Source organism: Fringilla coelebs, assembly GCF_963513975.1.
Source record: "Fringilla coelebs genome assembly, chromosome: 19".
Lineage (NCBI taxonomy): Eukaryota > Metazoa > Chordata > Aves > Passeriformes > Fringillidae > Fringilla > Fringilla coelebs.
The window spans coordinates 12,593,489-12,648,250 of NC_140045.1; the positions used below are offsets into that span (position 1 = coordinate 12,593,489).

At 47.4% G+C, this 54,762-nt stretch overlaps 4 protein-coding genes across 4 annotated transcripts; 1 reads left to right on the forward strand and 3 right to left on the reverse strand.

Moving 5' to 3' along the window:
- Nucleotides 1-8,606: 8,606 nt before the first annotated feature.
- LOC311161308 (myosin-3-like) lies at nt 8,607-31,617 on the reverse strand (the record flags this gene model as incomplete). Its single annotated transcript, XM_084218794.1, has 39 exons — nt 8,607-8,633; nt 10,537-10,674; nt 10,767-10,862; nt 10,936-11,040; nt 11,133-11,303; nt 12,822-12,947; nt 13,067-13,270; nt 13,356-13,664; nt 13,855-13,979; nt 14,578-14,743; nt 15,388-15,571; nt 15,745-15,941; nt 16,443-16,561; nt 17,350-17,476; nt 17,779-18,168; nt 18,622-18,712; nt 18,795-18,940; nt 19,018-19,194; nt 19,546-19,788; nt 19,968-20,223; nt 20,295-20,431; nt 20,520-20,643; nt 21,943-22,060; nt 22,144-22,231; nt 22,460-22,533; nt 22,703-23,012; nt 23,913-24,083; nt 24,533-24,682; nt 25,307-25,425; nt 25,976-26,114; nt 26,211-26,314; nt 27,260-27,358; nt 27,440-27,503; nt 27,824-27,916; nt 28,397-28,505; nt 29,137-29,164; nt 29,894-30,050; nt 30,131-30,274; nt 31,414-31,617. 39 exons carry the CDS (start codon nt 31,615-31,617, stop codon nt 8,607-8,609), a joined length of 5,829 nt encoding a protein of 1,942 aa, XP_084074920.1.
- Nucleotides 31,618-38,261: 6,644 nt separating this feature from the next.
- On the reverse strand, nt 38,262-41,832 carry SCO1 (synthesis of cytochrome C oxidase 1). The gene is made up of 6 exons (XM_084218762.1): nt 41,670-41,832; nt 41,490-41,580; nt 40,517-40,714; nt 40,220-40,312; nt 39,993-40,108; nt 38,262-39,150 (listed from the first exon to the last, which is right to left on the reverse strand). The coding sequence occupies exons 1-6, from the start codon at nt 41,829-41,831 to the stop codon at nt 39,022-39,024; spliced, it is 789 nt and encodes a 262-aa protein (XP_084074888.1). The 5' UTR covers nt 41,832; the 3' UTR covers nt 38,262-39,021.
- Nucleotides 41,833-41,876: 44 nt separating this feature from the next.
- Nucleotides 41,877-45,033, forward strand: ADPRM (ADP-ribose/CDP-alcohol diphosphatase, manganese dependent; the record flags this gene model as incomplete). Its single annotated transcript, XM_084218322.1, has 3 exons — nt 41,877-42,429; nt 42,910-43,026; nt 43,870-45,033. The coding sequence occupies 3 exons, from the start codon at nt 41,877-41,879 to the stop codon at nt 44,154-44,156; spliced, it is 957 nt and encodes a 318-aa protein (XP_084074448.1). The 3' UTR covers nt 44,157-45,033.
- Nucleotides 45,034-45,208: 175 nt separating this feature from the next.
- TMEM220 (transmembrane protein 220) lies at nt 45,209-49,935 on the reverse strand (the record flags this gene model as incomplete). The annotated part of the gene is made up of 6 exons (XM_084218323.1): nt 45,209-45,771; nt 46,819-46,878; nt 47,710-47,833; nt 48,892-48,952; nt 49,739-49,768; nt 49,864-49,935. 6 exons carry the CDS (start codon nt 49,933-49,935, stop codon nt 45,639-45,641), a joined length of 480 nt encoding a protein of 159 aa, XP_084074449.1. The 3' UTR covers nt 45,209-45,638.
- Between the last annotated feature and the right edge of the window lie 4,827 nt (nt 49,936-54,762).

Genomic DNA, 54,762 nt, shown 5'->3' on the forward strand with positions numbered 1-54,762 from the left:
CAAAAATCAAGAGTGAAAACATGCAGGTGCCTTGAAAAGAGATTTGTAATGGAGTCCCCTCCTGCACAGGAGCACTGGAGGCAGCAGGAATGTGGTGGCACATTAGGCTGCCATCCCCTTCCTGGCAGCCTGCAGACCCCATCTCTTACCTTGGAGCTTTCTGTGGAGCCAGGGCAGACGTGTTGCAGGGACATTTTATACGATCTCGCCTGCAGATGCTGCAGATGCCTCCTCTTTCTTCGGTCAAAAATATTTTGGCAAACCCTCTTTGGTGAAGCATTGTCTGGCAAACTGAACTAAGGGCATAATTGTCATTTGACATGACTAGATATAATTAGAAAATTTTGATGTCTTAGTGGCTATATGAATACATCTTCTATAAACAATCTTCCAAGGGTGTTAAGGAGGGAATCTGGACTAGTCAAAGCACTTAAAGAACTTGGATTCAGGACTTATGGTTTTTATTGCTGGCTTTCCCACCGACTCACTGCATGACCTGGGATGGATTGCTTGGTTATGTCTGTGCTGCAGCTACCCCAGCTGTACAATAGATAAAACAGGATGTTAAAAGATAAATTAGCATTATTAAAACCTTTTGGCAGTTTTGTTGGTTTAACCCTGAAAGCAGAAGTGCAGATGTAGAAGAGGTGAGGAGGGTGACAGGCACAGCAGGGTGTTCAGCTAAACACTGCAGCAGGGAGAGGCTGGGCTCCACCTGGGCTTTTTAAGTTGATGGCTCTGACAGGTGTGAGGCAGCTTTAGGGGTATCAGGAAGAGTGGACACACACAGTGTGCCTGTGTGCCTCTCTGCACACACTTCAGTTGGAAATAAGTGGGACATCCTTTTAAAACTGTTCTTGTGCACTCTGTGATGGGTTATACCTGCTGAAACTCCTGATCTGCAGGTTAGTGCCAGTGAGCAAGATGCTCCCTGCTTTTGCTGGCAACTTAACCTATCCTTAACCCTAGGAAGAATAATTGATTAGAAATGCTTTTCAAGTGAAACCAGCACACCTACTTACAAATGGCAGGAAAAGGCTCTTTTCAGTAATACCTGTACAAATAATTGGATGTATGCACAAACACATCATGTTAGCATGCAGTCCCAGATGCTCTCTACCTGGTACATCCTCAGTCAGGCACTTCCATTTCATTACAAATATCTTGCACACTTACTCCAAAACACAACAAGCGCTGAGGGTGCCAGACATGCCTGGACAATGCTGATGGAGAGGGGGGGAGGAAGGGGATTTACTGGTGGTCTTGTTTTAGGGACAGAGCACAGTCATGTGAGCTGATTTATAGCCTGTCAGATTTAGGCTGAGGCACTTAACACCTTGTTTGCCTCAGTCATCAACAGAAGGGGTGGTTATCCTCAGGGCAACCAGTCCCTTAAGCTGTTAGTCAGGTAGAGGAGCAGAATGGATTCCCTGCAATCCAGGAGGAATTAGTCAGCAACTTGCTGATTTTAGACACTCACAAACCTGTGAGTCCAGACTGTGGGAAGAGTTTGCCCAGCCACTCTCCATCATTTATCAGCAGTCCTGGCTAACCAGGACTTTTCCTATAACCAGGTGAGGGAGACTGGAAAGATTGATGTCCTGAGACATTTTGGGATGCATGAGGCTAAGACAGCAGATGACTCTGAGGAGAAAAAATATGGGAAAAATAAAAATGGGAAAAATATGGGAAGAGCAGGTCAGGCCCTGCCCTGGTGAGGCAATGCACTTCCCCACACCCCACCCCACCTAGAGCCATGATTCTGTGATTCTGTAGCTGAGAGTACTGGGCTAGATCATCTGACTTTGGGGACAACACAGCCATTCTACTCAGAGAGCTCTTCTGGGATTTTGGTGTTGTGCTGTGCAGGATGTGGCCCCAGCTGTGCAAGAGGCAGGAGTGAGGCACACAGCCAGCTAGCTCTGGGCAGGCAGCTGAGGGAAGGTCTGGTTTGAATGGGAAGCAGTCAGTGAGTTGAGGTGTCTCCAGGTATTGACACTCAGCAATGATTTGGGGATTGAATTTAATGTCAGTAGGTCCCCATAGTCCAGTGGTAGAACATAAACCTTTTTTTGAAAATGGTCCAAGTCTCAGAAGAGGGTTGTGAAGTGAAACACAGCATTGAAAGGGATTCTTTCATCCAGATGGCTTTTGAATATCTCCAAGGATGGAGATTTCACAATAGCTCTGGGAAACTTGCACCAATGCTCCGTCACCCTTACAGGAAAAAATACACCCAGATTTTCACAGGGGAAAATATGTGTGTCAGATTGTACCCATTGCCTCTTGTCTTGTCACTGAGCAACAATAAAAAGGGCCTGGTTGCATCCTCTGTGCACCTCCAGGTATTTATATCCATGGATACAATTCACCTGATCCTTCTCTTCTCCAGGCTGAACAGTCTCTGCTCTTCCAGCCTTCCCTTATGAGATGCTCCAGTCTCTTGCTCATCTTACTGGCCCTTTTCTGGACCCTCTCCAGTATCTCTGTATCTCTCTTTTACTGGGGAGCTCAGCACTCCACATGTGGCCTCAGTGCTGAATTAAGGGCAGGGATCACCTCCCCCTGCCTTCTGCAGCATCCTAATGCAGACACCATTCACCTTCTTCACAGAAAGGACACATTGTGGGCTCATGTTCAACCTCCTGTCCCCCAGAACCCCCAGGTTCTTTTTTTGCAAAGCTGTTTTTCACCTGGTCAGCACCCAGCATTTACTAGTGCCTGGGCTTGCTCCTCTCCAGGTTCAGGGCTTTGCATTTTGTCATTGGGTCCCAGATTCACCTCAGGGTTTTGCCTCACCAGTAGTCAGCTGCACTGTCCTTAACACAGAAAACACTTAATGTGAAATGGCAATTGTAGAATCACAAAGACTCAAATCTTACTGCCATGTTTGTCTGTATTGCTGATTAAGTTATAAAAACAAGATAAAAAGTTAACACATCAACTACTTTCACTTGAAAGCTCTAAATTCCTACCCATTTCCTTTTTTCCTCTTTTGCATTGATGAAATAAGAACACAGAAAATAAGAACTTCTCTTTCAGTGTTTTGAGTTGGTTTTGATTATCTTTTTGAAGGAGATTAGGGCTAAAGCAATGGTAGCTGTAAGAGCATGCATTGTGAATACAGGTAGTATATGAACTCTCAATCAGTGCCTGCATTTGTGGAGGCTGGAAGAGGAGACAGGAGCAAGTGCAAAAAAAAGGTTGGGCAAATAACCCAGCATTCCATGTTGTAGTATATGACATAAAGCTCATGGAAAGTGAAGTGTTTGGTCAGCTGTCATAAGCATCCCTGAAAAGCAGTCTAAGCTACTGAGCATCTGCTTTGGATTTAGTTTAATTGATACAGCTCTTCTCTTTCACCAAGGTCCCATTTATATGGCACTGGTATAGTGGTTTCTTACAAAGAAGTAGTCTCTAATCTGAAATGGATGATTCAGATTTCACTGTAGTTTCACTCTCTAGATCCCAAAAAAATTACTTCAGGGTAAACTTTGCCATGTGTCCTCTATCCAGGTACAGCAAGGAGAAATCTGTCCAGAAAGGAATCTTTTGAAAGAAGTGCAAGCACCTCAAAGCAAAAAGAAAAAAAAAAAAAAGTAATGTCTCCTGGGAACCATTAATTTTCTGTCTGTTCTATTTCCATCTCTTCAGGGTGAACTTCACTGAACTTCAGAGAAGCAAAGCACAGCAGAGATAAATGGCAGGAGGCAGGCTGAAGCCATCTCTGGATACAGACTGTGCTGCGCAGCAATGCAGTGTCGTCAAGGTGCACATTCCCATGGCAGAGAAAGGATTCAGTCGTGCTGAAAATAGATCCTTCTTGAGACAGAGATCAGACAGCTGCTCCCTTCCTGCCAGGGCCTAAGAGGTGTATTTTGTTCCCCCCAGCCCAGCAGTTAACTGAGAGATGAGGAGTGAGAAGGCACTTTTTAGCCAGGCTGGGGTGGGCAAGGGGGAAGTTCCTGCAGGTGCTGTGTGCTGGCCACAGGGAACCTCCCCCTCCTGCCTGCTCAGACTCATCAAGCTCATGAACTGGAAGCACAAGAATGGCCTGTATGGGCAACAGCAGGAAAAGGATTGGGTTTTTGTAGTCTTTGCCCTGGAAACTACTCACAGGCTATATGGTCTGTGATTCCCCAAGACAGACAGCCCTCCAAGGTGTCCCTCTGGCTGGGGAAGTCTCCTGGTGTCCTCTCTGGCTGGGGACACATCCAGGTGGCTGCTCCCATGCAGCTGAAGCTATGGCTTCCAGTGAAATCTTTGATTTCACTTCATTCAATCAGCAGACAGTTAATTCCATGGCGCTTGCCAAAGCCTATCCCTCCAGAGCACCAAATCCATACTACTGCTTCTCATGAATATCAGCTGAAATGTCCTCAGCAGAAGCAGCAGGATTTGGTTGCTTTCAGTCCTTGAAGAGCAGAGTCAGGTCTGTGGAGCTCATTGGGGCAGCAAAATGCATCACATCACAGCAGGAAGGAGCTCCACCAGGTGAGGAGCAGCAGGGCAGGCAGAGTACAGGAGATTCTTCTCATTATCACAGGCTGGACACATTCTCAGTGGTAACTGCATGCTAGTAAGCATTTCTCCATGTCCATAACAGGAATTTAGGGGTGTGGTTCAAACATTTTTTTTCATTATGATTTTTCAGAAATATGTGTATGATACAGCACTAACATCACCTCTGTTGGTTATTTCTAACGTTGAAGGAAATAAGATTGCACGATATCCCTGCCCATGTCAGAGAGATTGGATTAGGTGAGATTTAAAGGTCTGTTCAACCCAAACCCTTCTGTGATCTGTGTGGCTCTCTGAATGGCTGTACTGGGGGATTCCAAAGGAACAGCAGACTCTCACACCTAAGACATTTGACATCATCCCACTCTCCCCAGACACCCTGCCTCTGCACAACATTCCACTCAGGTGGTGGAGCCTTCTAGGGAGGAAAGCACCTCAAGGTGCTGAAAAATGTCATGTCAATGAAGAAAAAACAACTTACAATTGGGAAACTGTACTGAAAACGACCATGTGTGCTGTGTGTCCCTGCCAGTAATTGGAGACTGAAGCACAAGCACATTCCTACAATCTCTATATGAAGCCTAAGAAGACTTTGCCCTTCTCAGGTCTCAGTGACCTATTTGTACCCCACGTGGAGCCTGTAATGGTCATGGGATAGAGCTGATATCCTCTTCAACAGGGATCCCCTTGCACACCCTGCTAGTGAGCCCTGGGAGGCTGGAGAGAGCTCAGGGCTGCTCAGCTTCTGCTGCAGTAGGAAACCTCCTGCCTGGGGAGCAGGCTCAGGTGCCTTACACAGACAGAGGAGTGTGGGGACAGGTCACTGCAGCTCCTCCTCGGGTGGGCAGGGTCTCTGATGCCTGACAAGGAATTGAGATGTGCTCAGGGCATGGGGGGCACCAGGAATGAGCAGGATCTGTATGGATGTGTCGTAGTTGAGACAGTCACAATACAAAGCAACAATCCATTTTCAGAAGGCTTCAAACTGTTTTTATTCTAGCATGCATGTTTTTTATACACTCTTACAAAACTCAGACATTTACACTTTACTCAATGGTCAGGAAAGACAAACAAAGTGCTCTTTGGAATAGGCAGTTCAGGTTTCTCTCACTTATCCTTCTTTCTTTCTTGCTTTCTATGTCAATGACCTTGGTAGGAAATTCTTCAGGGGTAAATGTGGATCCTCTGATCAAACTCCTCTCTGGCTCACAGAGTTCACTGTAGAACCTCTTCCACATGAATGTGCTGCTCCTCTGAGCACACATTGCAGCTAAGGTGGAAGGAAGGCAGTCCTGCATGTGGTGGGCCATTGCTGGGGATTACTCTGCCCTACTTCAACCAAATCAGCTTGCTGGGTGACTGGTGCCCAGACCCTGATAAACCACGGTAGATATTCCATAAGATACAACCTACATACATCTGTTCCTTGTTTATATTCATGTTTGCTGTGTTATCAGCTCTCTCACTGCCATGTCACCCAGGGAACAGACTTGGTGACAAGCAGCTGTGCTTGGGCATGCTTCTCAAGTGGTGTTCCTCTTGTTAGCATTCAGGAACACATAATCACAGAATGATTACATGCAGGGGCTTTTATTAAAGAGCTCTGGGTGTCAGGGGACACAAACCCAAATCTGACTCCACCATGGTTTCGGACCGAGCATGTTTTATATTCTATCGTTACATAACTTACATATTAATTATTAAACTTACACTGTTCTACTGTATTCATTGATTCCATCCAAGCATGGATTTCTCGTGATCCCCCTCAAACCTCTAACATGGTTTCTCATGATTCTTTAAACAAGAATTATATCGAATCACATCTAAGAATTATATCATTTATCATATACTGACTACACAGGTGCAGTTTCACATGATATAGGAAATACAAGGTCTAACATTCCCTTTAACATTTTCCCAGGGCCTACTAAGCCAGCTTTCTTTCTAGCTCCCCGAATTTTCTGTGATTTTAAAATATTTTACTATCACTCTCAACGACAGTGGGTGAGACTCAGGAGTGGCACAGCCTGGCTCTCAGAGCAGTGGGGAGACAGGTAAAGCAGCAAACTTTCATCTGGGGGTGAGAGCTCTCTGCTGAGTGTCAGGGTTGTGCTGTGACTCAGACTCCTCATGTTCCCAGCAAACACCGGCGGAAGAGCCGGCCTAGGAGGTGACATTCAGGATGTCCTTTCTGTCACCCACCACAGCAGCTGAGGAGCTCCTGTTACAGAGCAGGGGAGTGGGGTGGGCAGCCTAAGACGCCTCCGGGTAAGACAAAGTCAAAAGAAGGCAAGTGGCAAAAGGGGGAGGGAAGGAGAACTAGGATTAGGTGCATAATATTAGCACAAGCAGCAACTGTAGCCTAAAAAAGACAGCAATGAGGTGGTGTCTTCCTCGGCTGGCACTCATTTGGGACAGATGCACAAATCCTTCTTCTGGGCAGATTTCAGTGCTGCAAATGGAAATAAACTGGTATGGAATTTCTATAAATCTGCTCACTTTAAAAATTAGGCTTTTCAAGACTAAGACACGCCAGTGGATTGCCACAGAATTTTCTGAGTGACACTCACTGTAGTGGAGGTGACAACAGGATACACAGCAGACTTTTCTAGTGACATTTCTGAACTAACTTGTTCTTGCAGAAAAGTTCCTTTTGCATCCTTAGAAATGTATTAAAGATTTGTGGGTCAGGCTAAACATTTCTTTAACTGCTTTTTGCATTCATCTCATGAGCCAAGGTAAGAATACAATTTGTTGCTCCTGAAGCACAAATCAGTTGTACAAAGCAGAACAGCTCCAGGTTTTTTTTTTTTCTTGGATGATCCTACATAAAACAAATGCCACAGGGTGGGCTCAAAAGAGTGACAAGCCAGGTCCCTGCAGGGTGGGCCACAGCAGCAGCTCAAAACTTGGACCACTCTGCCAAAGAGAAAAGCAGCTCCTGATGCTGCTGGACCCCAACCTGAGCTACCTGCCCTGCCTGGGGAGCTGAGGTGAGCTCTGGATATTGGGGGCTTCCAGGCTCCACCTGTGAGTAGCCCCTGAATTCCTCAGGCCCCTGGGAAGGTCTGGATTTTCACTCTGACCCCCCCAGTACAGCTTGTGTTCCCAGGTTTGGGAAATGCTGCCTGAGGATTTGTTCTGTGCAGTGCAGACAGCTCTGCTCAGCGCTACCTGGGCAGGAGTGACAAGCCTTACACCCCCTCAGCAGTAATGAAACAACAGAATAAAACCAGAAAGTTATGACTTCAAAACTAAAATTAGGCTTCAAAAAGAATTTCAGAGGTGGAGTATGAGTTAGTAGTTTGTAGATTATCGTTGTAGTGTTTCCCAGCAGTTCCCCTCAGATTTCTCCTGACCTTTTGTCCCTAAACCTGTTCTGAGTTGTCATTTCTTCCACCCCCACATCCTCTACTGTTTTATTTCTTTTCCTTGCACACATCCATCTTGCTTTCCTCCTCCCAGACCCTTTCTGAAGTCCCCAGCACTGTCTCAACCCCACCTCAGTTCGGTGGTTGCCCTTCCACACTCTCTTAGCAATTTTTTTCTGCAACAAGAGTCCCAATATATCAAGTTCAGCTGCTCACACTCATGCATTGGGGCTCAGCTCTATTTGATCTGAACACATTCCACAGGCTGCTCCTGCTCCACCTGGCTACGAGACGGGACAAGACTTTCTGCAATTCTGCTCTTCCTGGAGCCCCTGCTTTCCTCACCAGGGAAGGGATTCATGAACTGGGGACTCTTGCTGAGCTGCAAAGCAAAATATGGTGTTCTGGGTCCACAGGCATTGCATTTTTATTGGTTTACAAGAGAAGCCAAGCCTCATCCACCCCAAGGAGCTCTGGCTGACTGCTGGAAGTACCTGGGCAGTGTCTGTGCTGCCCGTGGGACAGCACATCCCAGCAGGGAATGGCCATGGCCACAGTGCTGGGCCCCATTCTGGTGTTTAACCTTTCAGCTGGCAATGGAGCTGTGCTGCACTGAGTCCCTCTGGGCTAAGGAGAGCAGCTGCTGCCTTGGGACACAGCACACGTGTCCAGCTCCTCCAGGGCAGCACGTTGCAGTGCCGCAGAGAAGGCAGCCTACCCGCCCAGGAATGTCTTCAGGCGCTATTAGTGGAAGCAGATCATGCCCACAGACAGGCACGACCCCGCACAGGAGCCTTGGGAGAGTGGGGCTATTTTGGGCTTTTGACATTGAGCATGAAAGGAGACACGTGCTGGGCTGACCCTCCTGCCATGGGCCTCTCCAGAGCTCCTTTCAGCCTTGTCCCCTCCTCCAGCAATGGCTCTTGTGAAGGCTGAGGGGCAGTTTGGTGTGGCCTTGGAGTGCAGGAGGTGAGGGCAGAGGGAGCTGTGAGTTTGCTGGTGGGGCAGGGCCAGCCCTCAGTGCCATCAGCAGTGCCCAGCTGTGCCCAGGGCAGGTCCTGCCTGCGGGTGTGCACCTGTCCCTGAGCTCAGGGCATGGAGCCTCCTGCTTTGTTCTCAACCACACCCATGAGAGGGAGAGAGGTACCAGAGGGTATTATAAGGCTCCAAACAACTTGCTGAAAGCGTGTATTGAAACACTAATCCTTTGCATCCAGCAGGGTATTTGCTTCCTTCCACCTGAAGCTCTCCATTTCTGAGTGGTTCTTCAGCACCAGGAATGTTTCAGAGATCCGTTTTCCTATTCCTCACCATCACAAATTCCCTCCCCAACTTATTCCCACCCTTTTAAGATCCTCTTTCTGCTGTGGATTTCTTTCACTCCACACTTTTTATGTCTCATTTATTTCTGTTTAGTTTACCTTGCTTTGTGAAAGTTTCAGTGATTTGCCAGCACTGAACCCACCACACCCATTGCTGTGTTGGCCAAATTAGCAAACCAAAACCACTACACTGGGGCAGGAGCAAACAGCAAACTTTGTCCCAAAACCAGGCAAGAGGGCTGAGAGGATTGCATGACAATGCCTGGATACTCTGAAATGAATAATGACAGGCTGGTCAGGGTTACCAGACTTGCCTAGCACTTAGTAATTTTCTGTTGATTTTGCACAGCTACTCCTAAACAAGATACAACTGTTTTTCAGCAGGTTCATGAAGCAGAGTGTTGCACTGAGTAACCAGTGATTTGACATGGTGGGCTGGGGTCAGTGACATGGCCTAGGAGCACAGCAGGATTTTGGATTGAACAGCACTGTGTCATGAGCTGCTGAGAGCAAGGTGCAGCTGCTCTCCTGAGAATGTGCTGCTTCCAGGCTACAGGAGCTGGAACAGAATTCCTCCTTTGGAAAAGCAAAAAGTCTGTCAGACCTCTAAGGTTTAAATTCAGGATAAAATTGATCAAAATGAAGTAGTAAGAACAGAAACAGAAGTAGTAAGACTCAAGCCTACACTTTTGACTATAATTACCTTAGTAACAAAATGAGACTCTCATTTAAACATTCACATTTGGAGCATTTGAAGTTGCAGATATCTATTTTATTGACACTGGTACAGCAACAGCGACAGAAAATGTTTGTGTTCATAAACAGAGGGAAAATTACTTCCACAGCTGGAGAGATACTTTGTAGAAGTTCTAGTTATCCCAGAGGAAGCTCATTTTTCAGTTCCTAACACCACCTAGAAAGGAGAGGCTTTGTTTAGTCTACACATGCCAAAATGAGTCTTTTGATTCCTAAAATCATCCATCTCAGTGCACCATCCATTTGCAGCATGTGCAGGGAGCCTGAGCCACTGCAGACAGGGGTGGAACCCTTAAAACCCCTGTGTGAGCTGAAAATAAGCAGATAACACCAGGATGGCCACCATCCCCAGCTGGAGCATGAAGAAAAGATTAATTCCATTGTTTCACTGGCAAAACAAGGACACATGCCCTGCTAAGCTTATTGCATCTTAACAACCCCAACCCACTCTTGTCTTTAAAAGGCCCTTCCTTCCAGAGCTGTCCTTTCCAAATGATGCCTGTACAAGGCACAAATCTGCAGCTAGACTCACTTGAGCAAACAGCACACCTGCAGGAAAGCCTCACCTTTTTAGCAGAGCCTTCTCTGGCCTTAGCTCTGAGTTGATTTACTTGGCTCTCAGCAATATCTGCCCTCTCCAGGGCCTCACCTATCTTATGCACTGCATTTCTCAGTTTGGAGAGAACAGTATCGGCTTGTTCACCCTGAAATTGCAAAACAAAAATTTAAAACCATCTTTTAAACTGGCAGTCCTATGAACTGGGAAATGAGTATTTGCTTCATTTTAGTGACTCACGGCTTCCTCAGCTTGTTTTCTGTAGGTTGTGATTTTCATCTGCAGTTGATCTACCAGATCTTCTAACCTAATCATGTTCTTCTTTTGTTCTTCACACTGTGGAAAGAGAACGTGCAATTTTATGTCCTTGGGAGACAAAACATCAGAATTTCTTTCTGTTTTTACCCACCTGTAAAATGAGCTCTTTGAAACGCCGTTCATATTTACAGATGTTTTTCATAGCCTCTGAGGATTTTTTATGTTCTTCCTCCAGTTCAGCTTCTAATTCTTGGATCTGGTGAATTAATCAACAATTGGCTTAAGCCCTCACACAGGACTTGGAGAAGAAAGATGTTTCTGACACCCATGATCAGTGCTGGTACCCACCCTGGCCTCCAGCTTCTGCATCTGCTTCTTCCCTCCCTTCAGTGCCAGCTGCTCAGCCTCATCCAGATGAAGCTGCATGTCCTTCACTGTCTGTTCCAGGTTCTTCTTCATCCTCTCCAGGTGGGCATTGGTTTCCTGCTCCTTCTTCAGCTCTTCTGCCATCTTGGCTGCCTTGGAAGGGAGATGACACAAGAAACTGGAAGAATGTGAAAGAACAGGCACGTACTGTGCACCAGCACAAGATCAACTCCTGTGTCCTGCTGACCATTCCTGCCACCTCACTCCCTATTTTGGTTTTTTTTCCATCACATTATAATGGCAAAAACATGACAGGAAATAGTAGGGAAAAGGATGGGCAAAGTCTGCCTTACTGCACAGAGAGCTGGAGTGACAGAAAGGGAAAATTCTCTGTCCCACTGTGAGCTCACTGACAGCTGGGTGCCAGGGGAAAACAGCCAGAGCAACAGCAGAGTCTGGCAACAGGACATGGCACAGCTGAAAGACTTCAGTGCCCAACACATCTGGGGTGTGCTGGGTGCTGTGCTTTTGTGCTTGCCCTGCTACTGCCCCAATCTCCTGGAGGGCAGTGCCACAAAGGCACAAAGTATTTTAAAATAATCTGTGTTATTTAAGGCAAGCTAAGATTTATTTCGCTCTCAAAGGTTGGATTCCTACACAATATAATTAAGCACTTTGGTGAAATACTGAGTGACATTATAATTAATGTTATATAATTAAAATTAATTAAGAATTCAACAAATTGCTTTGGCAGCAAAATATCTGAAAAGGTCTAAATTGAAACAAAAGTGACCACTAGAAGTTTTATATAAATATATATGTGGGCATAAGTCATTGCAATGTCTTTTATTCAAACAGAATAGAAATCATTAAAACACAGGAACACCTCAACATGAGGAAGAGCTTCTTTCCATGGAGGGAGGCAGAGCATGGAACAGCTGCCCAGGGAGGTCATGGAGTCTCCCTCTGTGGAGACATTCCAAACCCACCCGGACACACTCCTGTGTCACCTGCTGCAGGTGACCCTTCCTGGGCAGAGGGGTTGGAGTAGATCATCTCTAGAGGTCCTTCCAATCCTAATGATTCTGAGATTCTATTTAATTTCTTTTTCCTTTTAATGAGCAAGTTGAAAAGTTTTCTATTTTAATTCCACATAATGTATCTAAGTGTTAAGATTTTGGTTTAATCCTCTGCATCAAAAATCATTAGCAGATTGAATCCTATGACACACCAGTCCTATTGGCTGGCTGAGCTTCACAGGTCTTGCATGGGAGGATTTAGCACCAATTTTGAATGGAAATTTACAATTCTCATTTAAAAATTTGATAAATAGGATTTTGCAAAGATAAGTATTCAGATACCATAGCCTCTTTACTGGTTTCAATACTGCAGGATTTCTTTGTGGATTATGTTTTCATGCAGCACTGAAGAAAGTTATTTTGTTTTCTACTGACTAAATGTGGGTTTAGTTATTTATGATGGCAACTGCCCCATCTGTAGGCAGGACATGTTCCCTGTTGCTCTAATCCTCCTCTGACACAAAGCCTTTTCAACCAGGCCCACAGATGGTTCCTTGTCCAACACGTGACAAGAAAATTTACATTAACCACCAGCAGCAATGCTGCTGGAAGCCTTGAAAATTCAAAGTGAAAACCACAGTAACATCCTCACATCCGTCATTGCCTTCTTAGCTCTTTCTTCAGCACCTTTTGCTTCATTAGTAACATCCTCTATCTCTGTTTGCAGTTGTGCCATATCGGTTTCAAGCTTCTTCTTTGTATTAAAAAGGCTGGTGTTCTATGAAGGAGAAAGAGAGAGGCTTTGAGTGTCTACACATTGAAATAAATTCATCAATTCATTCTTCCTCCATCAATCTCTGCACCCCAAAATACATCAGTCTTAGCAAAGCAAACTACCTGGGTGTGGAGGAGCTGTGCCCGTTCAGTGGCATCCAGAATCTCCTGCTCAGCCAATTTCCTCGACCGCTCTGTCTGCTCCAGGGCTGCCCGGAGCTCCTCAACCTCAGCCTGCAGCAGGTTTGCTCTGCGCTCCACCATGGCCACCTGCTCCTTCAGGTCATCCTGTGCTCTGACAGCATCATCCAGGTGGATCTGGGTGTCCTGTATTTGAAGAGCCAGTTTTGACCTAATGAATTTCTTGAATACTGTGCTTAAAAAATAAATCAACCAGAAGGCAAAGCAAGACCTTGAGAGCTCCCTGGATGCTGTGCAGGTGTTTCTGTGCCTCTGCAGCCTGGCGGTTGGCATGGCTCAGCTGAATTTCTATTTCGTTCAGGTCTCCCTCCATCTTCTTCTTCAGCCTCAGGGCTTCATTCCTGCTCCTGATCTCAGCATCCAAGCTGCTCTGCATTGTCTCCACAATCCTTTCGTGGCTCTTTTTCAGCTGGTTGATCTCCTCATCCTTGTCAGCAATCTTTCTGCTGATTTCTGACTTTATCTGAGTCAGTTCTTGGTTGACACCAAGGATTTTGACTTCTTCGTGCTCAAGAGCTGCCTTTAAAAGAAAAAAGGGAAAAACAAAGATGAAGTTAACATTTTAGAGAAGATGATTATTGAGGTGGTACTCAGTGATTTCACAGAACTTCCTCAAGTCTGTAAAAATCAACCTTTCACTGCCAGAAAAGGGAACAGAAAGCTGCTCAGCATGCTCTTTTCTATTTACAGTAATATTTAAACTAACTCACCTCTGCCTCCTCCAGTGCTGTTTGCAGACCATTTTTTTCTATTTCAGCTTGCTTTTTGGCTTTCTCAAGGTCTCTGATCATTTTGCCATTTGCAGTAATTTGCTCTGTGAGATCAGCTGCCTCCTCTGTGAGAGAAGAATAGCATCAGCCAGAGGAGTTGGACTTTATGCTTTGTTGCTGCAGTCAGCACCCCTTTTGCACACATAAATATGTATACACAAATGTACATGTGTACACAATGGTACACATGTCTGTAAATATGTACAGCTAAAACCAGACACAACCAACTCATGCAGGCAAAGTGGGGCATTGCTGTGGTTTAACAGCCCTCCTTACAGAGAGCCTGGAAGGGTCCTGCCTGTGTTATATCTATGGATAAACCATCAGGGTCTAATACAGGTCCTGTCATTGTGTTCAGTCCATCTGTAAAACTCACTCTCACGAGCTGCTCAGTCTCCCACAGTCACTCCCTTTGCCTGGGAATGGCACCTCAGTGCCTGCAGCAGATGAGAGAGCCAGGACATTTGCTCTGTCGGCTTAATCGCTTTGCAAACATGCTTGACAACTTTAGGTAAGACACTGATATTCTGCACTGAGATGGAGAGCACAGGAAGGACAGAGTGCTGTCACTTGGTGCCCTCCTGCAGGCACGGGTGTGCTGGTGGAGCACACCTTGCTGTGGCTGCTTTGTGAGAGCTGGTGGGACACAGGGCCAACACGTACGCTGGAGAGCAGAGTTCTCCCGCTTGATTGTCTCCAGCTGATCCAAGGTTTCCTCATAGGCATTTTTCACTCTGAAAAGCTCAGTGTGCAGCGAGCCTGCTTCTTTAGAGAGAGCTTCCCGCTCCAGCTGGCTCTCCTCATACTTCCCCTTCCATTCTGCCATGACCTGGAAGACACCATAGAACCACAGAACACTTGGGTTGGAAGGGACATCAAAGATCACCTAGTTCCAAATCCCCTGCCATGGCAGGGACACCTTCCACTATCTCAGGTTGCTCCAAGCCCTCTCCAACTTGGCCTTGGGACACTTCCAGGGATGGGGCACCCACAGCTTCTCTGGGCAGCCTGTGCCAGGGTCTCCCCACCCTCACAGGGAAGAATTTAATACTAATATCCAATTTAAACCTACTCTCTGTTAGTGTGAAGCCATTCCCCCTTGTCCTGTCACTCCAGGCTCCTGTAAAGAGTTTCTCTCCATCTTTCCTGTAGCCCCCCTCAGGCACTGGAAGGCCACCATTAGGTCACCCTGAAGCTTCTCTTCTCTAGGCTGAACAATCCCAATTCTCTCAGCCTTTCCTCACAGGAGAGGCTATTATGCTTCAATTCCTGCTGGTACTGAAAATGTTATTTGATCTCTGACTACATTTAGTACTAGATAAATAATGCAGTGTCTTAAACCAGGAGAAATTCCTACTGCCATGCCCTAGCGGCTCTAGTTAGATTCACCCTGACTTCAGCACTGACTGATGTACAGTGTTAGTTTGGCTTTCTAGAAAGCCACACTTGAAAGATACTGTGCTGATTTATGACCTTATCAAAATTCTGCTGTTTCCTGTCAAGGGCAGCTGCTGATGCGTTTGCTCTCTCTATGTCCAGTGTCAGATCCTCCACTTCCCCCTGCAGCTTAAGCTTCATCTTCTCCAAGGAGGCACACTTGGAATTCAGCGTGTCTGCCTGCTGCCCTGCTTCCTGGAGACGCTGAGAGAGCTTTTTCCTTAAGGCACATAAATAAAACAAGCATATGATTTAAAAAATCATCACACTATGTCTCTCATTTTAATTAGGACTATATGCAACCCTCCAAAAAATAGTTTAGATCAGGTTATTAAAAGAGGTCTATGTTCTGCCCAATACACATCTGGGCAGCTCAGCTCAGCTCATCTGTACTTGGCCTCCTCGAGCTCCTCCGTGCGCTGAATCGCGTCCGTCTCGTATTTGGTTCTCCACTGGGCCACTTCACTGTTGGCCTTGGACAGGGCTCGCTGCAGCTCTGCCTTGGCCTCCTGCTCCTCCTCATATTGTTCCCTGAGTAAGTCACAGTCGTGGCGAGCAGACTGCAGGGCGTGGGCCAGGGCACTCTTGGCCTAAAAAGGACCCACAATATCTTATATTTCTGTTAGCTGTCACCAGCAGGAGACCTCACGACCTTGCACGACTGAAATATGATCCCTGCAGCCTGGGCAGAGGCAGCCCTGCAAAGGGCTGGGGCTTTGTAGGTGTTCAGGAAGCTGCCTTTACCTGTCACCAACTCTACCACTAGAAAAGAACAACAGCGATGCTTTCACCTGGGCATATGTTGTACCTGGTCTTCCCTGTGGCTGCAGAAGCTAAAGAAATTTCATAGACCATGGCTTTAAAGTTTTAAAACATGAAACATTTACCAAGTTACATCAACTTTCAGCATGCCTGAGTCATTCTTTGCAAAGAACTGACTGCACACAGTTCTTACTGTACACATCCTTCCCCAGACTAATTTTACTGTGTTAGACTAAAGGCAATATTTACAAACTCCCAAGTGTTTTTCAAATAAAATGAGACCCTGATACATTTTGAAGCTTTTTCAAGTGCTCAGAAGTTTGCAGTACCTTGATCTCTTCCTCCAGCTGCCTCTTGAGTTCTTCCATCTGCTGTGTAAGTGCCTGCTTGCTTCTGGACAGCTGCAACCTCATGGTTTCCTTCTCTTTCAGTTGACAGCTTAGTTCACCTATGACAAGAGAGGGCAAGTTCTCAATACTGTACAAATTAAGCATCCTGAAAACATAATAATAATGATAATGATAATGATAATGATAATAAGTGGAACCACACAGCACTGTTTACCTTGCCAGTTGCTCCCATTATGTACATACATCTACCATTGCACAATATATTTTAATCCTTCAAAATGCTTTTGTTGTCGTTCTTTCTTTATCAAAATTCACCTGATTCCCTAATTCTGATTGTATCCCTTATTACAGTTCTGATCCACTAGATGCTATTTTTTTTCCTGAAGAGAAATGCTTTCGGAAATTTGCTCAATTGTTTCTTTTAAAGCCCAATTTTCATTTTGAAGCAGTAGGATTTTATGCTGTCACACTGGCTGAACTGACACAAAATGCTGTAGCAGTTTCCCATAACTGTCCTTGTGATGCAAGAGATAAACCCTAAAGTTTCATTTCTTAAGATTTAAAGTAACTGGAAAACATTTATTCCATGTCACCCTCTGTCCTGGGGGCTGAAGTACATCCCTTCTTTGAGAGGTGCCTATAGCTCATGCCATCATCTCTAGAATTCTCAGTACTTCTTGTAGCACTCCAATATTGTCTTCTTCAGGTTTATCCTGAGCCGTTTTACATTTTTTTCTCAAATTTTCACCTTCATTCTAAGATTCCCCTTGAGCACTACACTCAATGACCTTACATCAAACTAGTCAGATAATGCTACACATGAGAGAATCTGTTTGCTACTGAAGGGAAAAAATATCCTCTCAGCACATCTTTGTGCCTTCCTTACCAGACTCTGTCTGGAGCTGGGATTTTTGCATCACCACCTCATTCACATTCCTCTGGTGCTCCTCAAGTTTGGCTTTCATCTCACTCACCTCATCCTCCAGTACACGGTACCTTTTTTCCAGAATAGCCTGGAAGAGAATCAGAAAGTGGAATTTGTGTAGGTGTGTGTGGCTGCAGCTCTCTTCACAGAGAGCGGCAGGCACAAGTTCTCCAAGGATTTTTCCTGGGAAGGTAGTGAGAACTTTATTCATTGCTCTTGTTGTTTTGCACATCTGGAATGTGTTACAGAGATTGTTTACTCAAAAGGATTTGTTAATTGGACACCAGTGATGTCCTGGGTTCCAACAGCCCAGCATCGATAGGTGTGCTTGTAAAGTTCCCATCAGACAGAAATATGGGTAATTCGAGTATTTAAGTTATAAAGAAACACCTTGGACTTGGTAACGGCCTCTGCACGACTGGCCAAGTCATCAATCTCCATCTTCAGCTCACTCTTCTCCTTCTCCAGCTTCTGCTTCACACGTTGCAGGTTGTCGATCTGCTCGCCCAGCTCAGCCGTGCTGTCCGCGTGCTTCTTGCGCAGGGCGGCAGCCGTGGCTTCGTGCTGCAGCGTGGCCTCTTCCAGGTCACGGCGCATCTTCTGGAACTCTGCCTCACGCTTCTTGCTGAGCTCTGTTTGAGCCGTGGTGGCTCCTCCAGCCTCCTCCAGGCTCCCACGGGTTTCCTCAAGCTCCCGAGCCAGCTCAGCACAACGCTTCTCTGCTTTTGTCCGCGTTGTTTTCTCACTCGTGGTCTCCTCTTCCAGCTCTGCAGCACGAGCCTGGACAACGAGGGAATAGCACATCAGGAATTTAATGGGGAACAGGTCATTCAGTGCTTAGGTCACTGCCTATTTGTCACAGTAGAACACCAAGAACCGTGTTTTGGAGAGTGTAAGCAAAACAAACTTCCTTCAAATTTCACTGTTTTGGCATTGTAGGTAAAGACTTACTGACAGAAAGAACCTATGGATCAACTCATTCCAGCCTTACATCACATCTTTCTGTTACTGTATTGGGTTTGCACCCCTGTATCCCCCCACTACCAGGTTTTGGTAGTGGGGGGATACTGGGATGGCTTCTGTGAGAAGCTGCTGGAAGCTTCCCCTGCTTCTGATGGAGCCAATGCCAAACTGTGGGCAAGCATTATTCATGGCACTACATGTTCATGGTACTATATATTCATGGTACTACAGTTTAAAACAAGCAAACAGTAAAGAAGGAAAGTCTCTTACCTGCAATTCTCTGATCTTCTTCTGCAAATGAGTACCTGAATTTCGCTGTTCTGCAATTTTATGTTGCATCTGGTTAAAATCAAAGTCTTTCCTGTGAAGGAGACGTTTGATTAAAATAAAATAAATCCAGTTAAAGCCAAATAATAAATTATCTACTAATTTGTTTCTCATACTTCCTTAATTTTTCATCTAAATGCTGTTTATCATTCTCCAGATCTACTATGGTTTCCTGTGCAAGTTTGAAGTCTGCCTCAAGCTTTCTCTTTGCTCGTTCAAGGTCCACACACGCTTTTCTTTCGAGTTCCAAAGATCCTTCAACCTGCAACATAAACACATATAAACATAACTGATGGAACAACTGAACAATCTGCTCCTTCTTGTGTTGAACATGCTCACGTGGTTCACTTGCTGCTCCAGCTTGATCCTGGCTTTGGTGAGGGTATTAACCTTCTCCTCCTCTATTTGCAGGTCATCCAGTGCCTGTTGCTGGGCTTCTTGCAAGGCCTTCTTCTCCTTGACTAACTTGGCAACAGTCTGGTCCAAACCTGTCACTACTTCAGTCAGATTCTTGACCTATTGTAAGGCAAAATAGTTCAAGGTTACTAATAATTTTGGCCCTCACATAGGCTATGAATACAGACAACAATGAATGTGCTGTTAGACTCCCAAAGAGGCTTTGACCATTTTATGGTCACACTCTACAATCTCTCTGCTTATATATCAACTTTTCAGAAGTCACAAAGCATTGCTGAACTTTAATTTTAATGCATTTTTGCATGCTGATGGTTTTCCTGCACAACAGAGATGCCCAGGTTCAATAGATCTCCTTACACAGCAGCATGTAAGCATTCGAGTTTACTGAATCTTTACAGCCTGTACATCAACAGAGCAACTGTTATTAAACACTGCAGAAATAAAAAGCACCTTGTTTTCAGTGGCATGCTTTTCCTTTTCAGCCTTGACCAATGTTAACTCAAGGTCATCCAGATCTTTCTTCAGCTCAGAGCATTCATCCTCCAGTTTCCTCTTTCTGGCTGCCAGATCAGCATTCATCTCCTCATCATCTCCCAGCTTTTCCATTACCTCCTTTATTCTTGCTTCCAGCTGGAATTTTAGTTTGATCAGCTGGTCGCATCTTTCTTCAGCATCAGCCAAATTTTCATTTTCCTTTTTATAGAGAAAAGAAATGTGTTTCATTATCACACATTGGCACTGACACTTGCATAAATCACCTGCTTATTAAGTGGCTGGTACATGAAATCACAGAATTTCCTTTCAGCCCTTAACTGAACACTCAAACAAAACTGATGTAATCTGAAGAGCCAAAAATTATTTGAATTACTTACAGTTTGTACTTGCAGCTGTAGGTCCTTTTTCTCTTGCACCAGAGCCACCATTTTTTCCTCCAGTTTGTTCCTGGTGGCTTCTGATTTACCCAGTTCTTCTTTTGTTCTCTCAAACTCTTCCTTCATCATGGCCAGCTCTTTCTCAGTTCCCACACTTTTTAAGAGGGGTTTAAACTTGAAATACAGCTTCATCCAGGGCCACTGCTTGACTTTCATGAATGCACGGATGTTGTACTGGATACAGAGGATGGACTCCCTGAAACCAGAGTCATCCATCAGTAAATAAAGCCCATCTTTGAGCAACCAGACCTGGCAGAGGACACACACCTGTGGTCAAACATTTTTTTCAGCTCAAGCCTCCGGAGGTATCCCCTGCACAAAGCCTGGGTCCGTGTGATCATCTGCCCTAAACGTTCATCTCTCATCTCTTCCAGGACACCCAGCAAACCTGCCTTGAAGAACACCTGCAGCCAAACACACATCACTCGTTGCTGGGTTTACATTCCAATGCAATGAATGTTTTCTTATCCTATGGCAAAATGAAACATTTACCTTAGTGTGTCCGAATTTGTACTGAGTATGATCGATCTCAATGGAAGACAGCAGCTTTTCACACGCCTTCCTGCTATCAATAAACTTTCCTTCTGGAATGACACTGGCATTCAGAAGGTGGTATCTGATAAAATAAAGGAAAAAGCTTACCCATCAGTACCATTCTAGTGCACAGGATGCCACAAGAACAGCTGCCAGTTTGAAGATACAGAGGAAGGCTGAGTCTGACTCACATCTCCAGCCTCAAATAGCAAAGCAGTAAGGAAAGCAGCAAATAGCAGCAGGTCAGTTCAGCAGGTACCAAGGATGTGTTACAGCCCTCACTGAGACTGAAGGCATGGACAGCCTGTTCCCTGGACCTGAGAGACACTGCTCATTTGTGTCACAGTCATTATCACTACTCTAGGGGTCCAGCTCATTGGGCCAGCTGTAAATTCAAAAAATTGATGGATTTTAAGAGTAAGGGAACTGCTTTTCTGGACCATTTCCAGCTTCTCACATTCCTCCTGAACCATGTAACCCAGAATTAGACTCTGGATTCAGCAATGGACTTCCTAATCCTACACTGAGAGATTATTCCATTCCTATTTTCAGCATTGATACACAAATCAGGAAGTACCCAAAACAGCATTTCAGCCCTTCTCAGTGCCCTGCTCTCCAGCACATCCTGCACAGAGTTGTAAAGGGGGAGTGATGGCTTTGTTCTTACAGATCTGACCCTACATTTGCCTTTGTTCCAACACAACAAGCAGATGACCCCAGCTGGGTTGCCCTGAATTTATCAACCCTTTATAAATGTCTTATTTGCAGCAGTTCCCACCATAAGATTTTTTGGTTGTGGGGTTTTAGCTATAAATGAATCTGCTAATGCTGTAGAAATGTTAGCATGCAGAAATATTAACCCACTACAAAATGACAGGTTTATGTGGAACTAACTGGGATTTCTTGTTGGAGTCCCTTCTGTTACTGCAGCTCAATTTGCCAGTCAAATTTGGCATTTCATCAAGAAGTAGCATTGGATTTAGTACAGTTTCCTCTTTATAAAACCATTCTAGTTAGAATTATTTAAACCACGCTCTTCAAGCCTCCACTAAATAGCAGTTAAATACAGAATGTGCATAGACCACCCTCTGTATTTTTGCTGAAACATGCCTGTGCCCAATTTGAGAATTAAAGCAAAGAATATCCAAACATTCAAATTAACAGGAATGAATTAAAAATAGGTTTTGGCATACAGTATTGAGGAAGGCATCTGGGTGGGCAGTGCCCACACAGACCGTGCTATTAGATATGTCTTTTGCCTTCCATGCGTGTTAAATATTAAAATAGTCTTTTCCTAACAACTGTATCATGGACTGGTTTAGCAAGGGTCTTCTTTCAAATGAGTTTGGCTCAGTGCAAACAGAAGAATGTTATTACTGACCTTTGTTTGAAATCCCCATATGGAATCTTGTTAGGAAATCCTTTCCTGCAGATCCTAATGCCCTCCAGAACACCATTGCATCGCAGCTGGTGCAGAACAAGCTTGTGATCCATCAGGCCTGTGACAGAGCAGCATGGGGACATACTGATTGCTCTAGCATTGCTCTTTCTGCCCCTTTCTATTCTATGTTTTAGGAATTACCTGGGGTCTTTGTTTCATTGGGAATGATGCAACGCACAAAGTGAGGATGAGTTGTTCGTAAGTTAGACATCAGCTTATTCAGATTTTCCTGTAAAACAGAGATAATTTATAATCTGTATATTATCCCAAAGTGATTTGACTCTGCTGAAGAGCAAAACTTCAGAACTTTCTGCTTACTCTCCTAGTGAATATTCTACAATTCTGTGTAGGCATCAGCAAAGTAAATGGCTACTACTGAAGAACTTCCCCCCTGTCTTAAAATGAAAGTATGGCTGTGAAGCCAGGTGTGACAGTCTCTGCCAGAGAACACGCTTACCCGAAAGAGTACAGAGACAGTTTGGAAGGAAGAGCCCTTCTTCTTGGCTCCTTTCTTCTTCCCACCACCTTCAGCTGGAAAATGAGATGACAGTTCAGCAGAGGAACTGCTGCAGATCCCTTTGACAGTGTAATAATTGTGCATTTAACACACAGCACACAACCATTGACTCAACACTGATCCACGTCAGGTGAGAGATACAGTAGGAAATCCCAAACTGGAAACATAATCCTCCAGGCTTACCTTCATCTATGGAAGCAAAACTGGCATAAAGATGGCATAAAATTTTCATAGATGATTTCTGGTACAACCCCACAACGGTTTCATTCAGAGGGTCCTTGTTCTTCTCCAGCCACCCAGTGATATTGTAGTCCACTGTGCCAGCATAGTGCACCAGGGAGAAATGGGCCTCAGCCTTGCCCTTCCCAGGTTTTGGCTTCTGGAAGCTGCTGCACTTGCCCAGGTGCTGGTCATAGAGCTTGTTCTTGAAAGAGGTGTCAGTTGCCTTGGGGAACATGCACTCCTCTTCCAGGATGGAAAAAATGCCCATGGGCTGAATAAAAAAATGGTGTTTTCAAATAAGATCAATTCAAGCTATAATAATACAGAGTGAAAGACGTACTAAAATTTAAGTACTGGAGGTATTTTATAGAGAATTAGTCTGGGAGGAGCAGGTAAGCAAGACTTTTTATGAACAGCTGGCAAGGTACTTAAAAGAACTCATAAGATTTTAATATACAGTTTTGAACTACCTAGACAGTGTGTCAGGCAAAAACTGTGCAGTAACTTCTCAGACTACAGTAGTGACATCTAACTCGGAAGGAAGGAAGGAAGGAAGGAAGGAAGGAAGGAAGGAAGGAAGGAAGGAAGGAAGGAAGGAAGGAAGGAAGGAAGGAAGGAAGGAAGGAAGGAAGGAAGGAAGGAAGGAAGGAAGGAAGGAAGGAAGGAAGGAAGGAAGGAAGGAAGGAAGGAAGGAAGGAAGGAAGGAAGGAAGGAAGGAAGGAAGGAAGGAAGGAAGGAAGGAAGGAAGGAAGGAAGGAAGGAAGGAAGGAAGGAAGGAAGGAAGGAAGGAAGGAAGGAAGGAAGGAAGGAAGGAAGGAAGGAAGGAAGGAAGGAAGGAAGGAAGGAAGGAAGGAAGGAAGGAAGGAAGGAAGGAAGGAAGGAAGGAAGGAAGGAAGGAAGGAAGGAAGGAAGGAAGGAAGGAAGGAAGGAAGGAAGGAAGGAAGGAAGGAAGGAAGGAAGGAAGGAAATAATCAGTGTCTTTTTAGAAGACAGGATACATTCCCAGTCAGTGGATAATTACTCACAAGGGTAATATTTAAAGAAACAGAGGAGGTGAAGAGACCTGAAAGCTTCCCGGAGAGATTGTATTGAAGGCACTCAGAGCAAACACTCTCAAGAACCCTTTACAGATTCAATTTGTGTGATTGCACAAGATGCTTATGAAACCCACCTTCTCAATGAGCTCAATGCAGGCAGCCAGGTCCATGCCAAAGTCAATGAACTCCCATTCAATCCCCTCCTTCTTGTACTCCTCCTGCTCCAGCACGAACATGTGGTGGTTGAAGAACTGTTGCAGTTTCTCATTGGTGAAGTTGATGCACAGCTGCTCAAAGCTGTTAAACTAATATTTGGGTAAGTGTGTTAATAGTGTTAAAGTATTAATAGTGTCTCTGATAATTTTTTTTTTTCACAGGGGTGTCACAGCAAGGTCAGCCAGACTGACCCAAAAGGGTTTTGATAGCAGTGTAAAGAATATACCATGGGTGTCCAGGCTCACAGAAAAGTTGTGCAGTGCAGCCCATGGTAGCTGCAGCCTGCATTGGCCATGTTTGGGTGGCCCTAATGTCCATAAATACAAACTCTGTAGGGACAGAGAGAGAGCAGCTTCATGGCCAGGCTTCTGCCTTCTGCCCTGTCTCCTCTCTTACAAAGAGATCTACAAAGGCAGAAGGAGCTTCAGACAGATTTGCTTGAGGGCTGCACTGGGTTGAGGAGGAGGAAAGGTCAGAGAAGACAAACAAACTGAAAAAAGCATTTAGAGACAGGCAGAAGTCTGAGAGTACTGCAAACCTCAAAGATCTCAAAGCCAGCAATGTCCAGGACACCAATGAAGTGCTGTCTTGGCAGCTTCGTGTCCAGCTGCTGGTTGATGCGAACAACCATCCACAGGAAGAGTTTCTCATAGACAGACTTGGCAATGGCATTCACCGCCTGCTGCACCTGCAGGGAGATGTCACACACCTGTGTTCGGGCACTGCCAGTGCACCCCCAGAACCAAACACCCCCTCACCAGCCCACACACACTGCACTAACAGGCTTCATGGCCTCAACCATTCTTAGCTGTGAACTGTGCTGTTTTCAGGGTCCTCAGTTGAGGGAAGGAAATTATGAATCTGACTCCATGTTCTTAGAAGGATATGATATGATATGATATGATATGATATGATATGATATATGATATTCATTTATTATGCTATACTATGCTATACTAAAGAATAGAGAAAGGATACAGACAGCAGGCTCAAAGATAATGTTGAAAAACTCGTGACTCTCTCCAGAGCCTGACAGAGCTGGACTGTGATTGTCAATAAGTCAAAACAATTCACATGAAACCAATCAAACAATCATCTGTTGGAGAAACAATCTCCAAACACATTCCAAAGCAGTAAAACACAGGAGAAGCAATCAGATAATTATTGTTTTCATTCTTTTCTGAGGCTTCTCAGCTTCTCAGGAGAAGAAATCCTGGTGAAGGGATTTTTCAGAAGATATGATGGTGACAGTGACCTGCCCCATTCCTTTTCCTCAGGGAGAGGATGATCCCTGCTCCTCTGGGATGCTCACCTGATCCACTGTCTGGCCCTTCAGGACATATTCATTTCCCACTTTCACCCGAGGATAGCACAGAGCTTTCAGCAAGTCTGCTGAGTTCAGGCCCATCAGATATGCTGCTTTGTCAGCCTCTGGAAAACAAAGTAATAACTTGAAATACTTTCTTCTTAGCTCGGACACACACAGGGCATTGGAACCAGCCAGAGCTCACTCTGAAACTTGCAACTTGATTGGCTTCACCCCATCCCCAAATCTTGACTAACATTCTTCTTTACTTTTCTGAATAGCCTTGTAGGACTGGTCCTCATGACAGAATGGCTAGAGCAGCCCCAAAAGATGTGGTGAAACCCAGGAGTGCACTGTTCATGGGACAACACAGAGTTTTTCCCATCAAGCCACTTCTCCATGATGTCACCCAGGCAGAACAAGCGTGTATGTGTAACCAGAAACTGGAGAACACCACAGTGATGTGCCCCAGGCACTGGGTCCTACAGCAGAGTCATCAGGAATAAACTGGATGCAGAAAATGCCTCTATTTGATGCAGTAAGTTGAAAATCAAAACTCCTTTTTATGTTTATCAAGCAACAATGACATCTCTCCTGGAAGACTCCCTCCATTTCTAGTGAAAAACGGCATGGAAACAGTAGGAAATACTTCTCTCCCAGCCAGGGAGGTGTTACCTTCTGTGCCATCAGGCTCTGCCTGCTCCTCACGTGGTTTCTGCTTGAATTTCATGTTCCCATAGTGCAGGATTGCCCCCGTCAGCTTGTAAATCCCCGTTCTCTCATCAGGGCTGAAGCCCAAAGTGTCAATGGCTGCCTGCACACCAGACAGACAGACAGACAGACAGCTGGGTTTAACAGTGGTGAGAGTAAACTGAGACTGTAAAAGTCTCTCCTTGCCAACTGTACTCACATCTGTGGCTACAAGCTCCTCCTGGTCATCGATGCTGGCCACAGAGATCTGCCCTTGGCTGATGAAGGGGTAGTCATAGGGGTTGGCTGTGACAAGGAGCATCTCTGAAAGGCAAACACAGGATGAGAGCCAGAGCCTGGCAGGGAAGATGGAACAATGGCTCAGCAAGGTTTCACAAGCTCTCCTTCCTCTTGCATCCCAAACTCCTGGTTTTCTATTAAGAGACCAGAAAGACAGAGTAAAGCCTTTCATCTGCCTTGCCCTGGCTGAGCAGTCCTTCCAGTTTAATATGCTGTGAACTGAGAGCTGAGCACTCAGCAGGCACAGAACACAGGCACAGAAACAACTTTTAAGAAAGAGGCTTTCAGATGAGGCTCATTTGTGCTTATCCTCATCCATAACACAGAGTGGGAGGATGGGAGTAAGAGCTCCACCTTGGGAAATATTCTGTGGAGAGCTGGGAAGGATGGGCAGAGTGGAACAAGGATGAGTGTCTGGCTAGAGGGACGGATGTGGGACATGGGTAGGGAGTGCTGTGGCAGTGGGAAGAGGGAAAAGGTCAGAGGGGATGCACTGGAAACAGGAAATAACCTTTGTCCATGTGATGAAAAGCTCAGATGAATGGTTTGTAGATCAGGGTACCTGCCCATCCTGCACTCAGAATTGCTTACCTTCCTATTGAAGATTATTCACAGCACCTGGCCCACCTAAGTTGGAATTTCCACACCATGGAGAAGAGCAAGGTGCAAGGCAGAGTACATTGGCCACCCCTGCACCTCACCTGTGCAGAGTTTGTGTTAGAACTTACCCAGGGAGGACAAATGGAGGTGGAGTAAAGCCCTATTATTATGCAGAGACATAAGTACAGCTTGGGGAACCTGGGCAGGGCCGAGGCTGCAATGCTGAGGACATAAATCAGCACACGATCCCTGCTCTGCAGGGACACAGGGCACTGTGCCACGGGACCCTCTGTCACCGATCTGTCACACAGAGGGAAATGTTTGCCACGCTGACTTTACTCAGTGTCACCAGGTGGTGGCTGTCCTTACCAAGCAGTTCAGGCTTCTTATTGGAGAGGATCTGGTAGAAGATGTGGTAGCTTCTCTCAGCTTTCAGCTGGAAAGTGACTCTTGACTTTTCCAGCAAGTCTGTAACGTGTATGCACATTTTAGACATTTTTCATGTTCTTTATGTTCTAGCAAGGCTGTCAGCCCCACTCAGCTACTCACAGGTCTCAATGTCACCAGAGGCCAGCTTTCCAGAGGTTCCAAAATGGATACGAATGAATTTCCCCTGGCAAGCAGACAAAAGGTGGTGGTCAGTGCAGCAATCTCAGAGTGTCTTTATCTCTTCAGTCTTAGTGACAGCATCATCAAATTGGTCATATTAGCTTTGATTTATAAAGATGGATAAAGGGGAACACTTTGCTGCAGCAATGTGAGCATGAAACAGCTGCTAACACATCAGCATTTCATTAATACAAAGAAATTGGTTAGCAAGAACATTTTTCCCAGTCTGCAGGGGGAGGAAAGGGGGTTTCAGTCACAGCTAACAAGCAGGCAAAGAGCATTAGAAGCACAGGAGGGCAGAGGGACAGACACAGGGTTACTCACAAAGCGTGAGGAGTTGTCATTCCTCACAGTCTTGGCATTCCCAAAGGCCTCCAGCAGTGGGTTGGCACTGAGGATTTGATCCTTGAGCGTACCCTGCAGAAATAATTGAATAATTACCGAAACACACCGTGAGCTATGTGGTAGGAAGGAGTGGCCCTATGGAATGATTCTGTGTGCAGCCATGTGCACTTCATTTCAGCTCTACAGAGCTCCTGCTGCACCTTCTCAACTCCAGCACCAAGAACCAGTGCTGGAGATAAGCAACAAATAACTCATTTTCCTCTTATTCAGAATTTCTCCCACAGTCAGAGCTCTCAGGTCTCAGCCACAGGGACAGATTGAGCCATGCTAAGAAACTGTAGCCTCTGATTCTTCCTGGGCACCAGGAAGAATCAGTCCAGGTAAACCTACACCTTGGCAGCTCTGGTGGCTTGTATTTGTTGTGGTCCTACTGCCTTTCAAAGAGCGGCTGAAGCCAATAAAAGATATTTTGAGGTAAGTGTGTGTCACCAGCGCTGGCCACAAGAGGACAACATCCTGAACTGCCCTTCAGCAAGCCCTTCCTCCTCACACCTTCATCGGGGGCTCCTTCTTGGTGGCCGTGTCCCCGCTGGCGGCGATGGTCGCGTAGTACTGGATGACGCGCTTGGTGTTCACCGTCTTGCCGGCCCCCGACTCCCCGCTGCAGGAAGAAGGCTCAGAGTGAAGAACCATCTGCCCACCTCTGTGGTATTTGCAGGGATCCCCGTGACAGGGAGGAATGATGAGGAGGACTCCATCTTATCAGAAGGCTAATTAATTACTTTATTATAGTCTATTATTCTGTACTGTGTTACATTACATCTAAACTGAATCTGCCAAGCCCTCGACTGCACATAACTGCACTGCACCACACTGAAGGCTAATTAATCATTATATCAGAAGGCTAATTAATTACTTTATTACACTATATTATTCTATACTATATTACACTGTATTATATTACATCTATACTGAATCTGCCAAGCACTCAACTGCACACACCTGCACAGAATCCCGTGACTGTCAGCCAACAGTCCTGACACACACACACACTTGGTCCTGGCAGGCCAAGGAAACAAAACACCATCACTTTGGGTGAACAATCTCCACATTGCATTCTACTTTGGCACAACACAGGCACAGCAAACGATAAGAATTGTTTTTCCTTCCTCTGAGGTTCAGAGAGTGTGAATCTCAGAAATATTCTTGGAAAGAATTGTGCCTCGCTTTTCTCTGTGAGGAGAAATGTGGCTACACACCTCTTGTTGGAGAGAAGTGGCAGATGCACTTACGTGATCAGGATAGACTGGTTTTCACGATCTGTCAGAGGGAAAAATACCTGCAGTCAGAGAAACTGTAGGGAAAGTGCTGGTTCTCAGTTAGCTGTGACCTGGTGTCCATTGGGGGAATGAAACATAATCTCTGCAGGTGAAACTGAAAAGGTTCATGGTCTACTCTCCACCTCTTTTTCCCTCCCTATACTCTGCTTTTTGTCTTCTCTCCTCCTCCTTTGCTCATCCTGTGCTTGTTTTTGCTTCTGTCTTTTTCATTCTTTACCTTTAGTACTATTAAATATAGGACAGGACTTTACTCAAATTAAAACCATGTCTTTTGGTGATAATATTTCTATCAGCTCTGTTCTGGATCTACCTGCTGTTCCTTGAAGCCACATGCAGGTGTGCTGCCCAGGGACTTCCCAGATAGTGTGTCCTGTCCAAGTGCAACTGCCCTTTGCAGAGTCCCTGTTAGGCTGCTTAGCTTAGTGCTTAGACCAGAAATACAGATAATGTGCAGCACAACAGCACAGCGCTTCAAAAATAAAGAAAATGTTCCAGGAGATGGGGAAAACTGTCTGGAGCTGGTTTTGCATCAGTTAGGGTTGATAATAAAAACCAAGCAGATAATCTGCAATGTTCCACAGACCAAGCACTCCGCAAGAGTTGGCAAAGGTGAGGGAGCCGTGGCAGTATGGGATGGCATTTGGCAGAGGCAGAGGGTGGGTCTGACACACTTTTTTACTCCAAGTCTGGTCAAAACTGAGCCACTCACCAGTCAGCATGAACTGATAGGCGTTGTCAGAGATGGAGAAGATGTGTGGAGGGGCCTCCTGGCGCTTCTTGCCTCGGTAGGCCAACACCACCTCGGGGTTGTACACCGGCAGCCACTTGTAGGGGTTGACAGTGACGCAGAAGAGACCCGAGTAGGTCTGCAGGAAAAAAACAGGGGTGTCACTGAAGTCCAGCTCCTGCAGCTGTGTTTTCTCCTTTGCCTGAAGAAGGAACTTACATAGATCATCCAGGAGCTGTAGCGGTCCTTGAGGTTGTAGAGGACGGCAGGTTCGTGCAGGTGGGTCAGCATGGCCACGTCCTCAACTCTGTCAAACTTAGGTGGGTTCATGGCATACACATCATCAGGTTTGACAACAACTGTCTATAATTCAGAAAGAAAGAGCCAACCTTGGTTCAGCAGCTCTTGACAGTCCTTCCACAACCACAGAGGAGTAATCACATCTCTAAGGCTGCTCGAATTCATCTTTTTCTTTCTGTTTAAGTGTGCTAAGAAAAATAAGGCTATTTCAGGGTAAATACTGCAGCCGGCTAGGAAATCTGCAACACAGGTACATTGACAGGATGTCAATTTCTTGGAATTGCTGTGGCCACACAGACATGATTTGTGCTGTAACAGATCTTCCAACACATTATCACTGCTTATAAACTTTAGGTCTTTGCTGCTCATGGCTGTAAGAGCCTGGGGCACATGTGCTGGCCAGCCAACCTCCCATGACAGTGCCCGAGAGCCGGGACACTAACAGCACCAGACTAATCAACAGCAAATCCATCTTGGGACAGACTTGTTGCACTCCTGCCTGTGGCCATTCCCAATGAAAGAAAGGCTCTGTCTCTACCAAACAGGGCTCACTCTGGGGGACCACCCTGTCCCACTGCCAGAGCCCGTGGGTTTGTTGTGGGGCTGACAGATGTTCACAGCTGGCAGCAGCTTAACTCAGCCACTGCTTTCTAAACGCCTGGTAGCACCTACTGCCAAGATGTTGGTCATGGTTGTTCTTTGAGCTGCTGCAGTTATTCTTACAAAAGGTGTCAGGGCTCAAGCTGCTAAGACATTTCAGCCTTTTGGAAGATTAACACCTTGGATGCTCCTCTGGGAAACTGCAGCCAGTGACGCTGACAATTTCACATGCAAAGGCGACTTGCAAAGTTATCTGTCTGCTCAGCTACCAGTCAAAGAAGGAATTTATGAGTGGATATGACAGCATCAGCTGAGAAAGTGTTTAAAACTAAGTTAAGACTGGCAAGGCTGCGATCCAGCCTGGTTTAGAGCATTGCCTGGTTTTTAGAGCCCAAACCAAGAATAATTATCCAATGAATACTTTTGTCCCAGCATCCAGAGCTATACTTCTTGTGGAAGCCGTGCTGGTCCTAGTCAGAGGACAGGGGAGGGCAGGGCAGATTCCTTGCCTGAGCTAGCCTGGTGCTTTCTCAGTTTGTCCCCAGCAGATGCCCTGGCTCCCTGAGCAGGGCTGGGAGAAGGGCCGGAAGGAATGCACTTACTCTGCCATCCTCTGTCTCAACAGTTATCTTCCCATCCTGTGCAGCTTTAATCCTCCCTCTGGTGTACTCCACCTCGGGGTCAGCCACAAAGCAGTAGGTTTTGGCATCAAAAGGTTGGTTCTGGGCTTCTATTCTCTCCTTCTCGGATTTGCGCAGGTACGGCGCGGCCTCGCCAAAAATCTCCATGCCAGCGTCTCTGCTCATGGCTCTGAAAGACAAAGACCCCTGGACCCTTGTGTGCTGCTCAGGGCAGAGAGCAGCTGAACATCCACCCCCAGCTGGCTGCTCCAAGCTCAAACCTCCCAGCTCTCAGTGTACGGGGTGAGGTCTTGAGGGAGTTGTTCGCTTTTCCAGGCTGGAAGGTACAAAGGCACTGAAGAAGAGCCACCACCCTCCATGGCCCCAGGGAAAGGAGATCCATGTCCAAGGGAGGAGGAGGGCTCCCCAGGAAAGTGGTCAGATCTGAGGGATTCGTGTAATCCTCAGAAAAAGTGAAGCCCTGAAGATTGTTTTTCTTCTGGTTTTTAATTTATGACTTCCCTCACTCTCTGTTAACATGGAACCTGTCCTAGTCCTCTGGTGAGCAGCCGTAGTGGGCAGGAATGGACATGTGGTTAAAGGAGCTCATGGAGGGAGGAAAACAGGGACTGCCCATGGTGGGCACAGGGGAAAAGCCAGCTCATGCCAGCCTGGGCAAGCTGTTAGTTTTCATGCCTCAAATCCTCACCTTAACAATCAGCCAACAGACAGCAGGAAGGAACCGGCTGACATCTCGTATCTCTGAAAGAGAAAGAGTCAAAGGTCAGACTTCAGCTAAGCTGCAGCCTCTCCAAAGGCCCAACCCCTCTCACTGCAAGTAACTGTGCCTTTTGAGGGCCAGCAAAATTCACCAGAGACCACTCCTTCCCTTCCCAAGGAACGGCCCAGCAGGGAAGCTACAGCAGAATTCCCACCACAGTGCTACAGCCTTGTGAGGCTCCAAGCATGGGGAACAGGACCTGTGGCAGGAGCCTTGGCCAGGACATCAGGAGCCACCAACAAGGGCTTTCTCCCTGACAGCTTTTATAGGCTCAGCTTAGTCCCCCTGGTTCAGCCCCATCCCTATATTTGGAAGGAAGGGATCGACACTCCCGCCTGCTCACCAATTCATGTTCATTTTTTGCCATATACAGTGTGTAAAGAAAGGACCTGCTCTTCTCTCCCAATTTTAGTAAGTCTGGGATTTTGTAGACTTTTCTTTGGTGGAAATTTCCTTTACTGGGAACATGCTCTCCTGCCAGCTACAACCATGGCCAGCACTTCACTCTCACCAGCATGTCAAACAATGATAGCACAGAAGGGACCTGCCCCACTGCTCCTGCTCACAGGCTGCCTGGGCAGAGCTGCACAGTGGTGAAGGAACCCAAACCAGCTCTGTGTGGGGTGGAGAGCAAGGCCACGGAAGGAAAAAGAGGATGAGGATTCATGCAGGATCAGATATGGCAATTCTTGTGGCTGACACCGCTGCATGGGTCAGGGAGGAGAGGATGAGAGGCCATGACTGAAATATGATGTGACAAACGTGGCAAATTAGAGACTAAATCAGAAAGAACAACACCCAAATCTGGCCAGGGATGGACAGTTCATGAATGTGAAATCATGAATACACCACATAAGTTTAGCTTTGAATACAGCTTTGGCTGCCCACAACATTCACTGCCCCTGCTGCCAAGAGGAGCTGCAGAAGCCTCGTTACACCATGCTGAGGAGGTTCTCTGACATGTGTGACTGCAATTCCCACAGAAGGATGCCGGGAAAGTGGGCTTTAGATGGAGGTCTCCCAGTCCCAAACACCCTGCTTGGTTGGTGCAGAGCAGCCAGGCAATGGCTGGCAGGGCAGCCCTTGGCAGAACTGTGGGAGCCTTCACACAGAGCTTGAGTGAGCTCCTGGTGCAGGAGAGGAAGGGTCTCCTCCATCCTGAGCCATTCTGGCTGTTCAGGTCATCTGTCACTGTTGAGCAAGACCCGTTTGCTCTCTGCCCTGCACGGACACTCACCCCAGGCTGCAGGACCAGCCTTCCCTTAGCAGAACGAAGCCAACAAGCCTTGTGTGAAGCCAGAAACCCCCTCCACCCTCCCCAAACAGCTTTTGCCACCTCCCACAGCACCACTCTGAGCTGGAGCACCCGGGGGCACCTGCAGCTGCTGCCCCAGCACAGGGGATGTCACCCCTTTGGGACAGTGGCTGACCCCATGGCCCAGGGTTTGTGTTGGCCCAATGGGAGCTGAGCCTGTGGGCTTGCAGCAGAGCCACTGTCACTGGAATTCTGAAAAACATGTTTCATGTTGCCCTTAATTTCATTTAAGGTCACTAAAAATGGACACCACAGCCACATATCTCATGAACCATGAATTCCTAGAATCCCCCTAAGCCCGGGGGATGAGGGAAAAGCTTATTTTAGCTCACATCCCTTGTGATCGGCCCTTTGAACTTAGCACAGGGGATGTGCTGGGAGCAAAAAGCTGAGGCACACCAGGCCAGCCAGAGAGGCTGGGTTTGTCCTGGCACCAGATTGCCACTGTAACTCAGAAAGGACATTTCCTGCTCAAGACAAGAGGACTGGACAGACTGGACATCACCCACACAATCATTGGGGTTGGAAAAGTACCCCAAGATCAAGGCCACTTCTGACCGATGCCCACCTTGTCGCCCAGCCCAGAGCACTGAGTGCCACTTCCAGCCCTTCCTTGGACACCTCCAGGGAAGGGACTCCAAACCTCCCTGGCAGCCTGTTCCAGTGTTTGACCACCCTTTCAGAGAAGAATTTCCTCTTGATGTCCACCCTGAGCCTGCCCTGGCCCAGCCTGAGGCCATTCCCTCTCCTCCTGTCCCTGTTCCCTGGGAGCAGAGCCCGATGGCCCTGGCTGTCCCCTCCTGTCAGGGAATTGTGCAGAGCCAGAATTTCCCCCTGAGCCTCCTTTTCTCCAGGCTGAGCCCCTTCCCAGCTCCCTCAGCTGCTCCTGGAGCTCCAGAGTTGCCCAGCTCCATCCCCTTCTCTGGACACACTCCAGCCCCTCCACGTCTTTGCTGCCATGAGAGGCCCAGAAATGGACAGAGCACTCAAGGTGCCTCAGCAGTGCCAGCCCTGGGGGTGGTCACTCTCCGGTCCTGCTGGCCACACCATGGCTGCTACAGACCCAGCTCTCCTTGGCCACACTGCTGGCTAGGTCCCCTCGGTGCAAGCAGAGCAAAGAGAGCCCTCAGGCAGTGAGAGCCTCTCCTGGCTTTCTCTTGCTGGTTCAGCATCCAGGTGGGAGCAGAGTGCAGGAAAACAAGGGGCACTGAGCAGTGACCCACAGCAGCTGCAGGTACATCTGCTGCTCTCTGCTGCCAACATCACTGCACACACAGAGCTGTCCCGAGGTGAAGGTCACAAGGGTGCTGTCACCACGAGCCACATTGCCTTGCAAGGCTCTCTCATCCCATCCTGGGGCTGCCAGGGAGCTTTCATTGCTGTCCTTCATTCAGAAAAGGGCACACTCATAGCTCAATATACCCCTGCAAATTAAAGGTGGATTTACTGGTTGGTGTCTATCTATTTTTGCACAAAGAACTTCGAGAGAACAAGAAGGTTTTGTAAGCTGCAGCTGAGTAAGTTCCCTGGCACGCTGAAGGAACCTGCTTTATTAAACTAGTAATACACAGCTTAAAACATGGAATGACTTGGCTCTTGCACAGAGACAGGTGCAGTCATTCCTGCCCAGGTCTCCCCAGCACAAATCTTCACAGCAACATGCACAACTGATGTAGAGCTGCTAGAAGGCAGGGGCTAGACACGCCACCAGCAGTATAACCTCCTTTAAAAAACATCAGTTTCCACTTGAACCAAACCAAACTTTAAAATTCTTTTCTAGGAGGCAAATAGTCAGCTTTGATTGTAGGCCACCAAGCCTAAGAGCAGTCCAGTAAAAGTGAGGGACTTGTCAGTCATGTCTAAAGGAAGGACTGTGGCCATTCCCCCTGCAGCACAGGCCAGCACATCTGCTTCACTGAGCACAGACTCACTGCCCCAAGGCTGGGGAGCTCCTGAGCAGCCCCAGCACACACTGCTGGAGCCACAGCTCCTGGAAGCTCCAGGTGAGTGCACTGCTTCAGCAGCAGGGGCTGGAAAGCCTCGGTTGCAACCAGCAACCTCAGTGCGTGGGGACAGGCTGGTCCCAGCTCTGACTCCTCAGCACTCTGTGCTTGTTCCACCTGACTGAAAACACATGCTGATTTGCAGAGAGGTGGTGAAGAGCCCAACTCAATTCCCAGCCTCTAGCTCCATCCTGCAGTTCACTGAAGACCATGTGAGAGCCTTCATTTGTCCCAGATCCTGGCTGGGGGCAGATGGAAGCACATCTTAGGAACACCAGGTCAGTGCTGGGAGCAGGCAAGTCTGACCAAGCGAGAAAAGGCTCAGAAAATGTAGATATCTTCAAAGGCACTGCAGAAGGGGAGAAAGAGCAACAGCATCTCCATCCACACATGACCTTGACCCAAGCTGGAGATGAGGAAGACTTGCTTTCTTCCTCAGGCTGTGAACAAGGATGAAGAGGCTCTGGGTGACTGCAGCAGGAGGCTGGACTACAGACCTCATGAGAGACCTTCTTATCCAAGTCTTTCCATGATCTGGACTGAAAATGCAACACAGGGCTTTTGTAGTTGTTTAAGGTCACAGTCTGTGGACCTCTTCAGGCCCTGATTCTGCCTGTGCTGCTGCTGAGAACGCTCCTAAAGCAGCCAAGCTTCACCCGTGTGGCTTAAGTGTCACTCATTAGCTGAGCTCCTCCACGGGCTGTGCAGGCAGCACACGAGGAATGTGTTGCCTTCCTTGGGAAGACAAATGGAGCCAGTCCTCATTCCTCAGACATCTTGTCACTGGTCCCCAGGCTGGGATGGCAGCAGCCCCTCAGAGGAGATGCTGTTTTCCACTGGTATTGCCAGGCCAGGGCTGGGTGTGCTGTGGGCACAGCAGAGCTCTGTGTTCAGGACTGTGCTCTGCCCTCCCCCGGTCCCTGGGGCACCCAGGGCTCCCTGCTGGCCTTGGGGAACGCAGGCTCACCATGCACAGCACCAGGCTCTGACAAACCTGCTTCCCAAATGACACCTGTCACCTGGTGGAGTTTCAAGAGAGCCACCTGGGCAGCCTGGCCCTGCTCAGCCCCAGGCCAGCACCCAGGACAGCCCCAAGAGAGCAGCCCTGACACAAACCCTCCCTGCCAGAACTGAGCTCCTTCCCTGGGAATTTTGGTACGAGTACAGTTTGCTTCACTTCTAATACTGGACTAGAAAAATACTGAATATCCACTGACAAAGCACCTCCAAGCACCCCCAGCACATCCCTTTCCCCTCCCTGACCAGTTCTGCCTCCTCCCAGTGAGCACTTAGCAGAACCCTTGGGCCTCCTAAACACATCTGTGTTCCCTGCTGCCACTGAACAGGGCAGGGAAATCCTAATAAGTTGCCTAAAGAACATTTTTTGGTTTTTAATAAACAAACAAAACCCCAAATAAAGAAAAAAACAAATGCCGATGAACAACGAAACCCCACGACCAACCACAATAACAAAAATAAAGCTCCTAACTTCCAAAGAAAGTCTCCCCCCTGGAAAAGCCAAGGGAAAAGGGATGGGTGTGGTCAAATTGGGAGGCTGAAAAAAGCAGGACATCAGTTGCTCCCACTGCCATGAGGCAAGGGACATGTCACTCCATCTGAAATCTTTCTGGGCCTTTGCCACACTCCCCCCAGTCTGCCATAATCTTCCTGGGTCAGCTGGTTCTGCCTTTCAGGGCACAGAAAAACAAGGTAAAGGACACAACAGTGCTGCCAAAACATTTGGGAGAAGACAGGAATCCTGTATTTGTCTCTGTGGTACGAGTCAGCTGCAAATGAGCTTTAGAGAAATCAGTGTTAACAGGTGACTCTTCCCAGGTCATGTGCTGATTCTGCAAAGCCTCAGGACAGAAGTTTGCCTTGTCCAAATTCTGCTTTAACTTGGCTCAGCTGTAACACCAATTCTTTCTTCTGAGCTTCTAACTGATTTGTTTTATTTTTACTTACCATTGCTTCATACAATCATGGTTTTTCAGACTGTCCTCTGTGCAGAAAGGGTATTTGGCCCTAACACACTGCTGCAATATTTAAAATACAGGCCTGATATGACAGCAGAGCCCTTGAAAAGGGCAGACAAAAGCTGTTGTGCAGAGCACAGCCACAGGCTGGTAAGAGATGGGGCAGGGATGGGCCCTGAGGACTCCACAAAAACAAACAAATCACAAGGGATCACATAAATATAGACCTGAAAGTGAAACCCATGGAGGAAAGCAAGTATGCAATAGATGTAAAAATGCATGAGAGATGCCACTGCACTGGAACAGGTGAAATTTACTGTTTTCCACCATTTTGCAAAGATAGAAATTTTCCACAGGCTTTACACCTTCCCTTGGATGGGAATGTTCTCTTCCAACCCCCACACTCAGGAGAACACCAGTGCTACCTGCAGGAACACCTGTGTTCAGTCCAAGAGCCTCTGGAACTCACACCAACAACTGCTCTGGTTTGTCTCCTGTGGGCCCTTCTCTGAGGTTCAGCTTAAAAAAGCACATTCAGCTCCTGATGTGCATGACTAGAAATAAATACTGCCTTCTAAAAAAAAGGCAAGCAGAGCAAGAATATGAAGTTTGACTGGTATAAAAAGTTCTGATGACATTCTAGCCAAACCTACGGAAATAAAAATATATATTGTCTATACAAATCAATCTTTATTTTCAAATGCTGCACTGCATAAAATGTATCTGATTGCCAGCCCTGTGCATGGACACAGCCCCCCTTCACCCTCCCCCCTTCTCCTAGCACAAGGAGAGCAACTACACACACGATCAATTGCACCAGAAGAAAAAACTATTTGCATCCCAATTCTCTTTTCCTTATAAATGAACAGTGTTCACCTGGAAAAACCACCAGAAAAATATATTTCATTTCTGCATTCAGATGAAAACAGGCTTGTTACAGGGCAGGTCCCATGCGTGGAAGCAGTTGGTGCTTTCAGTGCTCTTCACCTTCTTAACCTGGATAAAGAAGCACTCTTAAAGCTCCCCTGCTTCTAATAGTGCAGCTGCCTCTCCTAGAAGGCAAAACAGTGAAGAGAAACCAGAGGGCAGAGCTCCTCTGAGAACGCCATGGCCCCATCCAGTAATGGCTTTGCATCAAGTAATCCTCCTGCAGTGACTGCTGTCCTTGCCAGACCAGCAATTTTTTTTTTTTTTACCAGCAGTATTTTCCCAGCAACACACACGTTCTTCTCAAGTGGAAAGTGCTTTCTATCCTTTGATCCCAGCAATGTTTCAGAGAAGTCCCAAATTTTATTCTGTACCCAAGATCTTGTTGGAAATGATATCCATGGGGAAGGCTCTGTAGAGATTTTTGGTAATGGGAGTTTTCAGAAACATGGATAACCTTTCTGATTTGGAAGAAAGGAGACCTGCTTGACAGGATATTACACTTGTGTGCTTCTGCTTTCACTCCAATGTCCAATCACAGCCAAACCCACAGGTGACATTCACAGCAATCTTTGAGGACCACCTGCTTTAGGATCTGTATTTTCTCATGTGCGCAGCAATAGAAGATGAAATCTCAGCACTCTTCTTATTCTGGCCATAGTAGTCCACAAAGTCACCATCGGGGCCGAGGAGGTACATGATTATTGTGTGATCCACCTGCAGGAGAGCACAGCGTGGTCAGAGGGCACAACATCACACAGCACCAGCTCAGAGGGGAAATGAGGGATCAGGAGCGAGGCAGGCAGTGGAATACAGGGAAATGTGGGATCAGGAGTGGGGCAGGCAGTAGGACACAGGGAAATGTGGGATCAGGAGCGGGGCAGACAGTGGGATACAGAAAAATGTGGGATCAGGAGCAATGCAGACAGTGGGATACAGGGAAATGAGGGACTGGGATGTGGCATCGGGACCGGCAGTGGGAGACAGGGAAATGCGGGATTGGGATCTGGGATCGGGACCGGCAATGGGATACAGGGAAATGCGGGACAGGGGCGCCCCCTGCCGGCGCACTGAATCCGCATTCACATATCGGATATTCCAATTGCATTTATATCAAAATTAACTCCACTGCAAATTTATTTAAATAACACTGCAAATGCTGTCAGTACCTAATCGCGACAACATCTTTCTCAGCAAAGAAACAGATTTCTGGAAGACATGATTGCTCAGGACTGAAATACAACTGTGCTCTGAGTTCAGCTGCATTAGAAATGAGAAATCACAGCAACTTTGGAGCACACAGGAAAAGAGCCAGTCAAATGTATTACAGATCAGAAAGAAATTCAACTATTGCCAGCCTTGCTAGTTCCTGTGCTGCTGTCTGCATTTCTGGGATTGTTTAGAACACACTTTGGTAAGGTGCTGAGCTTGTAGGAGGACATTGTGGTTCTGACAGGTGAACATACCACTGCACATGGGACTTCAGTAAAGATCCAATAGCTGGTTTTAAAACCAGCTCTTATCCAGTCTTTCAGTAAGCAAAGGCTGCTTTTACTCACTATGTAATCGTTGTCCTCATCCTTGGGCCCTTCACTGTAGTACACACGGTATGCTTTAGCCACTTGGTCAATCTGTGCCTTGCTACCAGTCAATCCCACCAGCTTCGGAGAAAATTCTAAATAGAAAGAAGACATTTACACATTTTGGTGAAAAGAATCCCTTCAAGAGGCTCCTTTTTAGTGCTCTGGACTACAAGCTATGAGACACAGGAAGAAAGCAGGAATACCTTTCACATATCTGGCAATGGCTTCTTGGTTGTCCCTCTCAGGATCGATGGTGATGAAGAGTGGGGTCAGATTAGGCAGAGATGGAATTCGATCTATGATGTTAACAGTTATTATTTATTTTAGAATAAACACCATCTCTCATCTTCCTTCAAACTAGCTCATAGCCATGTAACATCAATCCAAGCCCACCCCAAGTGACTAGACCATTTTGTGCAGTTTTATTTATGCAATTTGTGAAGGAAGCAAGTGCCATGAGATGCTCTGCGTCTGTGCTTCCAGACCCTGAATTCCCATACCGATTTCATCTACCACTGCAATCATTTTCTCCAGCTCGTCAGGGCAGATGTCAGGGCAGTGAGTGAAGCCAAAGTAGATCAGCACCCACTGGCCAATGTAGTCCTTGCTGGTCCTGGGCTGTCCCTCATGGCTGACGAGGGAGAAGGGCCCTCCCAGCAGCGGCTTCCCAATGCCTCGGTTCCGTTCCTTCTCCAGTTCTACAAAACACAAGCGGGGATCAAACACACCCATGCCACAAGGCACAATGCTTCCCAGGCAAGCTGAGTCAGACATGCTGTCATGCAGATACCCAACACACCTTCCACAAAGTGTTCCTTTTGGACAAAATCAAATATATCACTAAATTCCTTTGAAATATGATTATTATCTTTCATTGTTACCTGACTGCATTTTTGTTTAAAAAGGGAAAAAATAAAACCAAGATATCTGGCCTGCTGTGAACTGAACAAAAACTGAACAATCCCCCAAAAGCTGCAATACCTCTGTTTTCAACTGTAAAGGAAAAGTGTGGAATCCATAAAAAGGAAATGTGTGGGCAGCTGCTGCAGGAGAGGGCAAAGCTCATGGGCGAGCCCACAACATCCAGCTCCGTGTCTGCGCTGCACAGGCTGGCACAGCGTGGGGCCAAACACAACTATTCCAACCTAGCAGCTTTAAAACGCTGAACCTTGAATTGCTTTAAATTTCTGAAATCTTTCTGCGGCACTTCCGTAAACTCAAGCACGAAGTGGCAAAGCCGTACAGTGACGATGCCCGGGCAGGTATAATACATCTGAATGCCAAACCAACATCATCAAAACACGACAAACACTTTGTCTGAACACGAAACGCGACACCCCCGGTGTAAAAACCCGTGCCTGGACGGGCTGTTCGGGTCCAATGCAGCTAGCTATGGACCCCAGCCCACACGATCTCACATGGACAAACAGTACAATCCAAAGCCCCGGCGCTCCTCCCGCACCCCGCACTCACTCTCCTCCTTGTGCCGCTTCATCAGCTTCATGCCGGCCAGCAGCCCCCCGCCCAGCACCACGGTGGCCGCCAGCGACCGCCACGACACGAGCTGCGGGGGACAAGGGTTTGGTGACTGCCCGGGGCACGGAGCGGCCCGGCCCGGCCCGCGCTCCCTCCATCCGTCCCTCCTTCACTCACCCGCCTCTGCGCGCCCGCCCGCGGCCCGCGGCCCGGCGGCAGCTGAGACAGCGGGCGGCTGCGGGGTGCGGGCAGAACCGCCCAGCCCCGCACGGCCGGGCCCGGCAGCGGCCACAGCCCCGCTCCCGCCCGCAGCCGCCACAGCCCCGCCGCCCCCGCCATGTTCCCGCCGGCCGCGCCGCCCCTTCCGGCCCGCCCGAGGCCGCCATGCAGGCTGCGCCGCGCCTCGCCTTCGGGGTCATCGCTGACATCCAGTTCGCGGACGCGGAGGACGGGCACGACTTCGGCGGCTGCCGGCGGCGCTACTACCGGCACAGCCTGCGCCTGCTGCGGGAGGCGGTGCGGGAGTGGGCCGGCGAGAGCCCGCCGATAGCCTTCGTGCTGCAGCTGGGCGATAGCATCGACGGGCAGAACGCCCGGCGCGGCGAGTCCGAGAGCGCCTTGCAGCAGGTGCTGGAGGTGCTGGGGCAGCTCTCGGTGCCGGTGCACCACGCGTGGGGAAACCACGAGCTCTACAACTTCAGCCGGGCCCGGCTGGTGCACACCGGGCTGTACAGCCGGCCCGCGGGGGGCTCGGACGGGCCCCCGGACAGGGAGTGCCACGCGTATCACTGCAGCCCGGCCCCGCGGCTCCGCCTCGTCGTGCTCGACAGCTACGACACCAGCACCCTGGGCAGGGACCCCGGCAGCCCCCGCTACCTGGAGTCCCTGCGGGTGCTGCGGGAGAAGAACACCAACGATGACCTCAACAGCCCCGAAGGTACCTCCGGCTTGGCAGGGGCGCGGGCGGCCGAAGCTTCGCTGTCCGGAGCTCCCGGTGCTGACAGCGGGATGCCGGGGCTCACAAGCATGTTGCCCAATTGCTGCCCACTCCCTGCCGTCGGTGCGGGCACAGGAGATGCTCCCCCGTAGCCTGGTGCTGAGGTTGTGCCCTGCTCTGTGCCCCGCAGTGCCGGGGAGGCGGCTGGTGCAGAGCACCGAGTTGTGCCCACCCTGCCCCATGCCGGGGGGAAACCCAACGGTGGAATCCCTGTTTGGGTAGTGTGGCCAAAACTCCCCAAAACACTTACAAATAATCTCCTTCTTTGTGCAAGGGGGATGGAGTTCTGATCAAGGAAATGCAAAAAAAAACACCCCAAAGGTTCTGAGAGTAAACCAACCATCAGCAGATTTGCGTAAGGCAAATAGAGGAACCATGGGAGGTGTATGCATTTGTGCCTAACCTTCTTCTTCATTGCAGGGCTCAAAGAACCTTATTTTGTAGCATTTAATGGAGGATTTAGCCAAGCCCAGCTGGACTGGTTTGATGAAGTCCTCAAGTTCTCTGATGAAAACCAAGAAAAAGTTATAGTTATGGGTAGGTAGATACGGAGGGGAATAAATAGACAATCAGAGCGGTTTGTGTTGGCAGGGTGCTTAAAGCTAATCTGGCTCCAACCCCTATATTTGATGGGGGCTGTACAGAGGAAGCTCTCAGCAGCTCCTCTCACTCATTTCTGTGGGTGGCTTCTTTCCTTCTTACTGAATATCAATTAATGCAAAACCAGCACAACTCCCATGGAAATATGAGAAAACAAAAAGTTTGCTAGCCCGTGTATGTTAGCTGCAGAAAACATGTAGTTAGTCTGGTGAGGTACAGATGGAACCCCTGAAAGAGCAGAACAGCAACCACACCTCACTGGGGGTGAGCTTTCTGTACTCAGTTATTGTATTTGTGGGGTGACCCGTGGCAGGAGGAAGGAAGGAATCTGACTCCATGTTCTCAGAAGGCTAATTTATTATTTTGTGATATTATATTACAAAAATACTAAACTAAACTATACTAAAAGAATACTAAACTAAACTATACTAAGGAATACAGAAAGGATACTTACAGAAGGCTAAAAAAATAAAAATGAAAACTTGTGACTCCTTCCAGAGTTTTGACATAGCTTGGCCCTGATTGGCCAATGAGTGAAAACAATTCACATGAAACGATCTCCAAACACATTCCACATGAGCAAAACAAAGGAGAAACAAATTAAATAATTATTGTTTTCATTTTTCTCTGAGATTTCTTAGCTTCCCAGGAGAAAATCCTGGGCTAAGGGATTTTTCAGAAAATATGAATGCCACACTCCGTGGGATGGCAGAACTTCCCAGCAATGAGGCAGATTTATTACAGTTTAACTCTCTTTATTTCTTTCCCTCCGGACTGCAGCTCACGTGCCCATCCATCCCTGTGCTTCCAATGGGGTTTGCCTGGCCTGGAATTACGAGGCTGCCCTGTCAGTGATACACACACACAGCTGTGTGGTCTGTGTGCTCGCAGGGCACCTGCACGACGGCGCCTACTGCCACGACTCGCACGGAGTGCATCACCTCACCCTGGAGGGGCTCATCGAGACGCCCCCCGACAGCAACGCCTTTGGAACTGTTTATGTCTATGAGGATAAAATGGTACTGAAGGGAAGGGGCAGAATTCCTGACAGAGTTATGCATTTCTGAAATACCGGGCAAATAGAGATTGTTCTTCTGCAGGAAGGACTTGGATGAAAATAGAGGAGATTCAGCTGTTTGCTTTTAGAAAGCTGTGCATGGCTGATCCTTATTGCTTTAGCTCAGGTGTTTTTCTCTTGGATACAGAATTTTAGAAATTGTGTTTCTGTAAGAGAGCACCTGACGTTTTGGAGAATAGAGAAGGCCAGTAATTTAAATTAATATACTGGAATGCAGAATGTTGATTTCCAACACCCAATCCAGACTGGATTGCTACTGTGAAAAGATGCAAACCATATAGTGAATATTGCTCAAAAAAAGCCCTAATGCCGTTCTCTCAGGCTGGACTGCTACTGTGGAAAGATGCAAACCATATAACAAACATTGCTCAAAAAAGCCCTAATGCTGTTCTCTCAGTGAGTATTAAAGCATGCAGAGTTGTACCTGCCCAGCCACATCTCTATTTATTTCTTTTCTGTGAACATTACAGTAAAGTCTCATGTCTGGCAGAATATATCCAGCCTGTAGCCTAATTCAGTCTTCCAACTTTGCTTTAAAAGACTAAAGTAATCCTCAGAGAAAGCTGAGCCTAAGGAGACCATGTGTGCTGCACCATGGAATGCTGCAGAAGCTCAGGCTGGCTGTGTGTGCACAGCTGGGATCACCTGCAGCACTGCTGAGAGTGAGCTCTGACACCCATCTAAATAAAAGTGTTGTGTGTTACACCTGGAGCTGTCCTGGCTCTCCCAGTGTATCCACCAGTGCTTCCTTCTCCAGGATGAATAGTGGGACATGCTTGCTGCTGCAGGGCTGCTGTGTGGGTCCTGCTTTCTAAGAAAAAATTAGGTGAGCAGCAGAGTTGGACAGTGCCCACATCTGCTGGTGACAGGCTCAAATATGCATCTCCCAGAAAATAAAAGATATGGAAGCTTTCATTGAGTTTTTTTATAAAAAATAATGTTTATTATTCAGTAAAGCCAGTGACTTTCAGTTAAAGATAATAGCAAAAATAATTCTTTCAGATATATTCTACATATGATTTTAGCAGAGGACAGAGATAGACTGCTCAATTTTCCAATAAGTCTGAAATGCATTATCCAGGCACATTATGGAAAGTCCTATGGCTGTAAATAGTCATTTACTAAAACAGTATTTGCTTTATTTGTCCCTTACGTTACAGAATAGTTCTCAAACTATGAGGTGATTTGAGAGTGATCCGGGGCTACAGTGATATCTTGAATATACCATCAGAACAGACATTAGATCAATGGTGTTTGGAAAATGTAAGAAGCAGCAAGGTGAACAGTTTCTGTAGAAAAATTCCCCACTCAGATTTGACAGTGTTCCTCAACATTTTACCAAATCTCAGCTGGCACTGCTGGAAGCAGACAGGTATTCTTGGGTCCTGTCAAACTGACACACCTTTTGTTAAGCACCAAAACCAAAGGCAAATAAGGTCAGCATAGCTACTGCAGACTTTCTCCCACCCAATTAAATCACGGTTTTGCAGTGTGTTGGCCAAGACTCTCGCATGTCTTTGTTCACATAAATGTACAGCCACGAAACGAAGGGGAAAAGAGCAACAACAACTGCAGCAACCAAACGAGCTCCTCCCAGGGGACTCCTGTAAGAACAAATCCAACAGAGCTACTTCAAATCACTGAATCTTTAAGGCTGAAAATAACCTCCATGATCATCAGGTCCAACCTTGGACTGCATACCACCACACCCACTAAACCCTATGGTGCAGTGCCACCAGTGCTTTTTTATGAATACTTCCAAGGAGTGGTGACTGCACCACCTCCCTGAGCAGCCTGTGCCAATACTTGACCCCCTTCAGTGAAGGAATTTTCCCTAGGATCTAATCTCAACCTCCCCTGGCACAGCTTGAGGCTGTCTCCTCTGGTCCTGTCGCTGTTCCCTGGGAGCAGAGCCTGACCCCCACCAGGCAGCAGCCTCCTGTGAGCAACTTGTAGAGAGTGAAAAGGTCCCCCCTGAGCCTCCTTTTGTCCAGACTGAGCCAGTCCAGCTCCCTTGGTGACTCCTGGTGCTCCAGACCCTTCTTCAACTCTGTTCCCTTTCCTGGACATGCTCCAGTCCCTCAAAGTCCTTTTTGAAGTGAGGTGCCCAAACCTGATCGCAGGACTGGAGGTGCCTAAGCAGTGTCAGCACAGGGGACAAGCACTGTCCTCATCCATGCCTGCGACAGCCCAGGATGTCCTTGGCACTGCTACAGCCACCACATAACATTCCCATCTGCCTGCAGCTGGAAAGACAGCAGAGAGCCTTTGGCCACTTTAATGGGGCTCCTGTGGATCTATCACCAGTCTTTTACTGGAGAGGCACAAAGAATTTTCTGACAATGCAGGCTACAGAAACTAGCTGGAATTTTTAAAAAAGCACCTTAAACAAAGGGAAAAATGCCCCTATTATGGCAGGGGGCCAGAAAAAGTGCTTCATGTAGGCTTACATTCCCCCTTGCCCCAACTTTTATCTGTGCAAAATCCTCTAGGCTGTAGCACCAGCTGCTACTGCTTGGGCATCTGGAAGGTTCAGAGGGTGACATGAAACAGCAAAACAAGCTGCTAAAAGCAACTGTGTGTTTTCAAGGAGCTAGTCACTAAATGTGAACATTGGAATGCATTCTAAAACAAGAGAAAATAAAACTTACTTTGCTGAACTGCGACAAAGACTCATCCATATTGTAATAATCACCAGACCAAACAATTCTCTGAAAAGCCAAACAAAAAACAGATCAGAAAATAATACAAACAGATGTTTATGTTCCTACAATACAAATTTTGCCTCCAAAACAATAGTGGCTGCTCCTTTGGAGAAGTTCAATGTATTTTACTAGAATTATAATTATAATGGTATTTACAAAGAGTAACTTTGCTTCACACCACAAATCTACAAATCGACATGACAGCTCAACAGCTGCAGAAATTCCTGCCTCCACCTTTTGTTCTACTGCTGGATTTATATTCCATAGCACATTTCACTAATTAACACAGGCAAAGCAGGCACATTTCTCTCATTGAACCAGAGCAAAGTAACATCCCAGTTTTCCAGACTGTGATTAGGTGCAGAAGTAACTACCAGGGCTTCACCTGAGTACTCTACAAGCACCTACTTTTTACACACCTGAGTGTCCAGATGAGAAATTCTCCCTCATCCTCAATACCTTGGAGGACTCAGCAGCCCATGCCAGATAAACCTGAATTTGGTATCACCTCAAGAGTTTTTAGAACATTGATTACCACTCCTACAGCTCCAGGAAAAGAGAACAAAACTGCTTCACTGTGCTTGTGCCTTGGTCTGTGAAAGCCAGACAAATAAATCCAACTGCCTGCCACAATCAGAGAGGCAATGACTGTTCCCTTCCCCGTGTCCAAGCAGTCACTGGTCTGGAGCATTATGGTCTCTCCTCTTTGGTCTGATTCCTCTGGACCAACAGCACTCACTGAAACAGCCCAGGAAATAAAGTTTTGGAAGGTGACACCAGGAGGAGATGGCCTGGTGAGCTGGATTTGGGCAGGAGCAAATAAAACCCACTGCTTACCTGCCTTCCTCTTCATGAAAAATGTTTCCTTGAGCATGAGCAAACAAAGAGCAAGCCAAGGCAATGGTCCCAACAACACAGCCAGCAGAATGAATGTCACAGAGGCTCCTCCAAACACCATTGTCTGGGGGAAAAAATAGCCTGTCAGCCACTATCAAGAAGAATGAAATAGACCCATCTGGGTCTTCCACAGACCTGACTGGCAAATACCCCTCGGAGAATTTACATAAACCTGCGGTTTTACAGAAGTTGTGCTATTATAATCTTTATTTTCCACAGATCTGGGCACAAGGAAAACCCTAACTATGAGTTTAACATGCAGATTCTATTGACCAGCCAATGAAATATTCAAAAAATATTCAAAACCACAAGCTTCATGAGTTCTGAACTTAGGAATGCTGCTACTTAAGGTGGCCAGAATGCCAAGAGACTGCAATGGTGTAATTTATGAAAATACCATGCACTCCTGAAGGTTTTCTTTGTTAAGTGTGATTTCAGTTTATTCAGCATAAGTATTCATTCAGAACAGATACAATCACTTTGTGTATATGGCTTTATTTAAAATTATTTCCACTGAATTAAAATACAAAAATCTTAACTATGTTCTGAAGACTTGAAACAAATCTAATCTGAATGATCCTCTGAACTGCTGTCAGCCCCCACAACACACACCCTTGGAAACACAGCCTTTGAATGCTCCTGCCCATGGCTCTGTGGGGCAGCTGCAATACCTGGCACTGAACAAGACCTTTAGCACTTTCATGGGACTGTGCAAAGCTCAGCTGCTTTTGCACAAGGTAGATAAACAAAAACAGATTTACAACAACGAAACAAAGTCAATTGCTAAGGTCAACACAGAGCCAGGTTCAGAGCCTGCTCCCAGGCTTCTGCTGCAGAAGGCTTGAAGCTGGAAGTGGGGTGCAAAGGCAGGCCCATCCCAGCAGCTGGGCTTTCTGCTGGGCTCCTCTCCTCACCTGCAGCATGTCCAGCCACCAGCACTAAAGCAATGACCAGCTTCTCTAGAAATAAGTCCTGCAGCTTTTTGCCCTCAGAAGGTAGTAGGATGTGTTTCTACACAGGCTGATTTTAATCAGTGGCTCAATTTAAAAAGAAAAAAACCAAAACAACAACCTTTTGAGAGCAAAATTTGAGCAGAGACTGTTTTGCACACCAGTATCATACCTGTTATTGAAGGGTTGATGCTGACAAGCAGTGTCAGGGCAGCTGGCACTAAGTAGACAACCTGTTAATGACATAAATCTACTCGGTAGCAAAACTTAGCAAGCTGAGGAAGCAGAAGTGCCCAGCCACAGCAGCACTTCTCCCCTTCACAGCAGTTTGTCAGAGGCACAGAGCAGATCCCAGTCCCTCGCCCTCCAGCATGCCCTGGCACTGCTAGTGCTCATCTCCACCATCACCACCCAAAATCCCGGGCCACCAGCCCCCTTGTGGCTTACAGAACACTGGCTGTCTGACCAAGCACTGCAGAGTCCCCTCCCTGAATCCTGACCCTCCCCAGACCCTCCACCCGCGCTGGGGCGTTCTGTCCCCTTTGGTGCCGCTGTCAGAGGGGCTCACACACCGCAGGCACGCAGGCCAGCCCCTGCCCAGCCAGCAGCTCCTGTCGCACACACACAGTGTCCCTGCCACCCAGCAGGGCCGGCGCCAGGGGCTGCTCAGTGCTCGAGGCAGCACGGGCACCGCAGCGGGGCTCGCTCCCTGTTCCACGGGCAGAGCGGGGCAGGAGCAGCGGGAGCAGCTCGGGGTGCTCTGCACAGGCAAGCCGTGCTCTGCAGGAGCAGATCTGGGGTGAGAAACGGCAGATCCTGGAAGCACGGTGGGATTCCGGCCGTCGCTGCAGTAGACACATCGCTTTCCCGGCGTCTGCCCGCTCTTCAGCTGGCAGCCGGGACGTTTCCTCCGGCAGCCCCGGATCGGCCGGGCGTTAGCGGAGCGGGGCTGGGGCCGCCGGGACCTCCGGGCAGGAGGTGCCGAAGGGGAAGAACAGGGAAGGGCGGCCCGTACTCACCGTCCACAGCCCCGCGTCGGGGTCGTTCACCTGCAGCGGGAGGCGCGCACTGAGTCCCCGGCCCGGCCGCGGCCGCGCTCCGCGGGAGGGGAGCGGAGGGGACGGGAGGGGAGCCCCGGCCTCACCTGCACGGCGGCCGCCAGTCCGAAGAAGGCGGCCATGAGGAGGTTGCAGAGCCGCCACAGCCGCGCCGCCATGGCCGGGGCGGGACAGAGGGAAGGGACAGAGGGGCGGTACGCGGGCGGGCCACGGCCCCGATCCCGATCCCGGGGTCTATCCCGATTCCCGATCACCATCCCGATCCCCCATCCCCATTCCGGCCCCTATCCCCAAACTCCATTCCCATCACCTTCCCGATGGGGATCGGGGGATCCCGGCCCCAACACCCATCCTCATCCCGGCCCCGATCCCCTATCCCCGATCCCCATCCTCATCCCAGCCCTGATCCCGCTCCTGATCCCTGATCACAGCCTCGATCCCGATCCCAGCCCCAATCCCCATCCTTATCCCCATCTCCATCCCAATTCCAATCCCAATCCCAATCCCGATCCCGGGCAGCACGGTGATACTTCAAGGGAGATGAGGCCCTGGCACAGGGTGCCCAGAGCAGCTGTGGCTGCCCCTGGATCCTTGGCAGTGCCCAAGGCCCGGCTGGACGGGGTTTGGAGCACCCTGGCACAGTGGAAGGTGTCCCTGCCCATGGCAGGGGGCTAAATGAGATGGGTTTTTAGACAGCTTCCAACCCAAACCATTCTGTGATTTTTGTAATGCTTCAGAAATAGTTTTGTGTTTAAGAGATTCAGTCATTTTGTACAGTCTGGAGAAGCAAAAAGGATATTGCTCAGAAGAATAGCATTGTGCCATCATTCACTGATCATTTATAATGAAAAATGATAAGTGATGAATTGAAACTGGGTCCTTTAGAAATGTGATATTTACCAAAACCAAGCCTCTGTGAGATCGTGTCTCCCACCAATTTCATACAGTTCTCTCAGCACCCAAAAGAATCAGGTCTTGCTAAATTGTTATGTGGAGGACATGTAAATGTGTCCACATTTGTGGAGAGGATTCATTCTCATCTTATTTTTAACTGAGTCTTTCCTTGAGCAGGTTACAAGAGATGAAATTACTCCAAATAAAGCCACAGAGAAGTAAGAGTTGTCTTTGTGAGAGTGCCTACCCCTCACCTCAAAAGAAGCAGAGCTCTAGTAATAAATCACCTTTATGCCTTGTTTCCAGGTCAAGGACAGGCTTTTGAATGTATTTTCTAACAGAAGGGAAGTAATTCTGGGCTAGAAAATGAAAATGTCATGGATTAAAAAGCAACAGTGGTGATAAAAGTGTAAGAAGAATGTAAGAGCATGTCTTTCATTAGCATAATTATTATTAGCATAATATGATAGGAAAATAAAAGCAGCTAAGCTTTTCAGGCACACCAGTTCCTTGTGTGGGAAACAAAATTATGAGTCAGTGCCCATTTTTTCCACCCATACTAGGTGATCTTCAATATGAAAATTAATCTGTGTTGAAGTCTTTGGATCTTTAATTTGTCTGATCACAAGCTATTGTGCAAATTTGCACAGCCCACCTAGTTTCTGTCATGGCTGGGCTGCTCCTTGCTATCTCATGGGCTGCACGGTCAGGAGGGGAGAGAAAACAGATGGGAGAAACTGACAGAGACAGAAACTGACAGAAACCGACAGAGCAGCTTTCAATGGGAGCTTGGGAAGCACGGCATGGAAGGTTTGGCAATCCTGTGAGTGACCAAAGTTCAGTGACACAAGAGCAAGGGAAGGCAAAAGGCCCCTCTGTCTCTCCTGAGGATATGTTTGGAAGGAGGGATTGGTTTAGCAACTGCGGTGTTCTTTACTGCTCTAATTCACAGAATCACAGAATATTCTGAGCTGGAAGGAACCTGTAAGGATCACAGAGTCCAGCTCTTGAGCAGACAGCCCATACAGGGATCAAACACACAACCTTCATGTTAGCATCATGCTCTGGCCAGTTGAGCTAAATGGAATTCAAAAGCAATCAGGCTGTAGCATGCCTTAGAAATAAAAACGTCTTTCAGTGCTGGGTGTGCTTATTGCAAAGAAAAGGTCGGGGCTGTTCCCTTAAAGCTTTACCAACCACCCTGAGCACTTCCTCCGGCCGCCTGCTGCGGGACACAGCCGAGTCTGTCGGCAGAAGGCAATACTGACTTCTCCCATGAGAGGGAGGCCAAGAACCTTCAGTATCCTTGAGTGGAACTCGAGCTGCTTGTTCCTCGATATTAGGCAAAAATCTTTCCTCTTTATGAATCTCTGGGTCTGCTACTCACCCCACAGCAGTCCGAATTTATCTTCACTGCGGCAATTCCACCTGTAAAGAACAGAGGCAGCAGGGATGGTCCCTGCAGCCAAGCTGTGATACTGAGAGCCAGGACGTTTCCCAAGAGCCTGTACCAGAGATTTTACTGCATCACAGCCATAATCACCCATCACAGTGACCCATTTCATAATGGCCCTCATCCTTGTGTCATGAAGGGTCATAGATTGGTTTAGATTGGATCAAAGGTGATCAAAGGGCTCTGAGTGGGTAGGTGAAGGGTTCAGGGCCTTTGATGTGTTCCTGGCTGCAGAACCCTGACTGCAATAGGGACATCTGGAGATAAATGCATGGTTGCACAGCTGATATTGCCCAAAGGGCTCTGAGTTGAGTTGCCTTAACTGGTGGGTCAGGAGCCAGGAGCAGGGAAGGATGGGGCCCACCTTCCTGAGAATGGGAGCAGCCCCATGTTCCCTGACTGACCAACTTCACAGGACACATTTCTGAAGCAAAGGCAAACCCATCCCTGGGATTGATTTTGCTCGAGGACATGGGTGCATCAGGTGAGTAATGCAGAAGGACTTGGAAACATGCTATGTACCTCAAGGAGATTTGATTTTTGGGTGAGAACAGTCTGTTATGTTGAGTTTCATATGTAATACTGGTCGTTCAATGACAATGCCACTGTATGTCATAGCTACCCTGAACTGTGAGTATGGACTGCTCCAGATACACCAGTCATGGACAACTGAACTCAACAGATTCATCTTGGTGGGGATGGCCAGTGACTACTGAAATAATAGCTGTGCTTGAGTAGAGTTATATGAATATTTATGTATATAACATAGTTGGGAAGTATAAGATATGGGCATGATACAAACGGTACAGAATAAGGGGTGGATGATGTCCTGGTTGCAGAGAGAAGGGCACATCAGGAAAAAATGCAGACAAACCACTCTTACGTGCTGGTGTGGCACGATGTTTTAGGAATAAAGTGAGAAGTAACAGATGTCACATATGTTGACTTCAGGAAGGTTTTTAACATTGGCTGTCCTGACCCCTTCTTAAAAAGATATAAGGGCACAGTGAGTGTAAAACAGGTGAGATCATTGTACCTCAAGTGCTAATTATCAGTGTTTGTCAAAATGGAAGGACACATTCAGAGGATTTTTGCAGGGGTCCATTCTGACGCCAGATCTTTTTAATTACTTCAGTTAACAGGCTGCATGATTAACACCCATGACCACCTTATTAAATCTGCTAATTACTCCAGACTGTTGAGGACAGCAAAGACAATGGATTCAGCACTAGATGGAGAAATGGCCTGCAATCTACAGGGCAATATTCAACAGGTACAACTTTCAGCATTACTTTTATGAGCAGTGAGCAACACAGGTTCAGGTGAGGGAACTGAGTGGACGCAGTTTTTAAAAAAAAAATCTCACCAACCCAAAAAACACTCCCCTGCCCCCAAAAACAAGAAAAGTCTTCAGTGTAATGGAGAGCAAACTGAATACCAGCAATGGAAAAGGCAAACACCATCCTGGAGCATGTGAGCTGTAGCCTCCAAGGCAAGCTGGAGGCTTGCCTAGCCAGGGATGCTGTACTTCAAAAAATACAGATGACCAGAAAACATCAGAGGAGGTCGGTGAGGATGCTGGGAGGCAGAGGAAACATGGAGAAAGGCAGAAGGAAATTAATTGATGTAATGTGTAGAAGAGAAAGATGAGGCAAGGACAAGAAGGGAAACATTGCAGTTCATCATTATACATCATCAAGTGCCTAAGGAGTCATTTTGAAGAAGGCTATGGCCACAGTGAACAGGGCAGGATATAAAGGATTTGAAATTCTTAAAAAACCCCTGAAGTTAGGCTTTAGGATGATGTTAGGATGTGTGCCAGAACAGATTGCTAGGGAATGGCACAATCCCCATCACTGGTGGTTTTTAAGGAAAGGTTTCACAAACATGTCAGAACAGGTATTGTTGATCCTCCCAGATTTGTAGTGAGGGAAAAGTATGACTAGCTAATTGTAAGCAAACACATGTAGGTGGCACACAGCAGAAGTGGAAGTCAGTGTCTGTGCCAGTGTTTGCCAGTAGGCACTGGGTTTCTGCATCAAAACCTGCAAGGTGCCAGCCACGGACCTGCCCTCAGGGGTTAATGCAGAACAGAAGGCTTATACAAAACAGGGAACCAGGGAAGGGAATGTTTTTTGTGTCAGGACTCAACACAAAGGGTGATGGTTTGCAGTTCCTAGAGGCACTTCCAGTGTGCGTTCAGGGATGTATTATCACCTCCATGGTGACCTGGGCAATGGAGCAGCAGGGATAGAGTCCTCATACTTCTAATACACGGTATATCCAGCTCTTCCCTCAGCACATCTCCATTCATAAAAGGGGTCAGTACAGTTTCTACTACAAAGATGAGGACACAAGGCCTCCTGTAGGTGAAGGGACTCCCCTTTGTCATGCAGCAGGCTGGAGAGGGACCACCGTGAAATTGGAGCAACAATTTCACTGCTCTAATTCACAGCATGTACTGTCCCTATGACTAGGAGTGCGGAGGAATGGTCAGAAACCATGCGCTGGCATGAAGAGCAGTGACCAAGAGAAGAATTAAAATGAGGGGGAGACTGATGGTGGCAGGAAGAGGCTGATGCCCTGGGCGTCCGGGAAAGCACAGCAAGGACTTGTGCCCTGCGGTCCCGAGGGAGTC

What these genes read in the sequence shown, in the direction of transcription:
- SCO1 (XM_084218762.1), bottom strand. Translation starts at nt 41,831, where the DNA reads ATGGCGGGGGCGGCGGGGCTGTGGCGGCTGCGGGCGGGAGCGGGGCTG. An exon ending in CATTGCCAGATATGTGAAAG is followed by an intron (nt 40,109 to 40,219) that starts GTATTCCTGCTT and finishes CTTTCTATTTAG; the next exon opens with AATTTTCTCCGAAGCTGGTG. An exon ending in ATGAGGACAACGATTACATA is followed by an intron (nt 39,151 to 39,992) that starts GTGAGTAAAAGC and finishes GCTCTCCTGCAG; the next exon opens with GTGGATCACACAATAATCAT.